The following is a 69,697-nucleotide window of genomic DNA, read 5'->3' on the forward strand; positions in this document are numbered from 1 at the left end:
GAATAGTCAAAATACAATTCTTCGTATCGTTATCGTATGTATAATTGTCGATTGTTATCGGGCATTTTAATCTTTTATATTACGATACAAAATGTATCTTTGTACATTGGTAAGCAAAGAAATTCGAGTTTCAGAGGATTCTGTTGATGGTTAAAAAAAACAACCAATGCTATGATTCCAAATAGCCGCATGCTATGCGGAAAAGTCCAGCGATAAATTTAGTTCAATCTTTATTTTAATATAATTTGTTTATCAAGAATTTAGAAAATGCGTTATATTTTGGTTTTATACTACTTCTAAATCTAAATTAGTCAGTACTTACAGAGAGATCTATAGACCCTTGCCGTTGAGTGGTCTTTGGTTCTTGGAGTTTCACCTAAACTGCCAACTGTCGTTTGCTAATTAGTCTCTCCAATTTTACTGGGTTTATTAGCGGCTTCATCCTTGTAATTTCTTCGGACCAGTTTGAGTCCAGCTTTTTTTCGGTATCCTTCGGACGATGTTGATATGGCAACATCAATTAATATTTGAAAGCACTTTAATTTAGAATAAATTTAATTACGAACCAATGCATTAAATTTCATTATGCATCGAGGAAAAGTTCAGGTGTTTCCTGAACATTAAACCGTTCGTTCTTGTGTGAGGTATAAAAATCATGCGAAAAAAGTCATTATGTTTTTCGCTGAATTACTTGCATCGTAGATGATTGCTGGTAAGTTCTATGAGTTTGAGCAAAATGAGTAAGAGCTGCGTACGAGTTTACGATCCACTGCCATCCTGGCTCTTCAATGACATAATAAGTTGATATGTAGGCTGCAGAGTTAGATGTAAAGATATAACGACTAGGAAATTCAAAAAATAATTATCGAACGATTATGAAAAACTTTCAAATTTTATTTCGCACAACTGTTGTGTGATGTTATCGTTATGTTGCACATATGCTTATGGGTTAATTGATAAAATTGTTAACCATTTAAACAAAAATTTTACAAACTCATTGCGAACGGTGATTTATCTTTGGTTTTCAAGAAAAAGTTTCCTTTAGCTGTCGGAGGGCATGCAAAACCGAGCGGGATTGGGTTACCTATGCAACCACCAGTTTTCAGCGAGAGCAGCGAGTTGCATTTGACGGCCAGAAGACTTTTTTCATTCTCCGGGTAAACTGTTTCCGCGTACAGTTCCCAGGCACGCTTGTGGGAGCCTAGAAAAAATGTTAAAAGCGTTCAGTTAAAAAGCATACTCATTTGACTATCCTGGTGTCTCTCTTACATGCTGGATCCAAACATCCCGGCTGGACTGAAACAACTCTTTAAATTGTAAGAGAAAAAAACATATTAATCACATCATCACACGCACACCAAATTTCTCTAGCATACCCGTTGGGATAAAAATCTGCATCTCCGATAGGATCCCTCTTACCGAGTACCTTCGCGTTGGTGTGTATAATATCAACGAATTCGGCATCTCCACGCTGGATGCCACTGAGCGATTCTCCCTCGTTGAAGCAAGGATTGGCCGGATCCAAACCGGTGATTCGGGGTAGTGTTTTGTTGGTCGAATATTGGAAGAAACGACCAGCCGCGCCAACAATGTGTGCTCCTAAGCTGTGCCCTAGTAGGAAATTCAAATTAGGTGTACCGTCACGGAAGTTTCACACACCATCCGACATACCGATCAAATGAATCCTCTCCAACGGGACATACTTGATGAGCCCTTTAAGTCCATCCGCTAAGCCCTTGCCAAGATCGTTCGTGTTGAACGCAGACCACGTGTACAGTGTGTCCACATACTCCGCCGTATCTATGACGACAAAGTTGTAGCCGCCACGTGCTTTGTATGCGTTGTATATCGTATCAATCGCCCGATTCGGTTCGTTCACGTTTGATGTCCATCCGGTCACCAGAACGACCGTATCACAGGATTTGTTGAATAGCTCGTTCATCCAAAGATCATCTGACTCTAGCAGCGGTATCGTAACATTGTTGTCCTCCGTCATCAGAATGTAGTTCATATCGGTAATATTGACCGAATTTTCCGAAGCAGTCGCATTCGACAGAAGCGCAACCGAACCTTTTTAAGAACAAAAAGTAACTAGTTAGAGAATAACTTCGAACCCTTGTTTGAAATGCGTTGGCTTACATATTTGGTTGATGGTCGCCGCGATCGCTTCCGCCGGAAGTCCGATGATAGATTGCTTGCCAAACTCGAGCAGTTGTTCCGGAGAGAATATTTGTGGTATATTCTCGGCCACTCCCTTCGCAGTCTTGGCCGCAACTTTAGCTACTTCGCCAGATTTTTTAAACAAACCTCCCAAATCAAACGAACGCGCTTCCTGGCAACAACAGCATGCCAACAGCACTAGAACGATCAAGTGCCTCATGCCCATCGCATAAATCAATCTAGGTTGTAGATCGTGAGAACAGAAAATTGAAAAAGAACATAGAACAACGGCGATGGAAAAGACCCAACTTATTGTTCCTCACTTTCCCTGGGCGGTTTGTTGTGAGGCTGATGACTAACCAGGGGGATCTTTTCTAGTGTTCCGTTATAAGATCGACCGAGAGGAGATAACGGGAGCATAAAGCGCTTTCAATTTCACAACACCGCCAGCAAGCAATTGTGTTGGCTTCCAATTTCAATGTGTATGTAATAGAACTAAAGACTGCTCAGTTTTGAACGTAATACGGGGTGTAATTTAAACGATGTGTAATTGCAACAAATATATCCGTTGCTTAAGGCAAAAGTTCATGTATGACGCAGTAAGCGGAAGCCAGTGGAACAAGTATTATTATCGGAGATCATTAAAAAAGGCTTTTTATTGTTCCCATGTGTTCAATTGATCATTTCTTTAGAAACTCAAAACTGCATTATTATGGTAATTGTTGTAAATATCGCATTCATTTGAACGCTTCACTATAGCGACATTATTTTAATATACCTATTTTCATTTGTGGTTAAATGACGTGCCGTTTGCTCTCAATCACATTTTAGGGTCGTCTCAATCGTCTGTTTCGAATCGTCTAAAGTACATGCCGTAACTTGAAATACACCGGCTGTAAAATCACAGAAAAGATTTGGGCGCAAGGCATACCAAAGCGGCACTGCATGCACTTCAAACGAATCCATGCTACGATCGATGCAGATGATTCGTCCTTAAAAGCACGCGAATGAGAGCACGTCATTCAATTAAACTGAAAACATTAAAACTAATCCTGTAAAATCCAGTTAAACAAACCTGCTTCCAAAGAAATGAGAATATTCATAATTTCGTCTTTATTCTCAAAACAAGAATGCGTCAATGGTATTAATTTTATTCAAGAATATATGAATGAAAATTAATTGTATCTGGTAATTAATGGGCCATCTCGGATGGGGCCATAAACAAGCAGTGTGGAAGTTAAACGTTCCATACATTGTTGAAGCAACCTTTCAAAAGTACACACACAATTGAACGGTATTTGAAATGTTAGAACTCTCTTTTTAATCGTCACTTTTGTATAACTTTCTAAAAAAAACTAGCTTATAGAATTTCTCTTACAATTTCGAACCCATTAATTGACCTTACCACGCTTTTCGCAAGTACCACCACAAAGCACCAACACTGTCGACGATGTACTGATTCCGCGATCAGCTATGCACGACGAATGAAATCGAACTAATCTGTGATCGGAGAAAAATTATAAATTTATATCCGTAACGGTCGGGCCCGCGGCTCCACGCTTTGTTACTGTTCGCAACAACAACGATTACCCCTTACTCACCTGGGAGGTGCCGCAGCAGCATGTAACTTTGCTTACAGATGGATGCAGCCTGATTGCTGGTATGCACACTGACGCCATACGACTGGCCGTTTCCTCGATGAACGTCTTACGCGGTGAAACAAGTAATCACGATAAAACACGCGTGCGAGAAGTGTCGCCAATGCATGGAGATAAAAAACGGACAACGACGCACGACATCTTGGTCTCGGTCAATGTCATTGTGCCATCGACTCACAGAGTCGGACTTCCGACCGACGGTTGATGCCCGCCAAGGATAACAGGACGCGTGGATGCTGCGTTGAATCGAAGCAAGGATGTAAATGAATCTAAGGACGAATACATGAATCATCGAGTTCAGTGCACTTAGTGCAAATGGACAAGTACGATTCATGAGATATCAAACCTATATTAATTGTACGAAGAGTCGATAGTCACACTGTTGATAGAGACAAGATCTTGTCGACAGTTAGAAGCGTTTTAACCTAACCGGTATCCTAGGTATAGTAACCCGTAAAAGGTTTGTAAGAAAAGATGGGGCAGCTAAGACCGCACAACATATTTTTTGCATCAATCACTCACACTTTGCAGTGCACACACTTTTTTTGTACTCGCATGACCAAACTTCAACTGGCCACGACAAATTTGTCTGTTGACTTATGAATATTCAAGAGGCGTAGAAAAAGCATGTGCACTACGAAGGAGGAATTGCAAAAAGAAGTATTTTGACCTTGAAATCTTACTGAGTTAAGAGTAAAATTCACTAATACTTTTGGCATAAATTAGGTAGAGTAAAAAACAGCATTTGGTGAAAATAATGAACATGCAATAGCATCTCGTGTATGAAAACTGTACTAACACACGTGGTGTTACTATTCTGTGCTCAGCGATAGAAAATCACCCTTATCAACAGGTGGAGAAGTTTATTTATTTGTAAGAAGGAAGTATTGTTTGATACATTCAAAAGTACACGCACATATCTTTTTTGTTAAACGTTCCTGATTAATTTTTTATAAATTTTTTGTTTCAAACTTCCCGCAGTCAGGTTAGCCGTCACCGTGTAATTTAGCCGCCATAGAATTTGCCGCATTTTGGTAGATCGATTGTTTTGTGTCAAACCAGCAATACGTAATTTGTTTTGGTTTGAAAAGCGGTACCGTGTTGGATACACGCTGTGGTGTTAGCAGCTTTCTTTTTGAAAAAATGTCTACAATCAGACAAGTTTTAACTTCTTTTTGTCTGCGAAACATCAGGCAAATTGCAGCATCCGGCAGTAGGAATGTCCAACACAGAAAACCATTTGTAACCTACAACCTCCATTCTCGTGCATGTGAGTTTCCAAGATTGCATCATCGTGCACATGAAAGTCATTTACCACTCTTTTCTTCCAGCATATTCAACCGTTCCCTCAAATGTTGATGCTGCTGCACCATGTACCAAACCAAACGAAATCGGACGAGTTGAACCAAGAAAAATGACGCTTATGTATACTTGCAAGGTTTGCAACGAGCGAAACACCAAAATGATATCAAAACAGGCGTACGAAAAAGGCGTTGTGATAGTAACGTGCGATGGTTGCAGCAATCACCACCTCATTGCGGACAATCTCAATTGGTTCACAGATTTAAATGGAAAACGAAATATTGAAGAAATTTTAGCCGAAAGAGGAGAGAAAATTACAAAGATATTTGAAAAGTAAATAAAGACCTTATTGTAAATATTGAAAAAATAGTTTGAGGTGTCTCTTCATGATTAAGCATGACAAGTTTGTTAAGTAAATGTCTTCTAAATTCTAAATTCTAAAGAAATAGGAGGTTTTTGAGGTGCAATTAGCCGCCTACGGCGATGCCGGACTACCAACAGCAGCGATAGGAAAGTTTGTAATCTGTCAGCTTGACAACCTGCATGTCAAATCACACACACGCACCGAAAACTGCCGCGTCGAAACGAAACGTGCAGATTGCGGTGTGTATTCCGTAATCTTCAGTCGTGGTGTTTTTGCAGATTGTCTTGTGATTTTCAACCCTCGCAGCCCGTTGAACGGTGCTGAGTAACTATACTTTACTGGCACTCTATTGGACAGAAAGGAGTAAACCTGTTTAGTTTGGTTTCGTAAAGAAACAGCGCTGCAACAACATGCCGCCAGCCGAGAAACAGGAAGAGAAGGAGCATACGATCGATGAGCCTGCCGTCGTCGAGAAGTACAAAGTGGCCGGTGATATCGTAAATAGTAAGTGCATAAGAACGAAGCAGCTGCATTCTTGTGTAGAAGCTATTCCCTAGAAATCGAATCCTTTTGTCAGCTTTGGCAGGTGCGTACGTTGCATCTGCAATTACCAATCTCTTGGGGCAGTGCCGTCCTTCTTCGATACTGCCTTTCACCTTTACTGCTTACTACCACACACGAACACGTGAACAGACAAAAAAGTTACTCCGTCCCCCACCGTGCGGGCCACGTTTTAAAATTGTTCATATTTGCGGAATAGGTATTTTAGTCCATGTGAAGCACACTGAATTGCTATTCATCGTTGTTTGGGACATGCTATATTTCCTTTCCGCGTTTGATATGCTCACCATCTTCGATGGCATGTGAACTGATGTATTGAATGAAGTACAATTTATAACCTCCAAAACATGCATGCTGCAAAAGCTTGTGTCGTCGTTTTTAGGACTTGAGCGGACATTTCCAAACCAATTTTATGTACCGATATCTATCATGTTATGCTCGTTTGGTAAATGCATTTCTTTGTTTACACTATCCTTAGGAGTCCTTCAAACGACTATTAAAGCATGTGTCGCTGGTGCTTCTGCGAAGGAAATCTGCCTGAAGGGCGATGCTATGTTGATGCAGGAGGCGGACAAGGTGAGTACTTAAAATAGACGTTGATGTGAGGAAATTGCATCCTCCATAGAAACTGCAAACTTACCATCACGTAGTAGGAAGTACATTCGAGTGAATACTGTGAATGTAAACGTACGGCGTATTTTTTTTGAAAGGTGTAAAAATCCGATGGTCATCCTTTTCGTCTTAAATCAAATACATGTGACAGAGTTTCTCCGTCCAAAAAAAAACAGTGAAGTTTTGATTTTGTTATACACAAGCTGATCAATCAGTTCAGATTTGTGAAGAATGGGGTCGGAAAGAATACGCTTATTTATGAAAACTTCGCCTAGCCTGATCGTTAACGCGGCTGCGTTTTGATCCTACATGTTGTATGTGAACAGGGGTTCGAATCTTGTCGCGTAAAAGGTGTTCTTTACGAAGTTCTTATCCCTTTGGCCCAATGATTAAAACTCAATTTAGAGCCGACACTCGTTAGATAGTATCTGATTTAAAAATGATAATACTCAATGATATATGAGGGCAAGGGTCAAGACTTTTTTTTACATAAAAATATGACATTTATATGTATTTATGTTATTGTTAATTTTAGAAATACAAGAACGATGAAGACATGAAAAAAGGTGTCGCCTTCCCAACGTGCCTCTCGGTGAATAATTGCATCTGCCACTTCTCGCCATCGCGCAACGATCCCGACTACATACTGAAGGAAAACGATGTAGTCAAAATCGATCTGGGTGCCCACATCGACGGATTCATTGCGGTTGCGGCGCACACCATTGTCGTCGGTGCAACGGCCGAGAAGAAGTGCAAAGGTAAAGCAGCGGACGTGGTGCTGGCGGCTTACCATGCTAGCCAGGCCGCACTGCGGCTACTTAAGGACGGCACCGGCAACTACGCAGTGACGGAAGCGGTGCAGAAAATTGCAGCCGACTTTAAGTGCAAACCGATCGAGGGCATGCTGAGCCATCAGCTGAAACAGTTCAAAATCGACGGTGAAAAGACCATCATCCAGAATCCAACGATTGCGCAGAAGAAAGAGCATGAAAAATGCGATTTCGAGAAGTACGAGGTGTACGCCATGGATGTACTCGTCAGCACCGGCGAGGGACTTGGCAAGGAACAGGATACTCGGGTGGCTATCTACAAGAAGACGGAGGAAAACTATCTACTTAAGCTGAAAGCGTCCCGTGCGTTCTATGCCGAGGTATATCTGGATTACTTTCCACACGTTATCTTCACGCGCTTCGATTTGGTTCGGTCGTTAACGCGGTCATACCCTTTGCGCATCAAAAGTTCAGGGTTCGAATCCAAATCTAAGTTACATCTCCAGAGTGTTATTTGCTGCGCTCCTCTCTTACTTCTATTTGTTGCTTGTGCTTATTTACCCGATGATTAAAACCACGCGCTTGAGGGAGAAAGGTTTTAGCGAATGTGAATCTCTTTGCAAAAAGAGGTAGTCGAAACTCTTGCATTCCTCCCTTGCGAGGCGAAAGTGTCCTTGATGCTTTGGTTTCCAGTCACAAAGGGATGGATGGGGTGTAAAACTACCTTTGTTTGCAATATTGGTGAGCTTGAGCTGTTACCGCCCAATGAGTAGTAAAAGATTATGAGAGCTGAGGGTAAATACAATATTACCAAGCACAACAAAAGAAGGAAGGGAGGGGAAGAGAGAGTGAGATATTATTTTTTACTTTCCCTTTTAATGTTTCTAATCGTTTTTCTTTTGTACCACAACATCTTATGAACTCGATTGCCGACTTGGAGCGTAGGTGAAGAGGAAGTACGGACCGATGCCTTTCAATTTGCGCAACTTCGAGGAGGAAGCCAAGGCCAAGATGGGCGTCAACGAATGTGTGACGCACAAGCTGGTGGAACCTTTTCAAGTATTATACGAGAAGCATAGTAAGTACAATATTTTTTACGTGAAACAATGATCTGCAATGAATAACGTTAGGAGAGTTCCGTGTTACTCTGGAGTTGGGAAACAATCCACATGTTAACTATTTAAAGCAAACCAACTATGTATTTAGTTTCAATTGTAGTAAACATAACAAAACGGCAAGGAGCGTACTAACTCCACAGTGACTTCAAACCTGTTACTTTTCTTCTTCTTGGCGTAACGACCTCTCTGTCTGCCCGTTTAAGGTCTTACGAGACTTGTTTCCCTGTTGTACGTGGATAGTCAGTCCCTCTCGTACAGGGGAGGGTCCGGTCTCGGTTGGGATTCGAACCCACGCCGTCGAGGTGGTGAGCCCCGGCGCTCATGGGCTGATTTTCTAACCGGCGCTACCGCTCGGCTGTCGCGGACTCTGTTACTTTTATTGGAACCGATTAAACTAATCGTATTGTTTGTTTCTTTTTCAGATGAATACGTTGCTCAGTTCAAATACACGGTACTAATCCTTCCCCAAGGGCTGCGAATCGTGACCGGCTATCCGTTTGACCCGACGTGCTACGAAAGCGAACACAGTGTGCAAGATGAGGAGATGAAGAAGCTGCTTGCTACGGATCTGAAGCTTGCTGATTCGAAGAATCCTTCCGCTGCCATCCCCGGTGGGCTGCCGGTCAAGGACAAGAAGAAGAAAAAGAAGAAGAAGAAGAAGTCGGGCACTGGAGCCGCCACGGCTGCTGGTGAGGATGAAGCTGCCGGGGATAGCGGCGACGAGGAGGAAGTCGATGCGAAGGAAGAGAAAGCATAACAATGCAGCATGATGCCGTTTACCGATGGTGCTAAAGTAACAACAAACACCTAGGCTTCGTCTTCGACCACTTCATCGAACGTCCGTACTGATACATGTTTAATTTCTTTCGTTTAATTCGGGCTCTAATCTTTCAAACGAAGAGTTAATTTTGTTCAACCAAGTTTCGACAAGTGACGTTCGTAACGATTATTCATAAAACGGAGAACGGTTAAGAAAATCCCCTCCCCACACCGAAGTTCTACAGTTAGGTCCGAAGGAAGATCTAAAAATAGAATATGTTTGCTAGCGCCACCTATCGGCAAGTCCATTTACTTATGTTTCGATTGTAGATTCTATGCCGCATTTTGCGTCTGGAGATAAAAATTGCAACAACAAAACACTCGTAAACTGTGTTCATACTTCTATAGCTTGTATCAATGGATGCATCCTGATTTGTTGAAAAGAAAAGTGGTTCTTCAGTCGGAAGGGGTTTTGCCTTTACCTTTGTTCGTTACTAACCGGGTCCTTGTTGCAACACGTTGTAGAACATTCTCAAAGCCCTTTTTTACATTTCGTAATAGGTTTGTTTTTTTGTCGCATATTTCATTTAAAACAGATCAGATACAAAAATAAATGTGTCTGAAATATGCTCGTTGTCTTATATGCTGTGTCTGTGTATCCGAAATTATCGTATCGATTTTAGACCATTTAGCTCAGCACCACGCTGCAGCGACGACTACGTTGTTTTTATTTTCCGCTGTTTATTTGATTGTAGCCAATTAACAGTTTTATCAGTTAAATAATTTACTTTTTAGCCGGGGCTGGCGTAGCTTCGACAGGCTGCGCCGCTGGAGCATCCAGTGCCTGTTTTATTGCATCCGAGCCCTTCTTCGCCCATTGTCCGGCGTAACAGGGAAGTCGGTGGATGAAATTGATCGTATTTTTAACCCCCTCGTTGTAGTAGTGTTTCGTGACGAAGCATAGTTCTCCGCTGGATGGAAGTGCCGGTATCTAAAAGAAGTTGAAGGAATATTCTTGAGATTATGCTTCTTGGCCCATTGACAGGGAACCTACATCCAGGGGAATTTGTTGCTTCACAGACTGCACGTGCGGGTGGAGTGCCGCCGCGTACCGCTCATAGACCTTTTCAGTGTCTTCGTTCCAGATACCTTCTTCCTTGCTGTAGTAGACAGCACCGCCAGCAAGACTCGTTTTCAGAACCAACCTAGAGGGAGCGGATGGAAAACAAAAACCATTAGCCAAGCCAAGACAAAATTCTGCTTATATACCAGTTGGACCTGCTTTCATTCACCTGAGCATTTTAAGCACGTAAATCACTTATCCAATGGCTTGAGAACCGATGAAATACCACGCTGGTCCTGTTTGTATTTATTTTTACGTAATTTTAATCGAAACGAAATCTGCGTCAATTTTACTTTTGTGCCGAATGATGATGTTTGGAACATCAGCTGATGGCATCCATTTTTGCCCAAAGTGACGGCTCAAATGTTCCAAATGCAAATTTTCCCAAATGAGATGGAAAAACGTGCATTGTTGGTAGCATAATTTGAAAATTTCCCGCATCATATTACTCTAAAAGTTTCAAAAAAATATTTCCTCTTCTATTTCTCCAATTAATTGCAGAGATAAAATACTATGTAAGAAAACGAATAGCTGTCATAAACGTAGTATTGCTTTAACATCATGTTGTCATCAAAGTCGCGTCATTTATGGGTCCTCCGAGGAAAGGAGGAGGAGCGGCGGCGGCGGAAAACCTCTGCATTAGTGATAGGGAAACTGAATCCCTGCAGGGATTCGAATCATTCGATTCAAATCCATTCTGAAATCCGGATCTTCGAATCCGAATCCCAATCCGTCATATCATACATGCTCAATGCTCATCTAATGCCGATTTTTCATATGATGTGTTTAATTCAATGAATCATTTACATAAGAATATCAGTATAGTTGACATTATTCTTCTAATTGTATTCAAACAACACGAACAATCTAGTCCTTTTTGGGAATATGCAAACTGTTTTACCCGAGTTTATTCCAAGAAGAGTAGCATTTATTATGTTTCAAAAACGATTATGACATCGTTCTCATTCAAATTGAATCCTACCCGGGTAGTCCATAGATTTTGTATGGGAGACTCCGTTTTCCTGTACTTCAGACTTAATAACTTTTTATCTATACGTCGGATCGATTTGAAATTTTCAGGGAAGATACTTGAGGGTGGGGGGGTCCGCGACAGCCGAGCGGTAGCGCCGGTTAGAACATCGGCCCATGAGCGCCGGGGCTCACCACCTCGACGGCGTGGGTTCGAATCCCAACCGAAACCGGACCCTCCCCTGTACGAGAGGGACTGACTATCTACGTACAACAGAGAAACAAGTCTCGTAAGCCCTTAAATGGGGAGGCATGACCAAGAGGTCGTTACGCCAAGAAGAAGAACTTGAGGGTGGGGTACATGGGCGACTAGCGACTCTTTTACCTCGTTCTTTTAACTCGTTCATTCTTTTGGGTTTCGAATCCCATATAGTGATTCCCAAACTGGGATTCGAATCACAACTTGGGATTCGAAACACAACTTGGGATTCGAATCACAACTTGGGATTCGAATCGCAATGGCGACTAGTGACTCTTTTACCCACTCGTTCATTCTTTTGGGATTCGAATCTCATTTAAGATTTCAAATCACCTCGAAGATTAATAAATCATTTTTCACGTTATAAATCACAAAAGAGTGACTTAAAGATTCGAATCATCGTTATGATTATTCACTCTGATTCAAATCTCTAAAAAGAGTTGTTATTCTCATCACTAATTCGAATCTTTAGAATCCGTCTAGGGTTCGAATCTTCCAAATCCCAAATCTACCAACACTACTCTGCATCAAAGTTGATTTGCTCGCAAAACCAGCGCACAGGTTTGAGGTGTGGTTTTGTTTTGTCGAAAATTGGTGTTTTATCAGGCTAAATTGCTTAGCAAACGGTTCGGTTCGAGTGTTTCCGGCAACGAAAAGTCGCTGAACGGCAAATTCTAGTGACGTAGTGTACAGTTTTGCGTGTTGTGCGGTAGTATCGAAAAGAGAACCAAAAATGACCGGACGGCTACCAGCTTGTGTGATCGATGTAGGAACTGGGTATGTGTCATCGTGGACCCCTTCGTAGCTAAAAGGGGGGGCACAGCACAATAAACAATCGGTTCGTTGGTTTGATTTTGCACGGATTCAGTTCAGCTGGATTTCCACTCAACGACCGATTGGTTTAGCAAAGCTCCCTCGAAATTGTTGAGCAATTGCGACCAATAGGCCAAATTGTGCTTTTTTATCTTATCGCTACTAATTCCACTTACTCCCTTCACTCCAATCACTCACACCCATGAAGCTACACAAAACTCGGCTTCGCTGCAAACAAGGAACCGCAGTTTATCATTCCTTCGGCAATTGCCATCAAAGAATCGGCCAAAGTCGGTGACCAGAGTGCTCGCCGGGTTACCAAAGGAGTGGAGGACCTGGACTTTTTCATCGGCGACGAAGCTTTCGATGCCACCGGATACTCCGTGAAGGTACGATGACTCATGGATCATGCCTCTTGTTGACATAACTTACACCAACGTATGATTCCCTTTTTTAGTATCCCGTTCGTCATGGGCTCGTCGAAGACTGGGACCTGATGGAGAGGTTTTTGGAACAGTGCATTTTCAAATATCTCCGAGCGGAACCGGAGGACCACCATTTCCTGTTGACAGAGCCGCCGCTAAACACGCCGGAAAATCGTGAATACACTGCCGAAATCATGTTCGAAACGTTCAATGTTCCCGGGCTGTACATTGCCGTGCAGGCCGTGCTGGCCCTTGCCGCTAGCTGGGCTTCGCGGCCAGTCGAGGAGCGCACCCTAACCGGTATCGTTGTGGACAGCGGCGATGGAGTTACACACGTTATTCCGGTGGCCGAAGGGTACGTCATCGGATCCTGTATCAAACACATTCCGATTGCCGGCCGCAACATTACCTCGTTCATCCAGAGTTTGCTGCGAGAGCGTGAGGTTGGCATACCGCCGGAGCAGAGCCTTGAAACGGCCAAAGCGATCAAGGAGCGGTACAGCTACATCTGCCCGGACATTGCCAAGGAGTTTGCCAAGTACGACGCGGAACCGGCCAAGTGGATGCGCCACTACGAAGGTATCAATGCAATTACGAAGCAACCGTTCGGAGTCGATGTCGGGTACGAGCGTTTCTTGGGGCCGGAAATTTTCTTCCATCCGGAGTTTTCCAATCCTGACTTCACGACACCACTGTCGGAGATTGTGGACACGGTCATTCAGAACTGCCCAATCGATGTCCGGCGTCCGTTGTACAATAATATTGTTCTGAGCGGTGGATCGACAATGTTCCGTGATTTCGGTGAGTCATGGTTAAACAAAAACGCAACCCATACGGTGATTGGCGGTCGAGATACGTGTTACGCTTCCTTTTACTTTTAGGGCGCCGCCTACAGCGTGATATCAAACGAAGTGTTGATGCCCGACTAAGAATTAGTGAAAATCTTAGTGAAGGAAGAATTAAGGTAGAACTGTGATGAACAAGGCTTCCAATTGTTCATGCATTCATTGACCTGGTTTCCTTCGATTCCATTTTAGCCAAAACCAATCGATGTCTCGGTGATCTCGCATCATATGCAACGGTACGCCGTCTGGTTTGGAGGAAGTATGCTGGCCTCGACGGTATGAATTCAAATGGACCAAAGATTAATTGAAAAAAAAATTGAGACACATTTTTATTCTTTTTTCCATAGCCCGAATTTTACCAAGTGTGTCACACGAAGGCCGCCTACGAAGAGTACGGCCCGGGCATATGCCGCCACAATCCCGTATTCGGTACCATGACATAGTCGCGTTCAACGTAAGCACCGAACCTGATAGAGCAAATTGTGTCCATCCTCGATGGCTGGAAACGGAAGCGACCGGATTGGGTTTAAAATGAACAAACTAATCGAAGGACTAGCGGTCTCTATTTTAGCACATTGTTTGTCAAATTCATTTAACTAATCACACTGGTTATGGCTAACGTGCCAGTTGTATTTCGCACGTACGTATATTATTTCTTTTCTACGTATCATTTCTAAGCGTACTGGAGCAACACAAAGATTCTAAAGTTGTTTCCGGCCATCTTTATATGATTCTTATTGCCTTCTTTTTGCCCCAAATATGTTAAAATTATCAAAACCATGATGCAAATTGTCACAAAATTGCAAGTCCGATGAAGTGGATAACTAATCAATTCAATTGAACCTGTGGTGAGATGCTAGCAATGTATTATGCCAGCATCAGCAGTATGTTATGCATTTATCGTTTTCGTTTGTAGACTGATCTTTTCATTCATCTCCAGTAGGAGACGTGCTTCCCGACCAGACACACGACTAGCAAAATTACCGAAACGAAACAAATTATTAGAAATTCAGCATGCAATTCAACCAGTATTCTACATTTCATACGCCTGTACTTCGTCCTTTTCATTCAACCGTTGGTCCTAGCGTTGTGTAGGCTAGCATGAATCGTCGGCCAAAGTCGTGATACAGTTGCAGATGTTTCAGGGCGAAAGCGATTCTTTAATAAGATAAAACGTTAAGAGTCCCCCATGTTTGTGCGCTTGCTTTTTTTTCTTTCCGAAAGAATTAAATTAGTAAGAAATTCTGCAAATAAAAACGGTGACCAAGGTGGGTCCTAAGGGAGGTGAGCTCAAAGGCCTGGTTGTGGCAGCCATTTTGAAATCAATTTTTGACAATCGTTCCTGGTTTTGTTTACCAACAAAAGGATTACGACGCGTTAGCAAGCTGCTGGTTCCAGTTGATACGGTTACCGGAAGACTCTGCCCTCTCTAGTAAATGAGGTTGGACGAGATAGGTAAAGCGGTCGTCCAAAGGCACATATGTTAACACTTTGTTGCTACAATGCTACATGAAACGTGTTTGTTAAAACGACAATATCTTCATTATATCGCATTTTTTCCCATTCCATGAGTTATTTTTGCAAAAAACAGCTGAACTAGATAAATACGACATTCTTACGCTATCGGAAAGAACTTTGAAAACAACAACTGGCAAATTGTAAACATAAACAAAACCCGGAACGATTGTCAAATTTTTCCTTTATTTTTCTAAAAAAATCAAGGCGATTTGTTCGGGATGAACCCACCTGGATAGTAATCACTTTGACGGTGACTGTTTAATTCAAGGCGTGCGACGGCATGCAATTCAGGTTGGCTTACATGCAAGTAAAGCCTGTATTGATGTGTCATACTGTCGATTCCATCTGTATAATGCAACCTGGTAATGTAAATACCAAGTTTCGCCAACCGAATTGCGAAAGAATTGGTGAGATGTACTTCAGTTCGACACGCACACACCGTTATCGATAGTGTACACATTACATCGGTGACGTCAATCGGTTTATAATCCACGGTTACAGTAGTGATGGGAAAATTAAATCTCTGCAGGGATTCAAATCCAATGAGTAAACTGAAATCAATCACATTGTCTCTAGATCGACTTGTTAAGTGCCTAATTCGCCTAATTTCTCACCTCGTATCTAGATCGAGTCAATATGACTAATCACACTCCGCTCGCTGCGCTCGCTGCGGGCACGCCGCCGTTTCATACTCATTTTTACACTCCAACTCATTGGTTTATCCTGTCCATCTTGGCTAGTTTCAACGATTAGTTCAAACCATTACAGCTTGTAGCGGAAACAAAAGGATTCAAATATTCAAAATGAATTGATGTCCCACCTATTGCAGAACTTTCAGGCGCAAACATTGAAAAAACGGTGACGATACGGCGAATAGGGGGCCTCATTTGGGATTTCACCAGAGTAGTTTCTACCCGCGAGACCATGGATTACCAATTACCTATTTCGTTAAGATTTTGGTGGAGATCTTCCACAAGTATGCTGGAATTTTTTTGTAAACACTTTTTCAACCAACTGTCACAACAATGGCGGAGCAAAAACTAGCTTTGACCCGACCTGTCTTTTCATTGATCTTGGGCGGAGTAGAAAGAATGCTTTCGTTGTAGCAAGCTGTGTGACGACAAACGGTGGAAAAAGACGAACTTGTTAGCAGCATCTTGCTTGTGCCGAGGGGCAAACAAATCTGCAAACAGCGCAATAATTGTTGGTGTCTCGTATATTGTGTCGTATCGTGCGAGTTTGTTTTTTAACTAGCGCCAAAATGATGAGCAGTACCGTGATGCTGTTCGCTTGCTCCAAATGCTTCTCACGCCATCCTTTCGAGGAATTGTCTCCGGGCCAGCAGCTTTGCAAGGTAAATATTCGTCTTTGTAGCCAATTCCAATGTCACACGCAAAGATCTTCGTTCTATCGAGGCTCTAAAGTGGTTCATTGCCTGTACAGAAAAATCCAAGTGTGTGAAAGAGGAAAAGACGCTGGAACGCTGCATCGTAGGGTAATGGCAATCTGCGCTTAGTGACAGGAATCTTCACTTCCAACATTCGTTTTATGTGACTCGTACTCTGACGTGAAAAGTGCTTAGCTTTCAAGAAAAAGGCTATCATTATCGAAAATTGTTGACCCAGTTCCCTTCAATGAGCAGAACGCTGCGCGTATGAGCGCGTGTGTGTGTGCGCGCGTCTGAATAAGAATTCAGGATGAAAGCTTATTGTGACCGTGAAAAATGCCGTGCAGTTGCGAAAATCCCATTGGCTACGTGATCACCAGATCAGCATAACGTTGTCAAAATGTCTACCCGAAATGCCGTTGGATTTGACGAAACTAATCATGATTCTTTTCCCTTTTTCTCCCCGCTTCATTGTGGCCGCGTCGCTAGGATTGTCGTGGATCGTTTCCAGTGGTGAAGTGCACCTATTGCCGCTCGGAGTTCCAGCAAACGACCAAGGGTAGCACGTCAGCGATCTGTCGAAAGTGCGAAGCAAACGTCAAACAGTACGGAAAGCCGAGCGCCTGCGAGTTATGCAGCGTCATAGCGGCGTTCATCGGATCCAAATGCCAAAGGTTTGTGTTGAAAGATCGCGTTCGATGCGTTCTTAGTTGCTTTTTTCATTCTTTGTTTCAAACATCTTCCTTCCATCTTCCATACCCATTTCCGTGCATCATTTGCCGTTGTGCCGCATCCTGCAGTTCACGGAGTAGTGTTTACCAAATCTTTCGGGCTAAATCTGTTAAACAACGGTTCATAAGAACATAAAATAATCAGATATCTGATAAGATTATCTTTCAACAACCTGCAATGTTGTTCATCAAAACGTGGACTTAATCCCATTCAAATCATACGGATTAAGCTTACAACGTTTCAGAAATGGTTGCTTAAAATAATTTGAAATTCAAATTAATTAATTAAATTTGTTATTAAATCCAATGAGTACCCGGTATGTACGTTTAACGGGGGACTAATTCTTTCAGTAATAATTGCAAACAAGCAGGTTTCGCCAAATTTAATGTAAAATATTGGCATATTCTAAAAGTCAAGTTGACTCGTTTGTAGAATATTTCTACGCTAATTGGTTTAAAATACTAGATACATTAAAGCCGTGTTGAAAATCATTCGAGAACCCTTTAACGTCTTACATGTTTTTCACTAAACCGAATTGAAGTACCAAAAAAATAATTGTTTAACAACATTCCTTTTATACAAGCCCTATGCTAACAAGAGTTCGCCCTGGTTGTAATTTTGTTTTCAAACCAATTTTACATTTATTCCACTACTACCCACCTGCAGGATGGCACACCTTCCCATTCGTTGCCTATTGTACGAATACCTAAGAACAAAAAAAGCCAACAGAACAATCTTCCATATATTTCCTTTAAAAAAATCGTTTGATTATGACGCAAACATATTTGTACCATCCCCCGATTAGGTGTACAAACTCCGAGTCAAAGTATGGACCAGCAGTCACGTGCGATCAGTGCAAACAGCGGTGTGCCTTTAACAGGCCCGATTATAAGGTTAGCATTGCATCCCGCGGTTCAACGCTCAAGCAGAACGCGCGAGGAAGCCTCTGATCGTTCATGGTGGATGGAGGTCTCGCAGAGATCCTTCGAGGCCGCGTACAGGTCGTGGCCCAGGTGCGACACTAGCACACGTACAACTTCACAGTTCAGTCAAACGAACCGAACCCATTCACGCACGCAAGATGCACGCGTTCTAGCGCGGAAATTCAGTTCAGTGGCACACAACATGCGGATTTTCTTGATCACAACGACACTGTACGGTCTATCGCCTACGTATACGGCTGAATCGACGGAGATAGACTCAATAGGCTATGGCAGATATAGAATAGCATTTCAGCGTACCGATTCTATTTATTTGAGATGTTGTAATCTAATGATTTTGTATATAAGTTACACAAACTAGAAAGAAGAGTTAATATTTATATAAAAAGGTATAAGGTGATGAATATCAGGTTAATACGAAGAAATTTCGAAGGCATATGTATATTAGTTCGCAATGAAAGTTTAAACGGATTTAGCGTGAACAATTTATAAGGAACTTTAACAAAAAAAAAACAAAAACTTAAGAAGTTCATGCGTATATATTGATGTACATAGTAAATTATTTAGAAATGTTTCAATTGATTGACAAAAGATTAATCCAACTTAGTTAGTATGGGTAATATGCGGTACTCTAGAATTGATGTTTGGACCTCCCAACCATAGGATGGACAGTCAAAATTCATTAATTCATATCAGTATTTATTAAAAAAAGGTCACAAAACACAGTTAGCTTTGTAAGATTTAGACGTGACGAATCGTTTTCAGTTCAGAATGAAACATACTTACAGTTTTCTTATTAGCGCCTATAAGGTATCAACATTTGTTTGTCGTTCAATAGGATTGAACTAGGCAGTTAAATTTTCCTATAACCGGATAGGTGTTGCAATTGTATTTGTTGCAATAGAAACATTTTAATTGTATGATTTTTAGTTCGAGCACTAGTTTGTATCGGTCACAAAGATATTGGTCAGGTCAAGAGTATATCATCCATCTAATGTTTGTATTCTACTATTTTTTTATTTATTCTCTGTTTGCGCCATAATCAAACGATATTTTTTAAATGTTGCTTTTTGTTACCGGCTTTCGTGCGATTATTTCGTACAATTTTCCGGGCTATATAATAATTGAAATGTTATCTAGTGTACAAAGCAAACTCGATAACAGCAACATATTTTCCTCCATTGCGTTAAGTAATTGGTAAATTGGAACGAACATTTAAAACATCTCATCTCAGTTTGAACACGACCTTTAAGAACTAGGGAATCCGTTGATTGCATTGGATCGAATTCCAAACACCTAGAGACCCGTCCCCCCCATCCACGTCGTACGAAATGATTTTAATATTTTCATCCACAAAGAGAAAACAATGTGCAGTTTTTGATTTAAGGAATTGCTAACTAGAATTTTTTTTCTCCTTTTTTCATCTCCGTTAGGTCGATGGCAAATTGCTATGTTGGCTATGCACTTTGTCGTACAAGCGGGCTCTCACCAAGGCCCGTCAGGTAGAGAACGAGCGAAGGCGTGCGAAAAAGCGTGCTGCTGAAGGATCTTTTCCTCCTCCGCTCGGAAGCAGCGGCGCCACGGGTGGAGGTGGCGGAGGTGATCGCCGCGAGCGTATGCATGACCGCGAGAAGGGCAGCGGCGGTGGACATGGCAACAGTGGTGGAATGAATCTTCCTGGTCTAGGAATGTCCAGCTTACCGCCGCTTGGCGATTTGAACATGAGCCTTGGTCCGATGGGCGGACCAGGTGGCGGCGGTGGAGGCGGTCCTACAGGAAGTGGCGGTATGGATCGGATTGATAGCGGAGGTCCGGGGTCCGGTGGTGGTGGTAATGGTGGACGGACCGATAATGGGCGTCATTCGTCGTCCAGCAAGAAACATCGCCCCGATACGGGTAAAATGATACCGGATATGCCTGCGGATAAGATGGTGATGAAAAGCGCAAATAGCAGTGGGAGTGGTGGCGGCGGTGGCGGTGGTTACGTCGACCCGCACAGTTCTGACCACGTGATCGCAATGACACAGCTAAAGGAATCGATTGCCACCTTGAACCGAAAGTTGAAACAGAAGGATAGCGTCATACTGGAGAAGGAAAAGGAGATCAGCGCGTGGAAGGGCAAGCACTTTCACCTAGAACAGGAGCTGATGAAGAAGTACAAGGATATGGAGAAGAATTACGAGTTCAAGGTGGACGTGCTCAACAAGAAGCTGAAGGCGCAGCTGCTGGAGATAGCGGCCCTATCGAAAGCCGTAAAGGAGCGTGATGAAAGCAAAAAGAAGAAGGCGGTCGGCGGTTATCTGGCCACAACGAAACTCAGCAAACTCAACAAGGTAAGCAGCGACTCTAAGGATGGTTCCGACAAGGAAAAATCTTCATCTAACAGCCGCGGTGGCCGCAATCGGATGATCGACGATGACGACGATGAGGAGGAGACAGGCAGCATTAAGGAGGAGAAGGAAACCGAGAGCGAGAAGGGTTCGGACAAGGGTGGTTCGGGTCGGAACACGCCGCGTGACAGTGGCAAGGACAGCCCGAGAGATGTCGACTCTGGTAAAGAAAGTCCGCGCGATTCGGACAAGGACGAGGAGGACGACAAAAAGTCCCCGAAGATGCTGTCGGAGCAGCCGCTGAATGAGGATTCTCAGAATGCTGACACACACACACCAATGGAAGAGGGTCAAACTAAAGTCAGCAAGAGCAACGGCTCATCCATGAAGGACGAAGAGGAGTCCGATCGGGAGGAAGAAAAAGAGGATCGTCGCAGTTCGGACCGAGGGTCGGACGGTGGTTCCGAACAGGGTTCGGAGCGTGGTTCGGATCGTGGCTCGGACCGTGGTTCCGATCGTAGCGACAACGAGTCGGACAAGGAGAGTGATCGCGACGATCAGTCCGACAAAGGAGGAAGCGATAAGGACAGCGATCGCGAAGGATCAAACAGTGGATCTGATAGCGATCGCGACTCAGATTAGGTTCAGACACGGGTGCTTTGTTTTGCAGGATCGCAGCGTCCCCAATGTAGTGCCCCCAATCCTAAGTAATCACAGCATTACTCGAGATACTCCATTCAATTAAAACTTATTTAAAACTAGAACGAACAAATCGATTGTATATAGTATGCAAAAGAATTCAAATTTTGAATATCGTCCAATTGTTGCACTCATGCAGAGACGTAGCGCAGAGACAAAGAAGCTCCCGAATTATTCTATTCTAAGTTATTTTATCCCCACTGCGGTGGTCGGTTTGTTTGAACAAAAGTAAGCACCTTTGAATTGCCTCTGCATTGCGAATTGGCATCCATCAGTATGTTGCTTTCCATTTTGGTCAAGCAGTTGCACTTTTAAAATGTATATGATAATTGTAACAGAACAAACACATAATGAATCGCGAAATTTTAAGACGTAAAGTAATAGCTACAGATCGCTTTCCGACGTGTAAGGGTATGTATATGACCGTCAAACTATAAATCTATTGGATATCAATAAAGATTATAAAAAAAATATCAGCATACGCCGTATTGTGTGATGTGTCCTTGTGTTATGTTAGAGCTATATTGGGCAAGGACCATTTCTATCCTGGGATGATAATAATTTTTGATTTTTTTGTAGGCAGCATTACAGTTCACTTCCATCTCAATGTTTAAAAGAACTATACCTCGTGCAATCGAAGGATAACACTCTAATGAAAATGTTTCCAATACTCGTAGAATATCCTTTCTACCAATCGAATAACCCACTAAATTTAAATTTTGAGATTCAACTGATTTTATGAAAAGAATATTAATAGATTTTGAAGTCGATTTGCAATTGTACCTGAGAGAATAAAAGTATGATATGATTGTTCCAATAAGTAACTATATTTATGTGGCTTGCACCCAATTATACATTGCCAACTACCAAGCTCTAATTTTACTTTGCGTCGCATCGGTCAGTATCCAGGTATTGCGATCGTGCTTCTTCATCGACATCTGCTTATGGCGCGGATGTGTTTTACAAATCACATAAAGCCGCTCCTGGCGCATTACGAAGTAGCAATCTTTGCACCGTCTCTTCAGCCGTCCTTTCACTTTAAAGCCGCAGGCGTGGTGAAGTAGCGGGATCGCAATCGGTCGCAGAAAATTCGATGTAGCTATGGCTGGCGTTGTACACTGGTTGGCCAGTGGTGATGGCTGTCTCGGTTGGGACAGGGAATGGAACGACGAACATGCAGTCGGTCGAGTAAGCGCCAGCAGCTCTGCAGGTTTAGAAAGGGCTACAGAGCACACCGAACGTATGCGAGCCACAAGATTCCACATGGCTATGGTAGGAAGACAAAGATGGTGAATTACTTCAAATTAAATTTAACTTCATTATGATTTTCTAACTTATTGAGTACACATTTTACAGTACCTGTAGCAGCACTCGCTTTTTTCGCAACAATTCGTAAACAAATGGTAAACTCAACCGTTATGTCATCGCCGGCTGCTTTGATAATTTTTCTCGGAACGAGACCGGCATGTTTTGATTTGAATACTGGTTCACGGTTCAGTCGCCTGGCTGACAACCGTGATGGGCAGAGAATAAACACGATAGAATAGAATGGGCTGCGTGGTTGTGTTTTTTCTACAAAATACAAATTTTATACGGGACGCTATTTAGATATTTTGAAACAGTATAGAAAATTTCATGACCTGGAAACATAAACTGCTGCCTCAGCCCATTTTTCTTTGTGAGCCGCCATTTGACAAATCAAAGCTTCAAAGACGCCTGTTGTCAGTGCATAAGTTCACTACTGCAAGGCATTCGCGGAATGTAAACCGTTGTTTGATTCAAGCATCAAGTGTTTTTTGGTTAACCAGTGTTTTTGAACGTGCTACCAAGAAAAGTTTACGTGTTTAGGTAGTAATATAGAGCAAAATGTAAGTTGTGCCGTAACATTACTTTGGTTTTAGCTCAGCTATTGAGTTCGTTTTGTTTAATGCCTTTCGTTTTACAGGGAGAACACTTCTGGGTGGTATCTAACAAGACTGTTCCAAAGTGAATTTAAAACTATTATTATTCCTAAAAACGGATGCATAGAGATTGGACGAGATAACCCCAACTCATGCATTAAAATTCCTACGGCCGAATTTAAACATGTATCCAGAAAACACTGCATTCTTGAGTACAGTCACGGCGAACCGACAATCATCGACAGATTTGTATGCGAACCATATTTGTGTGAGGAAAAAGGAAAGTTTTTACGAAGTTCATGTCTCTCTTTTTCTACAGTCTTCTGGAGGTACCTACGTTCGTGATACAAGATTGTCATCGAAGCGACCCGGAAGCATGGTTTTGAGGGAGGGAGATTTGGTCGGTATCGGGACGCATAACAACGATACGGACGATTTCTACAAAATGAGCCCCCAGGTTCTTTTCTACCGAGTCTGTAGGACTCCGGTAGCAGAGAACCTAATCGTCATCAGTGACGACGAGGATAGCCCAGTGGTCATGGAAAACAACACACACAACGCTGCTGATGCAAAAGCGATTCCGGTCAGTTCTACGTCTCAGGAAGAGATTGAGCATCAACCTGTTACACCTGCGGCTGCTCTGCCTTCAGCAATGTCAATGATTGAGGACTGGGAAGAAGCCGGGGGTCTGGTAGCAATACCAGAAGAACGACTGGATAAGTTAGCCGATTGTTCTTGGGAAGAAGAATACGATCGCATGCTCATCGAGGCACGGAACACGGACCATAACGCTAACAACCAGCCAGCGGACGAGGACGATGTGGAGCCAGACTATACGAATTCAATTTGGGGAGATATAAAACCGGAAGTAATTGAAATGAGTGAACAGCTCGAGGAAGAAGAGGAGCGCAACGAGGATTTAATGCACGAAGCGTTGTTGGATCAGACCGATGAAGAACACAGTTATAACCGGTGGAAGCTGAAGTTGGGTAAAGGAGACGTCAAGATAGACGCTGGCAAGGCATCAACTGCGGCTCACAAATTAGCTGCTCCGAATCGAGATGTAAACAGGGATGTAGAGAAGAGATCAACTGCTGCTCCCGAAATAGGCATAGCGATAGACGTGGGGAGGGCATCAACGGCTGCTATCAAAGCAGCTGGACCGGAAAGTCCAGTTTGCCTTGACAAGGGTCCCAGCACATCCGGTTCCCACGCAGCGTCATCAGAGAGTTCTGGTGGTGAGCGTTCTCAAAAGCCGGCGATGCCAAAGCGTAGAGCATCGGTAATTGATTTTAATATTTTTGAAAATCCTGTGCCTGTTTTAAACAAAGAAAAAGATTCTCCGGCGAAGGCTATGCCAAAACGCCGAGCGTCAATTTCTATTTCGGAATATGACACCATCATAAAAAAGAAGCTAAAGCGCCGTTGCAGTGGTAGGTGGTTCAGTTTTGCATGATATTAAAAGATTTTTTTAAAGAAGATTTATTTGATTACTTTCTTCTCCCTCAGTTTCGGATAGATGTCCGGTAAAAGCTGCTGCAAAACCAATAGATGCTTGGAAAAAAGAGGAAAGATCTAATCGGTTAAAGCAAGTCGCTGTGAATGAGAAACAATATTCGGCGCCTACTGTAGAGCTAACGAAAACTGGATCAACAAAACCACGCGTCAAGTACACTGAGAATAATCGTGGTGTCTTCTTGACCGCACCCGTTGTGCCGAAACCAGTGCCACGTTCTCGTCCCACGGATGGGGAAGATATCGTTTGCACTCAGTCAACCATGCTGGAAGGAATGCGAAGTGCGACCATTGATGATGAGATTCCAGATGCCTATGCCATGCGTCCAGCCAAACTTACTTTTAAGAGTGTGGAGCGACTAAGTAATGTAGGGCGCCCAGTGCCGGCAAGTGCTGCTGGGCGTGTTGTCACAATACCACCGAGACGCGGGTCCATCACCGTGATTGAGCCTCCACCTGTTCCATCGAAGGTAGCGAAAAAAAACCAAACGGGGCCACAGCCGAAACCAACGTCGTTGACAACAAACAACCCCGCACGATCAACCACGATGGCCCCGCCACCAGCGAAACCACCATTGAAACCATCATCGACGTCAACAAAGACCAGTGTACAACCAACCACGAAAGGACCGCTATGGAAACCATCATCTTCATTATCGTCATCACTTAAGCCAGTTAAAAACCCTGCAACAAAGGGCATTTTAAAACTTCCAACCGGGCGGCCGAATAAATCATCGAAGACTGTCAAATTTATAGAATCACCTACGACGTATATCGTGCCCCGGTACCTAATGGACTGTTCAGGCGTAGATTTACCGAAAAATCTCCCAGAAATATTGCGCTACAGAGAAATGGTCGTGCTGTCGGACATACTGCGCTGGCGTGTCGAGTGGTTAGAGTCCACCGATGGACCATTTGGTGCAAATAGCATGCTGCCGCAGATTGTGGAGACGTTTCCGGAGCTACAATCATTCCAAGAAACACTGCACCTAATTATGATGCGCGAGCTGTGGCAAGATGTTCGATCGCGATATTCCAGCATCAAGACGACGCTACCGTTGACGGAATTAGTTGATGTATACGCCCAGGAGATCCCTCACCAAATGTGCCAAATCACGTGTAAAGGTAAATTCAACTGTATTCAACATATTTTGGGGATTAGATTGCGCTCTATACTTTACATGACCATTACAAAAACATACTTTCCAAGTATAACCAAGCTTTTGCCAAGCCATCGCCTGGTGTTAATTTTCATAATGGAATAATAAATTAATCTTATTTATCAACAGCTCTTATAAAAATAAAATCCAAGCCTGAACCATGGGGCTCCGAAATAGGAATACTCTTCTATGCATCTCAAAAGAGGCAATGTACTTGTCGTCTGTTTGCGTACGTCAGCAATCGGCACCGTGGAAGTCCTGGATCGTCTTGTAAAAAGCCTGGCGCACCGCCAACGGTAGGCGGTGATTGGCAGTGGTATGATGTCGTCATGTACGCGGCGCTCACTGAGCTGGAAGATTTACGGGCAGGCGGCAGGTTTAGCTTTTGTCCGATTACCCCACTATCGCCGTACTTACGCTACGTGAAGGCACTGAACATGCTCGAGTATTCGCGTTTGTTGCCGAATGTTCTTTCACCCGCGGAACACAACGGTGTACTGGTGGAACCGGGCAAAGCATTCGCTGACCGGCCGGAGGTGCGTGATGCCATAGTCGCCCGTATCAAACCGGGCATGCTGAACAAGGTCCAGCTGGATGTGGTGCTTTCGATGCTGGACGAGTGTTCGCGCTGGGACGAGCCAAGCATCTCACTCATTCAGGGACCGCCTGGAACGGGGAAATCGCGTGTCATCGGTCACCTAGCACTCGAGTTGATTATGCTTGAGCCATGCCGAAACCGGGTGAAGGTTCTCATCTGTGCCCAGTCCAACACTGCAGTGGACGTGATCGCTAAACGTCTCATCGCTCTGAAGCACACCATTGGTATGAAACATCGGGTGCGATTGTTTAGTTGTTTCTTATAACATTGATGTTCCCTTTTTCACCTTTAGACCCAAATGACCAGTACAAGTTGTTACGTATAGGAACCCGAGACAAGGTAGATTCAAAGTGCCTTCCAATTTTTTTCGATAACCTAGTTAAGCAAAGCGTAGATGCAGAATGTTCTTCGATGATTAGAAGTGAAACGAATAACAATATGCGTGATGCGTATCGCAGCGAGGCAAGTACCATCGTTGGTTCAAAACCATCAATTTTAAATTCTAAATTGATGTAATAATGAGTGGATTCCTTCTCAATTGCAGCTAACAATGCTCGACAAAAAAATTCCAATGTTAGAACAGGAATTAGCGACCAATCCAGATGTGAACCGAAGCAAGTTAGATGAGTATTACCAGCGCCGGGCCCGACTGAACGAGCAGCTCAGTCAGACTTCGGGAAAGGTAGTAATGTCTCCGGAGAGGAGGTATCATGAGGAAATAAGACAACGTAAGAGGATAATTGATCAAGCATCCATAGTATGCACCACGCTAGGTAGTTGTACCGCGCTGGCAACGCACTTCGCAGATGATAAGTACGACGTCTGCATAATCGATGAGGCCACGCAGTGCACCGAGTTATGTTCACTTTTGCCACTGATGTATGGCATGCCCAAGCTGGTGCTAGTGGGTGACATTAATCAGCTGCCCGCCACTGTGCTGGACCGCGAATCCGTCAAAGCCGGTTTCCGTCAGTCGCTGTTCTCTCGTCTGCAGGGTGCATGTGGCGAAAAGCGCATCCGGACGCTGAACGTGCAGTATCGGATGCATCCTGAGATTTGTCGGTGGCCAAACGGTTACTTCTACAAACGGCAGCTCAAAACCGCTCAATCGACGCTCGCACGGAAGCCGTTCCCACTGAAACCGTACCTCGTTGTAAGCCTCAGCTACGACCAAGAACTAACTCAGGTCCAGCACGAGATTTATAATCGAAATGAAATAGACTTCGTCGTTGGCCTACTGAAGAACGTAGTGAAAAACTGTCCCAAGGAGACGACCATCGCCTGCATTACGCCGTACCAGCGGCACAAGGCGGAACTTTTAGAGCAGGTGCATCAGCGGAAACTGAGACAGGTTCAGGTGCACTCCATCGATTCGGTACAGGGTAAAGAGTATGATGTAGTTATCGTTTCTCTGGCCCGCTCGAACGGGACCGGCTTTCTCAACTCAGCAGAACGAATCAATGTCGCCCTAACCCGCGCACGATACTGTCTAGTTTTGTGTGGCAATTTCTCCTGCCTTAGGGTAAGTTCCATATTTTCGGGCGTTTAATCATTTGCCCTGACACGTTATGCTTTTTTTTCTTCTTTTTTTTAGCAACAGCCAGTGTGGAGGTCTGTGCTAGAAGATGCAGAAAAGCGTCAGCTTTATATGCATCTCATAAGTGTCGACATGGAGGCGGAAATACTCAGAGTGTCGCAGCGTTTGATGCAAAAAATTGAATCATCAAATAGTTCGAAATCACACTCATCAGGTGTATAACTATTTCTCTCCTACAGGATAAAACCAAGTTTGTGTTTATTCCTGTATGATCGGTAAATATTTTCTTAAAACTTAGCAAAGCAAAGTTGAAGTTGAAATGCTTTGACCACTATTTCGCAATTTTTCTCACTTTTTTTTTAAAGTTACCGCGATTTGAAACACTACAGTGTGTTCGCTTAACCCAACAATGTGTTCGTTTTATTCGAATACTAATACCGAATAAGTTGAAAGAATCGCTTTTTTTTACTATTTTTACTTAGAAACCCCTTAAAGCGAAGAAATGCAAGACTAAAGAAGCACACCAAACACAAAACTACTCCAGAACTGCACTTGTACTCAAAAAAAGAACGTTACTCAGGTGCAGCTAAGGTGTAGTATATTATATTACACTGTTTTCAGGGCCATTTCGTTCGCATCAAGCTGCTCTTTGCCAGTAGTAGGCAGTGAATTGCACACGCAAGGTTTTTGTTTGGCATCGTTAGAAACCAGTTTGGGTTTGTTAAGTTTAACTTTGCCGTTAGCGGTAGCAACATTGGTTCGACAACAACGCGACCTTTTCTCGTCGCGCCAATGTTGCTACCGATAACGGCAAAGTTAAACTTAACAAACCCAAACTGGTTCCTAACGATGCCATACAAAAACCTTGCGTGTGCAATTCACTGCCTACTACTGGCAAAGAGCAGCTTGATGAGGACGAACTGGCCCTGAAAACAGTGTATAGTAGTAGGGTAACTGTACCAATAGTGGTGCACTTAGTACTGTAAATACCAATTAGGTGTAATTTATGAGTGTTAAGAATACAATATTCTATATGTTTGTATCAATTATGATCGAAACATGACTTTTCTTCTGAAAAACATCTATTTTCACCGTAAACCATACAAAATACACGAAAAAAAGCGTATTTTTCTTCCAAGTCGGTTGCTCCTTTATGGTGGTATGGTTTCTATAGTTGTGGTATCGTGTTCCTATAGTGGTGGTAGTACGAAAAACTTGAATATATTTTGAATATAACTTATTTTTGAAGCATATTTCAAACAGAATGGTAAAATACTCCTTGACCAATGCGTTGCCATTGAAAAGACTATATTGTTTTACCGAAATGTGTCCACATTCATAAAAATGCTTTGAATATTACAGCTAAAACTATAGTGTATCCTTCGCCTGCTTTCTTTTTTCTTTCCTCTGCTTCTTCTGCTGAACCTCCTCCTGTTCTCGCCGTCTAGGTCTTGTTTATTTTGTAGAAACAGAATAAAATCACTAAATTTACCTGATCATATTGACTAAAAACGGCGTAAAACTAAAATATACTCGTTCCTTTCTTCTGTGTGTTACTTATGAAACAAATCTATGGCTACTATAGGAACAACTCTGGTTTTTGTGCCTATTGTGGCACTATAGTAAAAACTATGAAAATATAATAAAATTAAGCTGAAATGCACTAATTTCGTATAAATCAATTATATTGGAGTATGTAAGTAGCGAAATCATATGGTTTTAATGATTTTGTAGTGATTTATAGCCTTAAGGAAATTATGATATTCGTTACGGATTCTTAAGGAATGCAGCATGTTAGGACAGCCTGTTAAAAAAATATGAATTTTGGAGCTTATATATAACGGAATATATTCATCATTTAAACACTCCGTAGAAGATCAAAGAACATTTCATAGAAGAACAAATAACTCCATTGTATATATATCGGCGTAGAGCGCGGATTTTATTCCACTACAACCACTATTGGTACTAGCTCCACTATGGGTGCACTTACCCTAAGCAACCTTATTATTGAAGCAATTGAAAAGAAAATGCTTTATACTTCATTGAAGTTAGAAGTTGAGATTAAAATGTAAACTCGGCTAAGTGTCGATGACAAATTTATCCCTTAAGTGCCTTAACGAAGGAGCATTTAAACGAAACGAATACTGCGTATTGTTTGTTTGTTTGATTCAAACACGGCAATTAATTTGTTTGCTGTTTGAAACCCAAAATTTTCAAACTAATCGCAATATTAGTTATCGAGCAAAGTTTTTTAGAAGGTGCCATTTGGTTAGGGCTTCGGCTAGCTTTAACCTTTGATTGTTACCGTTTATTCTACAGAGTTTAGTGAAGAAAATTTGCTCTACAATACATCTTTAATATATCGCAAAACTGACTGAAGTATTCTCGTTAAGAATTCTCGTTTACTCCTCAGCCATATATAGAATCTGTTTTCTAAGAAAACATCAGGTACTTCCAAATTATTATACTAGCAACTGGTTTATAATAATAATAAAATGATAAGATAATAAAGATTGCAGTACTTAACTTCTTATCCGAATACCTTGTAGAAGAGATCGATCTCCCAACCCTCGGGGTGAGAAAAACGGAAAGAAATGAAAAATCACTTCACCCGCTGGTGAGTTGGAGCGGACGAGGTTTTTCTCATCCGCGCCTCGTAGTTACGTTTTTCTTTCTCGGAACGGCTCTCTGGGAGTGAAAAGAGAGTCTCGTACGACATCAAGAGCACCGCATTCAGGAGCGCACATCCGCACGTTGCTGGGGCATTGGCGTTCGATTATTTCGCCGTTTGGCATAGTCGAGAATTGTCGTCCGTGACGAAAGGAACAGTGAGTCAGAGCGGTACGCTGGCTTGCTTGACAGGCATTTTTTCCCCCTTTTCAGTTGTTTTAATCAAACTTGATCCCAGTACAAATCCCACATCACGAGCAAAGTAGGCTACGCAGGAAGACAAAGCAAAACAACCGAATGAAGGGATAATCCCGTGCTCCGGTGGTTCGCGGAATGTTGAAACAAAGCGATAAAAAACGCTCACTAAACCGGTGATAGTCGCAGAAGGGGGAAAAAAGAAACATAATCTTCCGTGTTGTCTCCCGTCTAAGAAATACACGAAAGACACCATTAAGCCTTTAATCGCGGGAATTTTCGACGGTCTAGTGTGCTTGTGCATGTGCGTGTGTGTATAGAAGGGTGCGTGTGGCCAAGTACATCTCATTTGGCCAGAGTTGTACCGTGAAGTGACGTGAAAATCTAATCCACCCGCACTCGAGAGTTGACCGTGTGAGGTCGAGCTACATTTGTTTTGTGCCCGAGAAACCGTAAAATGGAATCCTAAAGTGTTTGGGAAAAACAGAGCCTCCGACGAGTGTGGCTGCGTGCAACTCCACCGTTTTCGCGAATGGCTGATTCCTAGAAAGTGTTGCACCACGCAAAAGTTTCTAGTGTTCTTCGGTTAACAACAAAGGTGTGAAAAACGTGCATAAACGGAAAGAAAAAAAAAAAATTGTGCCCGATGGCCTCGGGGCGGTCGCGGTGGTGGACGCATGAAAAAGTATGGCTGGGGTATCCTACATTTGATTTTTGTTTGCTGATGTAGTAACAAGCTGCGTACCAGTGTGTAAGTGTGCCTGGGAGTTGGGATGAAGGATGTAGTATTTGCTGTTAAATGTTGTATTAAAGGCAACCGTATGGAAGAATGGGCGGCCACAATCAATCCTTTGATCCTGAGAAACAAATATGTATGGCTTCGCTATTGTGTCCTATTTGTTTCTCATTAACAAAAATCCAAATAAAACTGGATGAACATATGACAGTTCAATTAGTTATTCTCAGCCAGTTAATACTTAATTTCATTCAAAAGTATTGAAACCGAAGTATTCTCGCATGTTCGACTGAGAAATTACACACTGTCTCTAAATCGTGACTTCGTTCTGCATAGACTGTGTTGGGTTTAAACGTTTAAGGGGTAGATATTTTTTTAATTTTCTTATCTGATTATCAACTATGTTTCTAATAACTGAAACTGAACTAACTAGTCCTTAAAAGACAGACATATGCACAGCAAACACATTTGCACCTGCCTTGTGTTGTGAAAGTTTAAATGTAAATTTTGCCTATTCGGCAAAGTTACTTTGCGTGCTTCCATCAAATTTTCATCTCATTGTTGTGCTCCGATCGTGCAGGATAACACGAAAGCAATGGAGAGTGAGAGAACGCCTTGCGGGTTGAGAGACCAAGAGAGAGGGCAACGAAAAGATGAAAAATTGGGACGGACAAGGATTGCACCAGAAATAATCCTTCCTCTGTTAGGAGGCGCCTACCGGGGTGGAACGGTTTCCATGATTAACTTGACTAAAGTAAAAAGTAAAAATAAAAAAGACACATAAAACAAATTCCTAGGAAGGGATATCTCTCTGACGTACGAACGTTATCATCATTCCGATAAATCGTGTGGGAAAAGTAAAATTTCATTTGATCCATCACTAGATTGACATTTTCTCTAATGTACATTTTGTTTAACATGTTTAATGACTTTCGTACTCACCAACCACCAGCCGGAAGTCGCTCGTTAATTACAACGTCCAAATATGCATTGAGACGGGCTTTTCTTGCTCTAGCAAATTCACCGGAACGCGATCCTTATGTGCCAATTTAAGCTTAGAGAGTGTTTTGGGGTAGAATAATCGGCTGGGCTTCCACAAACACGTAGCACGGCTGCTGCTGGTGGTGCAAAAATTTATCTACACTCATCAATCTTTATGGTGGTGATTAATATCCTTCCCTCTGCCAACTCACCAGGAGTTCGAGATCAGCCACGTCTCGCCAAGGGGGTTGCATTGTGTTACGTGGGGTGCAAATGTGCTGCAACTTGAAGCCATCGTCTAATGGCTGGGTGCTGGGTGGACGGCAGCTCTGCTGAGCAATACACACCACCAGCCCGGGTGTCGGGACAAGATGTGCTAAATTTTCGACATTATCTCGAGCCCGTCGGTTTGGAGCTTTACCATCGAGGTAGATGTTGAGCTGCCATAAATTGCGATCCCGTGTGGCCGGTGAGTTTCGAGCGAAAGAAAGGACAAAGTTATCCAGCTAAAGGCCAAATTTGAAGTTGTTCTACTAGCGATTCACCAAAGTATGGTTTCCAGCGTAATGCTTACTACGATCGAGAGAATTTGACATTTCGAAAGAGAATAACGATGGATGCTGAAGTATACATAGCTTAAAATGGTTTATTATTTAGAAATGATCGTTATGGAATACACTCAAACTAAAACAGTGTCGTATTAATGTAAATAAGTGGTTCAAATTTATTCATTTTCATTAGCGTCCTTGTTATTTTCATACTTGTGAATTTTAGGCTCAGTTTAAAAGAAGAAATTTAAAGCTTCAATAGTATGTATGGCACCCTAAACAACCCCTTAAATTTCCAATTCTCGTGGTTTTAAAAACTTGGCATCATAAACAACAATTATGGAACATCAGTGATGTTTTAAAAATAAGCTTCAAAGAGTATCCAAAATAAGCTAAACATGTTTTCAATGAATTTAACATTGGATTTAGTGTTGTTTTCGGTAAAGAAAAATTCATTATTTAAGGAAAATCCCACGCTCGTCAAGAGGAGATCGCAATATACTATTATTGATTGGTATGATGTATTCATTCGACAATTTATCGCATAACGTAGAAAATGATTCTGTCCGAAAATTACTAGTATTTGAAGGTGTTAATTTATTTAAAGTTCAAACTGAACGAAGATTTTCACCAAACTTCTCTAGAAGAACGAGAAAGAAAACGAATTTAAAAATCAATGTACGCAATGGATTTTAAATTACCCAGATTACAATGTTTAACTATGAAATACATTCCACATTTCGCGCACTATGCATTGAAAGGGAAATTGAAAACGAGGTAGTTTTCCGAAAGCAATTGTTACGCCTTGAGCATTCACCAAGAAAACTTTACACTCAAAAGTTTCAGTAATACACGCGAGTACAATGTATTTTCCATTTTTTCTGTTTTACCCCGCTATTGATTTCGTTCTAGAGTGTTCTAGGTTACTCGGCTGTTCACCAGGAAAAAACCAAGACCGCGTTTTTGTTTCTCCGAACCGTCAAATTGAATTGTTTACTGTTGATCGAAACGTCTGATCCCTTTTTTACGCCCGCTTTGATGGCGTTTTTGTTAGGGCCGTGTCTGACGGATTCGCGAATGATTTCCAGCGATGGCCTTTGCCGTTTAGCGATGGCGGACCCTGGAACAGCCCGAGTACTCCGAAGCCACGGGTGCATAAAATGGGGCCATTTGCGTAAACTGCCACTTGCCGTCAATGACGTCAAGCGCCACGGGTGGGAGAGCATGCCTGAAGAGAGGTTAACCAAATACATCGGAACACCGGTTACGGATGACCAGACGCGGTCGGGAAAATCCCCCCCTCCCGCACCACCGCAAACCCCTTCCCAGGGAGAAAATAAATTGGACCGAACGTTTTTTTTTATTTGCCTTTCTTGCCTTCCGTGTCCTTAATTCCGCCCTCGTCGTCACGGGGTTTCCCAGTCGAGACGGGAAGGCACGGCTCGGTCTCACCGCATTGTTGTCGTCAATGTAAAGAATGTCAGCATGACGTCCGACAGGGCCAGCCTTGCTGAACATCGCCGCAGACTACTGCAATGGAGCACACAGCATCCTCCATCCGACGGGGGCCATCTCCCGAGGTTTGGCAGGCCGTGGCTCACTTCCGTTCGAGGCAAAATGGCAAACAAAAACATTCCTCCGAAAGCACATTGTACAAATATCGACCTACTAAAAAACCCCGTGCTCCGCTCCGAACGGGATAGTTCTTTTTTTCGTCGTCACTCAATCTTTCCATCGGCGTTTCCCCTTGCACCCGGCACTCGGTTGTGCCAAAAGAGAAATTAAAACAATCAACTACCGGAGGCCAACCCGAATTCCGAACGGGTTGCAATAACGAGGTATGTGTGACCTACTCGGCGGTCCCGGGGTTTTCTGGTTGTCCGCAAATACAAAATAGGTTAAAGAGTTCGCTAGCGAAAATGATAAAAAAAAACTCATATATAGCCTTGGTATGTTATATTTATTTTTCTTGAGTCAATAGCGCCCATTTTTGGGCTGCTTTGCATATTGGGTGCAGTTTGCGTACCGAAAAATAGGAAAAAATAACAATTGAACTTCAGCCCTGTGGTGCGTTTCGAAAGGAAACTCATAATTTACATATCGTCTCACTTTTCTCAGCCGGTGCCAAAATGAACTTCGAGCGTTTGGAAATGGCCCCAGTGTTGGCCCGACAGTCGGCGCGATGGAATTGAAAGTGCTCCAAACGTGCGTCTCCACGGGGAAGGCTTTACGATCTCAAGGGGCAAAGAGAAGCTGCTTGAAGGCTGGTCCGAGTGCGGAACGGGGGCCCAATAGCTTTTGATATGAAATGGGTTCGGTGGCAATGGTCGGCAGGTTTGATTTTGGCAAACGAACGCCCAAGATCGGAAACTGTGTAACAATTTGGGTTAGTGTTTGTTGGAATCAAAAAGGGGTGGAAAAGATTTACCAGCACCATGGTATGAGGTTCCCATTTTGTTTGTGATCCGAATGGATTTAAGGGAAGCGGGGAGTTTTATGTTTGGGGTTAGGAATTGGAAAACATGTTTTAATCTTCGTGCTGCCGTGTTATTCTTTACTACTTCAATGTGTTTCAAAGGAAGAAATAGTTTTATTTCTATTGCTTACCATAAAGTAGATACGAAATAATAAATTACTGTTTGATTTTTTCCCCCAACTTGCGCAAAGCCACTACAGTTAATTTTATTTTAGTTTGCAAAATGGGTTTTTGGGCCAACAACTATTATAAAAATGAGATATTAAACAATTCGGGAACGCTTTATCATTTTTTTATTTTGGGAGCACCACAGAAACATGAGTAAATGAATGAGTTTAGAAACGAAAAAGTTTTTCCAAGCAAGAAAATTGGACTCGGAGCTCACGATTATATTATTTCATTTCTTCTTTGGCCTCCTTTTATTTTTACTTTGCTCTAACTGTATCTTTTTTGCTCTCTGGGAAACTCTCCCGATGTCTGGTATGGTTATGATTAAATTTCGGCTCTTCAATATAACCGTGTCAATATTCTCAGCTGTAAAACAGAACCGTAACGGAAAAAAACTGTCATAAAAAAGAGCTGGTGATACTCTCCGGAGGTGTACAACTGAGGCAAGGATAATAATTTGAAGTGAGAGTATCAAATTCCTGACGGGCACGTTTTGGTAAAAGTGTCCAACGTGGATCGGAAAGGTTCGTCGATATCTGGTCGATTTTCGTGCCAGATGTCCCACGTTCCCCAAGCTACACAAAAAAAAAGTGAGAAAGGGAAAAGAAAACAAAATGACATGAGGGAATGGGAGCTTGGTATCGAAAGGACGAGTTCAATCATCGGGAAGTTGTATCACTTTCGAATGCGATGGAAATTTATTTGATGGTACCTTCCACGCCTCATCCCATCCTCGCCCTTTCGACAAGTTTATGTTCGTGCAAGGAAAAACGAAACATTATACTGAAACGTGCCCGACGGAATAAAAGGCACACGCACGATCCCTAGATCGGTGGAAATTATTCATTACCGTGCGACGAACCCTAGGTTACGTCAGCGCTTGTCGTTAAAACCGTGTGCCGGCGCATCGGTATTCGATTTTACACCATTAACGATTAAGAAAAGGAAAAACCGAACCACACCGCGTTGGACGTAAGGAATCGCAGAAAGGCTCGATTGGTTTCGTTCTCCCACTCGCGGAGTTCGAATTTGCGATGCAATCAGCATCGTGCCGAAATGTCATTTCTCGCCAAGCACACGTTTTCCAATAATTTCGTCGAAATGAGTTCCCGCGTTGGTGGATGTGGCAAATGTACCTCTCCCCCGCGAATAGGGCGATCGTAATAGATCACTTTGTATGCAGGAAGGAGGAGAAATATTCAACAAAAACACGACAAATGAGGCGTTCCGTTGCTGGCAGCTTGGAGAAGGAAGAAAAACCAAAAACGGTGAAAAAAGTCTGGCAAATTAGAAAAAAGTCTTGTGCGTGGTGGGCCTGCTTTTTTTAAATATATTTTTCTACCCGTGACACGGTAACGGCTTTGTGCCTGAACGCACGTGAGTCGTAAACGTGGAAATTTTCCCATTTTCCACCAATCAATCGCACTGAACGACGGATGGATGGCTAGGACTTCGTTAGGCCGAGTTTCCCAGGGTTCGCCGTTGCTCTCCTGTTGCAGACGGATGGAAAAAGCGTGGCTTTTTTCCCACTCAGCGAATCGTTGGAGGATCGATGAGAAAGAAAATGGAAGGAAAAATAACATATCAAAAGGAACAACGAACGAAAGGACGAACCAAGAATCCGAACGCCATGTGAGGTTGTGAAAAAAAACATATGATCGTCAGGGAAAAGGAGTATCTAGATTCCATTTTGGTGATTAAACGTATTACAAAGGCACGAGCGCACATACACACATACACATACAACGATGTGTAGACACGAACACGGCGGCCAGATTACGATAGCGGTTAGCGAACGGGGCGAACGCAAATGGCAGCGCCATCGATGCCGGGACCGGTTAGGAAATGGAAAAGTTCACTGACCGGAAAATCGATTAGGTCGCTGTTGCTGGTTGCGCTTCGGTGGCGATCGTGCTGCTAAAGGGGTTTTTTTTCTGGAGGAGAAAGTCCCCTGAGTGGGGAAAGCAGCCCTAGCAGCACTCTATTGCAGGTCCTTGCAGTAGTGCGTTCGGGTTTCATACGCACGCCACAGTACGCCGTCCATCCGACAGAAGGTCATAAGCTTAGGTTAGATTGAAACCATCGTTTCCTGTTTTTCGGTTCGGCCTGCATCGACAACAAGCGACGGAATGGGAAACGGCCTTTCCTTAACAAACGATCGTGCAATGGTTTTGTTTTATCCCCACTAGGCTGAAAAGATTACTTTTTTTACATGCAAATACTTTTAAAATCTATAATTTATTAGTAAGCCCAAAGTTTACAGGAATCGATTTTAGGATGAAGAAAGGAAGGGAAATAAAAGAGAAAAGTCTTACAATAAACCAGTGAACCTTAAAGAATGAATACAAGAGACTCCCGCTTATTAAAAAAATAACAAGCCAATGCACATCCAAACTTTACAAAAAAAACTGTCTTTCCCAATGAATTATTTATTAATTTCAGTTTTTTTAATAACTAGTATTTGTTTACTAATCTGAAAATCATCTTTACCCAATCCTAAAATTCAAATTTTTAATTTTTCTTTGTTTTGTGTGAAACTGCTTTCTTTTATGAATTCATGTTAAAGCCATATCCTTTACGACTCGAACGTCAAATAAATATCGACTCCTTATGCCCGAGTTACGGTCAAATTATTTGTATGTACTATTTTACCAATCGGGTTTTCGTTTCCCAACCAAAACCGCCGGGTGTCGCTTATCGATAGGCGAACTTTTAACTAGATTGTGGCAAATGAATTTCCAACCCTTTTGGCATATTCGGCTCGCCAAGACCGCGTCCACAGTGCCATCGGACAATGTTGGCAATCTTTTTTCCCGATCGATCGATCGCCCCATACCAGACCACAGCTTTTTTTTTTTGTTCTATTGCACCCACTACTCCGCCTATTCTTCCTTCCAGCTCGCGACCGATACACATCCTGCTATGGCAACAGACTTGCCGGGTTTTCCGGTGCGCGCTGTGGTGGAAATAAATTGTTTTCCTTCGTTGGTCACACGCAGCAAAGGACGCGCCTATTCATCGGGCGGGTCCCGGAATCCGCCGCATTTCCATTTACCCATTCCCTCCCCGGCGCGCCGGTCCTCCAGGGGTCTGTGGGTGGTGGGGAGTTTATGGCGCCCGATGAATGGGCCTCGGAATTTCCTCCCCCCTTCCTACCCCAGTTGCCTTAGGCACCAGCGAGGCCATTTTGATCGCTTTGCTAGAGTATTCTCGAGTTTCCCGATTGTTGTTTGTGTAATTTAACAAGTTTTTCCCGTTTCACCATTTCACGTGCGGGGGACAATGGGCCGCCGTCGCTGGATAGATAGCAAAACTGTGATTGCTTTGTTGTGCCGGAAGGATTCGAACCCATCGAGCACACTTACAAACACAAACAAACACACGTGTGTCTCTTCATGCATCTAATAACGCGTGAAAGGGTACGCACGTTCCAGGAACGCCGGGCAAACTTCTGATCGAGCGCGAACGTGTCAAACGATCGTCACCAAAAGTCGGACCGACCACCGGACGGCCTACGCGGGGCGGATAATCTGCTTTGCAAATGTAAACCGATACGATACCGTCCGACCAGCACTAATTACATGGCCAAACCGTGGGATCGAGAGAGCCCCGGTGAACACACACGAAAATGGCACGCTGACACGAACCGTGTCGGGCACGGTTTTTGGCGTCCCCGTGTCCGGAAGCAGTCGCTGGAGCGAGTCGCGTTCAGCCACCCATCCGCTCCTTCCCCCGGACTCGCGCATTCCACCGTCCAGTGCGAGTGTTGTGTTTTATTTTACGGGTGCGGAAGGAATGGACGGAATGGGGAAGGGACTTGAGGGTTGGGAAAATTGTAATTTCACGCTCGGACAATTAGCATTCTATCTTGCCGCGTATGGCCTCCCCCCAGGGGGAGGCGGTGGGGTCCGGGTGGCGGAGTGGTGTACGAAACGTCAAACAGTTCCGAATCGATACGCCTTCTGTCGGTTAGTCCTGCGTACACGGGTGCGTCTTGGCGTTGCGGTAAATTGGGTCGAGGTTGTGATGGGAGGGACAGCATTTAGGGAGGTTTTGGAGGTGGTTCTCTGTGTATGTGGCATTTCCTCTGCCATCTATTATGGATGGTTGTTGCTTTGCCGAGAGAAACGACAAATGGTATTTAGTTGTTACTGTTGTCTTGAGACGTGGAAAACATTCGTTCATCGGTTGTGACCATACGATAAAATATGACATACGTTTTTTTAAGAATATTTCGGAGTTTTTATCAAGTTCTTTTTTGAAGCTTAGGAATGATTGAAATGATGAGCTGGATTTTTTTATTCTTAAATGTAAGGTCGCTACTTCTTGAAGACTAATCTTTTTGCAGAGCAGACCCTTTCCTTTCTTCGTCCTTCTACTGTAGATGGAATATTATAGTAGACTTCCTCTATCTATTAACGCTCGTTTTATTCTTCTGTTCGTGTAACGTTGAAGATGCTGATGCTCAGTCTAATAAATTTTTATGCTTTCTGTTATACTTTAAAAGATTTTTATATGATGAACAGTTTTATCCTAACAAATATTTAAAGACGTTGAAAATAAATAGAATTCTTTACAATGCAACTAATGCAACTTAAAAAAGATTATGATACAAGAAACCTTACAATAAAACAAAAAGGACTGAAATTTACCGTCCAATCTAAATTAAATCCTTTTAATATACTATTTAATAGAATATTATCCAAATTAAATCTTTGCCATAAACCATTTCATGAAGATACTTAAGAAGTCGACAAAAATTTCCCTTCAATTGTCGATAGTTCGCAAAATTACATCACTATCGTATAAACGAACACCCGATCCGACGACGATACCGTGGAGTTACAGCATATTATTCCTCGCTACTTTCCCTCCGCTCATTAGCCGTTTCATTACAACCAGTCCATTTTCCACGACTCGCGCGAACGGCGAAGCCAAACCGTTACCGAGCACGCGGAATTTGCATTTCCAATTACTCATTCGGCACAATCGTGTCATCGTGACGGTGCCCCATCCGTGCCCTCCACCCCCCGCAACCCACCGCGATGATTCGATTCGTAAAGGGGATTTTCATTAATATTCAGTTGTAGTTTCCGGACAATATGCGCTCCTAGCCTACATCATTTGATGTGCGGGATACGTTTGATGTGGGGGCTCACAGACAATTCATCAATAGGCATATAGGGAAGAGGGCAGAGATTAGCACCCGGTCCCGGGGGTACTTTCATCAAGCCACTATCACCACTGCATCGGATCGCGGTTGACGATTTAGTGGTACTTTGGTGGCAATTTACCATGAACACTAACTTATGCCTGTGTTTTTATGCTCTTTTTCAGGACACTGTTGGCGTTTTCTGAATGTGATGGAACCGGTGGAACCTGCCGCCCTTCGCGGACCGTATTGTCAACCGAGTGTTGACGGGAGTGGAACGAACGAGGGGGGTTGCTAATAATAGGACCCCACGAAGGACCTGAAGCCACCGCACCGAAATGCGCGCACGTTTGTTCCATCGAAATGTAATTCACGTTCGACAGTTTGAAATGCCGTGAAACGCACGGGGATAAAATTCTCACCATTGCGGGACGCACGTCACCACGAGGCCAATATCAACGCGCCACGATGCTTAACGCAGCGGAAACCGGAAACAGTCGGTGGCCTAAAGTAGATTAAATTGAACAAGCAACAGTGACAGCATCATTAACAGATTGACAGACAGGGCCTACCTTGATGGGGTTTTTGGTGCTCGATTTTGTTTGATTGAAATGTGTGGCAGAGAGTGTGTGCGTGGTGTGCGTTCCGTGGATGACAACCGATAGCGAAATTAAACCATCATCGAGCCTACCGGAAGGTGGACCGTATTGTCCTGTGTTCAGTGATGCACCGTCATGGTGGTGGTGTTGCTGTTGGTTTGGGAGTGGCCACGGCCGATGCGTGCTCACGTTATCGGGTGGTCAGTAAACAACAAAGTCTACGACTGTGTGGCTTCCTTCCTAGCGGTGTGCTACCACTTTTTGTGTTGTCGAAAGGATTATTTTGAGTTTGGTCAAAGAAGGTTCACAGTGGTTGCTGGTAGACTACAGCGTAGGACAAAAGGGCTGTTTCTCGTCCAAGGAAAGGTCCTTACAGAAGGGAAACAAGTGAATATTGTTTCTGTGTAGCTAATTCGTGAGAGATTCCTTCCGCTTGTGGTGTGGTGTTTATGAGTGTTTTAAAATTATCCTTCTTGTAGAGCGTTTTGAAATAATCGTTATTTCTCCTTGGCGGGACTCCTTTTTCATTCTCTTTCCCCCCTTTTTTCCTCGTGTCCTTATTTCCTTCAGTGTAAAGGAGCTCTTGCCACGACGACGACAACGACGGGGTGTGTTCGATTGCAGGATTTGCACTCCCACACACCATCACCACCGAATCGCGTGGCCCGGCGAGCGACCTGCGCCAGTGTGTGAGCGACGTTCCGGTTCCGATGGGAGATTGATTAAATGGTGCATTAGCATAGAGTGTACCGTGGTTGTGTCGGTTGCAGTTTATACACGTGCTTGTGTGTGTGTCTATTCGGTTGTGCAGAAAGCGAGTGAGTTGTACGTGCACTACGGAGGGGTGTAGTAGTGTGTGCAGGAAACGGGAAAGCATTTCAGCCCGCCCTCCCGGGAGGGGGCGTGCGTGATCCGTTTCTGTCGGGGTGATCATCGATGGTAAGAAAGCTCAACGTGCAGGAAGCAAGGAAACGAAACGACAAACGGTGAAGGGTGCCATAAATAACTTCACCTGGTCGGGTTTATCTTCGACGTGCAAAGTGTCAACGGAAGAACGAGCATATTCGAGCAACTCAAGACCGGAGACCGTCAAGGAATAATGTACGTATAGATCGGTGACATTCATTCGTTATACAACGTTTTATAAGAAACAAAAAAATGTTGTTGCTTTTGTGAACTCCTTTTGTGTTGGTTATGCAAAATTCCATTTTATTCTATGAAACACCATGCGCCTCCATCAACATAAAAATCGTTAAATTATCACACAAGGTTTCGCGAAGGAAACATATTACGTAGCAGAAAGAGGACGGGTTTGAAACGCAACAGTTTCAAATTAAAATTGCAACAGATCGGACGCGATTGCACAATTAAACGACATCCAATTAGCCGTTAAACGAGATGACCTTATTGCATTACCTAACCATTAATCGTCGATGGTGACAGGGGGTGATTGTCGCAACGGTTAATGCTCATCCAATAATCACGACCGCTCCGAAGTACCGATCCACTGTTTGTCCGATAAATGTTCTCCCTTGTCTCCATCGAACTGCAGCTTTCCATTCGTGCCTCCCCGGGTTGATGATTAAATCTTCTCCACAAACGAGAAAACGGTTTAACAATGCATCATATAATGAACAACCCCGCGTTATTGAAGCATTCGTTTTATGTAAATCTTTCGTTCCTCGTAAACAGTAAAAGTGGGTCATTGGGAAACCGGTGCTACACTTTCGAATAGAAAGTGATTATTTATAACGATTCACTTTCAGGGTTGCGCAATGTGCCGGTTCTTGTCGTGGAAAATATGTTTCGCCCCGTGGGACAAAAATCCCACCGACGCAAACCTCTTTCGCCGTGGTGTGGGCTTTTGCATTGAGCCCGGTGAAACAATTCTATTCTGCTTCGAACCTACACAACCCGGCGACATGCGGGGTTCGCTCGTTACATAAACCAATATGAAACACACAACACCGGCTTGCGGACACATTCGACCGGTGCAGGTGGTGCTCACGTTTTCTGCTTTGCATTTCATAAAAATGCAAAACCACACCTCAGTGCACGGAGAGAACGGCTTGGTGTACCAGCACCTTTTCTGCCGGGGGGATCCTGAAGGTTTTGCATGCACGTTACCTTATGGCTCCCGGTGGGTTTTATGTACGCACACTAACGGGAAACGGGTGGTAGTTCAGGTGACACTAAATTTTAAGTCAATGTAAATTCAAACTATATGAACTATATGAATGTTTGCGTTATCACTTAAGTGTATTTAAAGTCACTGCAGTCTTGGAAAGTTTTAAAGTATTTGAGATTTTGTTCAAGCATTAAACAAGTACAATGATAGAAACACTTTTCATTCCTAACGTCAGCTGTTAATTTGGCTCAAGAAAGATAGCTTAGTTCGATAGTTTACATATTTCCCAAAAAGGGAACTTTGCAGATCAGCTGACGGCGCACCGGGATCGTAGGGTCGATGACCCCTGAGGTCAGCAGTCAAGTTTATAAATAGTGCACCTTTGGGTAAAATCGGGCAGTCGCAAAATTGAAGTACAATAAAGGCTAAATTTTTGGTTCGCTCGAGTTATCGTGCTCACTAATTGCTTTTATGTTTTTGAATTTGCGCTCGTTATGATGAATCCTAACATTCAAACATTTAATCGGAATCGATAAAACATCTATGTATAAGATTGAAATGTAGATCTGTGTTCAAGCCACAACCGTGATTACAATTTTTTCTTTTTTTCTCTTAAAAAATTTAGTCTTGCATAATTAGCCTTATTTTAGCTTATTATTGTTTATACATTACACTACAATCATTCAATCGCAATTAAAAATAAAATTATGCTCAAATATTTTATTTTGAGATAGTTTTGTGTGGAATGATAATAAACTAATGTTAATTTTTCTCTTAAAATGAATTATTCACCAAATCTTTAAAAAACATCGTCGCCTGCAAAACTCAAAATGTAGCAAAGTTGGATTTGTACCTACAGAAGGCAGTCTTTTTTACATGTTCTGCGGTGTAATATTTTCTTATGTTGTGTCAAACACTGTGTGTGGGACAATAGTTTAGTTTCGTTTTCTGGTACTAGCTTCAGTTGCGAGGTCATAAAGCTTGCCATATTGTAGTTTTTCTCACGAAACCAAGCACACACACACAGTGAGAAGAATAAGCTAAACATCCAAATCCAATGCCAAACCCAACGGAGTGATGACAGAACCACTGGGTCACCACAAAATGGGTCCTTCGGGAGTAAGGTGATGATACATGCATGGGTATGTATGTGTGTGTGCATGTGACTGTGTTTGTGTGTACATACATTTATGCCAAGGGGAGTAAAGGGCTAGCTTTTCGTCCATTCCATGGGGTCGTAACTTTTATAGCGACATATGCAATGGTCGCCCTACTCGAGTGCGGGCTCGAGTGGCGAACGGAAAGTTCACTAAAAACCCTCCTCGCCCCCCCCCCCCCCCCCCCCCCCCAGCAAACCCCTCCCTCCGGGATGCACCGGAATGCCCAAAAATAGTCGTACGGCACCTTGGAGTTTTCGGGCCCGGTACCGAAACACCAACTGGAAGGCGCTGTAATTCAAGTCGAAAAAGTTGCCAAGACATTCTAGCGTCCTAGACGGTCCATAGCGTCTGCGGCAGGGCCGGGAAAGATCTACGACATCCGCATTTATTTTGGGAGGACGAGAAAAGAAAACAAAACCTGCCTCAGTAGCCCTATCCCCCCCCCCCCCCCCCTCCGCCTTTCCCTCCATCCTCCTGTGCCATGAAGGTTGCAATCTTTAATTTTCCGGGCATGGAGGAATTGTGGGCAAGCATTTGTGTAACTGAGCGGGGCTTTCTCCTTGCGCTCGCGGGCATGCCTGTGGTTTTCCCGGCGCAAACGTGTTCATCTTGGGTGCGTTTTTATTCCGCATAATATTCAGTACTCAGGACAAACTTACGTCCTCTAGAATGCAGATATTGTTTCTGGAAGCTGCTGAGACATCGTCGGAGAAAAAAAAAACCGCTACCCAGTGGGGATTGAAAGTCAGGAAGGTAAGCTTACAAACGACGGATAGTAAGGCAGGCGGCGTTGCTGGAGTGAATTCTGGACGAGTTTTTGGCACCTTTCAGGGTTGGCATTCCTGCAGTGAAACTCTTCTATTTTGCCGAGAAGAGTCGCTACCTTTGGCCGAGAAAGGATGGAAGTAACGCAGCGCCGTAAAGACTTTTGGCAATGGAAGTCGTTTCGGATGTGACCGAATTTGTCTTCTCCTTACCGTATCCCCTAGCCGGTTACTGCCAGCTGGCCAGCAGCACAAGACGCCAAATTCTTATCCCATCAGCCATTTATCATATTTCGACATCTTTTTGCGTCGAAAGTTGCGGCGTATGGTGTTTTTGTTCGCTACGGCAGTTAACTTATTTCATTTAATTTTAAAACCGTTATCCGCATCACCGAGGTACGACGAGAATAATTTTTAATTTATTATATTTATTTTGGAGCCTCTGGTTTTCGCGTCACCCTCAAAGGATTTCGCTTTTCTCTGAAAACCCCTATTCCACTGTAACGTTAAAAATAATCCTAGAAAATCTTTTCATATTTTCTTGTCAAAAATAGGGTGGTGGAACGAACGGGGAGGGAAAAGAGACAACTACCACACAATTCAATGCCGAAAATAATGCCGCTTTCCCGGCCTCGAGCACCATTTATCTCTTTCATTTATCACGCGTTTCCATTTTTGGGACCGACCGTCAAAGGTGGCAGCTTAGCGGTGAAATAATGCTAGAAATGTGTTCCCCGCTCCGGCCATTACCGTCACCCGGTGAGGAGAGGAACGGGAACGGGAACGGAACGGGCTCTCCGAACGGTCACGGGGGGGGAAAAAATGGCGCGTTTCTCACATTCTTAATGCCAGCGCCGGAACGAAACGCGAAACCCTTAATCCGACCAAAGCGAGCATGATGCAATGGGTGTTGCGCGAATTCACTTCCCACCCCCGGCAGACACACCCTTCCCCTCCCTCCCGTGTGCATGTTGTGGCTCGGCGTTGGGTATTATCTACGACTCGCTAGCCCCTCGGTTATTGTAGCGGAAGCGGAAACGGAACTAGTGCGGAATCGTTTCGCTTTCGTGGGTAGTTTTATGTAGCTTCATCATTAGCCTCGGCGAAGAACGGTAAAATAATCTTACCCTTGACTTGGCTGGAAGCGCCCTGGGGGCTAAGGGATGGAAAATCCTTCCCGGCAGGGATTTTCTACTCCTGCAGACTATTCTTTCTTTGCCTCCCCAAACGGTTTTCCCCGTTTTCGTCCACCGTACGGTGTCTGTGTTTGGTTGCGATGGCTTTAAGATGCCAACGAAAAGGTGGCAAAGGTATGGGTGCGGTGGGTGGTGCGGATGTATGGGTGTGTGTAAATGGTTGCGATCTTCCGGGAGAAAAACGCCAAGGAAGCAAAATACGGATAATTATCTCCCGTTTTGGTCTCCCGGCGCGCGTTACGCTGTGCCTTCCATTTTAGGTTCCTTTGGAGTTTGGTGTTGGCAGTTTCACTTTCATACCGCCTCCAGGGGCACACACACACACACACGCACACGCTCACTCGACGTTGGGAGACATAATCCCTCGCTGGTTGCAAGGTGTCGGGTGTACAGAGAAACCCACAATCACAAGTCCTGCGAGTGTATGATTCCCGTTGTCCAACGTTTGATGGAATACCTCTTTCTAGTGCGAACATTGCGCGCTCTACTGTAGTTCCTGTTTTGTAAATTTCCACGTCACCGTCCCCCATTTACCGAGCACATTCCCAACCAACGTAAGGATGCCGGTTTTTAACGGGGAAAAAACGAAACCTTCATGCCGAAAATCCTTCTCTCAATTCGGCGCGCACGGCTCGTTGGCTTGCAGCCTTTTTTTTTCATTATGGCTCGGAAGAAAATGAGTTTATCATCACGCCCGGCAAAACCCGGTTCCCTCGGCATCACTCGGGGGAACGAAAAGTTGCTCATTCCGCATCGAGCGGCTCGAGTTGGAGTGTTTCGCCTTTTTTTTGCCATTTTTGGTGATATTTTTCCATCCGGAATTCCACGGTGGAAGTTTTTCGAGGGTGTTCCCGTGTCCCGTGGTGGGGGTTTTATTTTACTTTTTGTTTTTTGTTCTGCTCCACAATCCTTGCCGAAATAAGAAGTTTTTGATTCACTGTTGCTCGGGTGAAGAACATTGCAGCCTCCGGCAGGATTGCTTTTTGTCATCATTATTATTACTACTACTACTACTTCTACTAGTAAAAACTAGGGCGGAAGAGATGATGGAAAGCTCACCAGGGGGGAACGCTCGGTTTTATGACGCTTCATCCATATCCTTCCCAACCCGGTTTTGGTGTTTTCCCTCCCTCCTCAGAGGGGAGGATTTCGAGACAATTAGGCGAACGTCCGGCGCGGCGGAATGTTTTATGCGCTTTTCTAAGCCCTTGCTTTATCGTCGGTGCAATTAAAGTTATGGCTGAGTGGACTTTGGGTGATTTATGAAATTTGTACCGAAAACCCGTCCCTCTACAACGCCGGGTTGGCGGCGGATGGCGGGAGGGCACGGGCACAAACGCGTAAAATGATGATGTCGAGATGAAGCCCCGCTTTTCTTTCGGTAACTTCTCGGGAAGATTATCATCGGGTCGGCGCAATTTGGTCGTAAGTTACTCCGTGCTCAAGGCGAAGCGATAGAATTTCGAAACAACTGACCCTTTGAGGGGTTACAACGCATATCGGGGGTCTTCCGGTTTGAGGGTATTTCTTTGTCGATCGTCCTTTGCTGTTGGTTTTGGTTTTCTTCCATTCGATCCACAGTTTACCATCCCCGAACCGGGTTGGGAACGGATCGATCGAAAACGGGAGTGGTAATAAATTGCCGAGATTGCAATCGCTGGATCGTCGCACCCATTTTCCCCTTCCCTTTCCCTGTCCTCTAGTTTTCCCACTCGTGCAGTGTATTAAGCGTTTTTATTAATAGCACATACACACAAACACCGCCGGGAAGGGGTGTTTCCGTTTCGCGTCCCATTCCTTGGAGCCATCCATGATGCACACCGCGCGGCTGGAAAGGGAGCGGGTGAAGCACGAAGTGGGCCGCTAAAAATAGCCCGGAACTCATTCAGACCGGTGCGACTATTATTCTGCACCGCACACCGGTGGAGATGGGGCCATCGGGGCCAGCGTCGTAGTGAATGCAACTATTTATCTGCCAAGAGAGGGAGGGGTGGACATTAGCAAATATTTACCCATTTCCTCCAAGGGCGACCAATAGGTGGTTGTTTTTGTTTTCTCGGAGCTAATGTTACATTCAGTATAGCGAATGAATGATAGAAAATTACGCCATCTTTTATCAGTAGGGCGTTTGAACGAATGGTTTCTGCTTCTAGTGTATTGTTTATTATGTAGTAATTTTGTAATTGAGCTATTGTTATTCATTTTTATCGTAAAAAAGCTCCGCAACGACAGGTGCTGTCATAAAATAATGTTTACGTTTTGCTTATTTGTTATTGTGTAAACACTTTAAAAATTCGTGCGGTTTTAAGATGACCAACTTCTTAGCATACAGGGTTTTTCAGATGATATCATAATAGTAGCAGTATTCATTCTAACTGCAGCACATGATATTCCAACAGTACCAGTTGATTTTATAACGCGATCATGTGTATTGTAACTTTGTCAGTTGAAATTAGAATCGTAGCAGTTGATATTATAAAGTTGGTACGGCAGGACGAGCGATGTAAGTAACTAGCATGTATAAACGTATATTGCACTAATGAGACTCCAAGGTAGTTCAACATATCAGGTGGGTTCATCTTGCATGAATCGCTTTGATTTCATTAGAAAACGAAAGGAATTTTTATATTTTATATACTGTTATAGGCTCAGTTAAAACTCTGAAAGACCTTTATGTCACATTTTCTTAAACAGCACTTAGGATACTATTATCTGGAAACTTGGGTATCATTTGTTTTTTAATTTTCTATTTTTTCATTTTTTTCAAGAAAAACGTTCCATTTTCAATAAAACCATACGGTTTTCAGTTCACACGCGCACTTTAGTACTCTTTTGTTGCATTTACATGCATGATGTAGCCATCCTCTTCGGTTGGGAAGCGAAAAGACCCCAACGGCTTTCTCGGCATGCCTTGACCGAAGAGCGGTCCTCGCCGAAGGCAAGGCTGTCCTATTGGCAACCTTCAGTTGGCGCTGAAGGTCGCCGAACCGTAAATCAAAGAGACCCTCAAAATAGCCAGCGGGAGATAGCAGATCCTCTAACCTCGGCCGAGGACTTGGTTGCCACCAAGTTGTCTTCCAAGGCGCGGAATCGACGGACATCCGTGTGAAAGGTCGGACTTGGTTGGTGAATTATGTTGCCCGGCTGTTGGTGGAGTGGCCGGTGTTATGCTCCCGCGGCCGGTTTCGGTTCACCGTTTTCCCACGGACTGCGAGGAAAACGTGTTGAAGCAGGGACTGGCCGTTCTGCGTTTGCACGGAAAATGTGAAGGTGAACCGAATCTATCCGTGGCTGGATTGATGTTGTTGATGGGTGTGTTGGTCAGAAGGGGGGCGGTGGGAGGAGACAACTGCAGAAACCATAACCTATAATGTATGTGAAACCGTGTCCGAGTGGTGTTCCTGGGAGCGCTGGGGGCCCGCGATGTTCCCTGGTTCGCACACAATTTTCGGCTCGGTTCCGCCGCCCGTTGGACCATCTGATTGTGGCGGATATTTTAAGACATTCAGCTGACGGTCTCTTTCGCACGCTCTTTCCAAAAATACACACTCAATCAAATGGATCGGCGGCGTCCTCGGGTCGGCTCGGGGCTTTCGGCCGGCGGTTTACGGTTTCTCTTCGCCCGTGTGGCGTGTGTTTGTTGTGTCGGGATCAAAAGACGAAGCGCGCAATGTTTTATGCCTCGTCCCGAATCGCACCGTATCGCACCGCGCTCTCGGCCACCTTCCTACCTTCCCTTCGGACGCTGGGCGGGCATTAGAGTGGGAGGAGGGAGGGATGTACGCCTAGAATCAGATACGATTATTCCGCGGCGTACGATACGCAGAAAGCAACCACCACTAGGCTTTCGATCGAAGAAGAACCTTGCTTATTTTTGTTTATGCAAATAATTTATGTAGTGTTTTTTTCAAGCCTGCCGTTTAGTTCTAAAATATAACATCCCGCCGGTCCGCGCCAGGTGATCAAACTATGTTAAAAACGCAATTAAATTGTCTGTGTAAAAGTCACAGTAATAATCACGACGGTAAGTGATGAACGAAAACATTCGCTAAAGAAAGTAACAGAACGAAATTTCTCTTACTGGTTTCGCCTCCTAATGGATGCTGCTCTCCCACGTGGTGCGAGCTGATAATGGACTCTCGAGTGGAACTTTCGACAGATCATATGTTGGCACTCGTCGGTACTGCGTTTCGCTTTCCGGCACGTTAAAGCAACATGGTTCGGGCCTCGCCTTGAACTGGCTTTATCATGCTTTCTCTCTTGCGGATCATATTTAGTACCTCTCTAAATCATGGGATTTTTCGCCTTTTCACCGAAAGCGAAATGCGCGTCACTTCACGCACTACGCACCGGCATCGCATCGGAAACGTGCGCGAGGAGCTCGAACGGCCAGGGGGGTTTTGTTGTAAACAGGCCGCGGGCGCGTGCTGCCCCGATATTTATTGTGATCGTGCGTTTGTTTATTTTTCCCGTTGTGTAACCGGAGCGGGTACGCAATTATTATTTACGTGTAGCGCAGTCCTAACCTTCTCGTTAAACTGCTCCGCCGCGAAGCGAGACGAGTATCGAGTGTCTTAAGGAGGCTAAAAGAAAGGAAGGTTACATGATTTAGACACTCCGTAAGTCGAGAGAGCGCGGCGCTGGGAAAAGGGGCATGTTTGAAAGTTTCCATTTTATTCCTCATTCCACACGTTGTAAGTTAGCAAACCGTTTCGTTTGATGTGCGAAACCGGCGAAGGGTAGTTTTCAGCCGTTTTTACATGGCACATTGCTCATAACTTAACGTCACGTGGAGGAATTTATCGCACGAGGTTGCCGGTTTGCATCGAACGAACAGTTTGTAAATAACGTTAGTCTTTGATTGGTAGAACCGTGCGAAAAATGTTAACAAGCAATCGAAATTCAATTTCACACGTTCTAGCATCTCGCAATGAATTTTTTCCAACTCGTGCGAGGTACACATTATTCATATTTTTGTGTCCAAAACCCTTTCCCGTACCGCGCCCTCGTTCTGCAGTTATGCTTTTGTCGATTCGAGAAGCGAGAATAAAAAGAAATAAACCCCGAACAAGCTGTTTTTGAGTGCCTCTGTTATATTTTCGAACTCAAAAAAGCTCTGCTCTGTTGGCCATGTGTGGCGGTGAAACGGTGAAAACAGAAAGAACAATACAGACCCAATATAAAAGCATATTTTCTGCGTTGTGTTAATTTAGCCGCCATTTGAATGTCGAACGTTGCGGAACGTGTGAAATTGTTTTCTTTTGCGTTTATTGTGGGAGGTAGAGTGTGGTTTTTTTCCCCCCTCCCCCACGTATATTTTATGCATTTTTCCGTGAACACCACCCGACCGGGAGGAATTGCTATGGCCGAAACGTGGCTGGCTGGTGTGTTCACCATCCGCAGGCCCAAGGTTGGCCAGCGAATCCAAAAGCCTAACTGCTCTCGTTCGCTCGCTAGCCATAAATGTTGATATTTATGCATCGAGGCAGAAAAATTATGGCCCATTTTTAATATTGTTCTTCACCCACGGTCCCCACGGTCGACTGCAGTGTGTGGCCCGTGGTTGCACTTTTCGGCCGCCCGAGTCGAGTGTGAAGCCCTTCTTTCTGCCGGAAATCGTATGCATGGCGGAATGGAATCGTTTTTACACGGTTGCCCGAAAAATGTGCATACATCGGTTTTTATTGTTATGAGGTTTTTGTTCTGGTCGTAAGCTGCTGGAAGGACTAACGATGGTGGTTTTTTTGTAGCATAGTATTGCATAAAATACTCTTAAAGCTATAAACAAGTTGGTACTGTAGAGACAAACCGTCCAATCAAGTTTCTGGTGCTAGGCTATAAGAAAATGGATAGATTAAAAGAAAACTATTGGGTAAATACAACAGAGAAATTTTGAATGGAATCGAAAATTGAAACTAGAATTCAATTATAAGCAGAAGCATGGTTGTGAAAATATACTAAAGGTCAGTTCCTATGTTGAGGTGAAAACGCAACAGTAGTAATAAGAGAAATTCTTAATGCATGATTGTCATTTGCCCTAGAATGAGACCAGCACTAACTACTGCTGTAATGGCAGTAATATTCAATGAACTGGTAAAAATTGAGATTGGCCCCATTGCCCTCGGGCGACGATGCACGTTACCTCCCCGTCGGCTCGCCCTTTTAGTAGTGTAGAAGGCAACATAATCGTAACACTAAGTGCAACTGTGTGACGCCTCGTAGGGCCACCATTCGACGTTGCCATTCCGTTGTCGTATAGCAAATGTGATTTGACGCTTTCATTCGGAAACGGCGGGAACTTTAAAAACAAGCAGCGCTCAACGGTGCACGAAAGCGAGGGCATAAAAAAGTATGTACATGAAAACTGCATTGAAACATCCTGCTAAGTACAGTGGTTCGTGCAACGTCGAAAACGTCAATAGAAACATCAGGCGAGTGAGAGAGAGGAAGAGAGAGCAGAGCAAGCCGGACGAAGTTGCTTTAACAAGGACAATAATCAGGACGGAACTTAAACCGGGTGAAACCGCAGCCGGAAATGAAAAGAAGAAAAAATGGTTGACATTTCATTTGCTGTGAGGGAAAATGATAGAGAGAGAGAGAGGGAGACCGAAGTAAAAGAATTGAATGGAAACCATACAAAGTTCGAAGGCCCATCTTTGTGCGGCACTAAAAGCGCACACGATGCCACAGTGTGACGGGGAAAAGGACCTTTTCATTCGTGAAAAAGTCATCGCACGAAGCGAATGCATGAGTGTTTTCATTTTGTTTTTCGTGGCTACGAAAGCGGAGCGGGTCCAACCAATCGACCAACTAACACCATAAAAGGAATGAAAAAAGGGCTTTTTGCAAGGCGGATCGAGCAGACGGGACCCGTTACAATTGCAGTATGTTTTTATTTGATCGTTTGAACTCATAAAGGGTCACTGTGTGTGACCCGCACTCACACACATACCCATAATCCTGAATATATTAATTCAAGGCAAGGAAGAAGCAGCAGAAACGAACCTCCGGCTCGAGACCGAACTCACATTGATTTGCCATGAAAAGTTTGTGCACTTGGGTGAGTTTTTCTCCCACCGCGTGCTTCTGTCTCGAATATTATGGTTGCGAATATTATGGTTTTCATTATTGCCACATGGACGGACCAGGGGCAAATGAAGCGTCGCTTCCGATCTCCGTCGCCGCGCACGTGTGCATGACCTCAGCTGCGCGGATGGAGGCGCCTGGTGAAATGTAGAAAACGGTGAAACAAATTAAAAGCTGTAATTTATTTCAACACCGCCACAATATCCATTCGCACGAAATGAAGTGCAAGTGCAAATAATGCCCATTAAGCGTGGGGTAACTATTTTTGAAACATGACGCGCCACACCATCACGGCCAACCAGGGGACAGAAAACAATCGAATCACGTTTTGAGTGTGCGATATACAATTTAGAAATTCTTGTTTTACTGTGCGAATCCTTCGAGACCCAGTTTTCTTCGTTTAGAAAACTGTTTCATATTTCTAGGCGAAAATGAAGTCATAGGTTTATTAATTTAAAACAAAAACAAATGGTAGGGAAGTGATTTGTTTTCACTCACATCAAACAAAATAATTCGCACACCGCTACTTCGGCCTTTCGAATAAACACATTCATTACTGCATAAAAATCCCATACCCACGGCCATAAATGTCGAAGCACTTCAAATGGAAACAAATCTAACCAGCGCGCTCCCGTTTCGCCATCGCCGGGAATATGGTATGACATTTTTCAAGATTAGACCAACAGAGAAGGAGAGGCTGGATCGAAATTTACCGACCTCATAAAACGTCCGTTTCCTTTCCGTCGCGTTCGCCCGCGGGGCTCGCCGTCGGTTCGAGAACCTTCTGGGATGGATGGTTCGGGGTTTGTTCGGGAATAAAACTTCCCCTCGCCCGGGGGGAAAGGGGCCAAATTTATTCCCGTATTTCCAATCGATTTACTCGAAAAATGTGCAATTAATTTCGGCGTCTTTCCAAAGACCCCGCGGTGCCCCTCGATGAGACCTGGCATCATTTATATAATATGTTCCCATGTTTTAGGTGCTTTGAGTTTGGTTGTTTGGGTTGGGCTAGAGGAGGTGGGTGGGTCCTTTATGGGCGCGGGACAATTTCATGAACGTATAAAAGTAGTAATTATTTCATTATTTATACATCACATTTGTGACGCTCCGTGTGTGAAATTTTCGAGAAAATTTATTGTGTTTTGATAAAGTTATTAAATCCAGTTTCCCAAACAATGGCCGGAAAGATTTCCATTCGTGTTGGGAAATGAGATCCGGATATGGTGCAAGGACTCGAATCCTGGTTGGTTTGATCCGAATTTAAAAACAAATCATCAGAATAACGATCCAGGATTGGGACCAAGAATCACATTCCGGATTCAGATCTCTTTGGAAATGTCATCACGGCAAGAACCGAAATTCGGATTGGATTCAGAAGATCGATCCGACGAACAAATCAAATGGGCCAGCTCGAATTCCAGCTGGGACCGAATTTTCTCATCACTACTTTCCATGGGTTGAAGATTAGCTTGTGAAACTATTTCGAGCAACTCTTTCCAAGCATTAAAGACTGCACAAACAACTCTTCGGGAACTCTGCACAGGCGATCGATACCAGCGAGCACCATTCAGTTCAAACTAGTTTACACACCCACCCTTCTACCCACAGCTCTCCCTTACCTCGTTGGAAAACATAAAACCGGCCAATATACTGACAGGAATTTCGCATCGCCTCTTTTTGTCGCATCGTTTCGCGTCCTCGCCAAACGCTGTCACAACGCGATGACGACGATGAGATTTTTTCCTTGGAATGGAGGTTCATTTTATTTGGTTCCCCCCTCCCCCTCTTCCATGCTCCGGGTCAGCCGCCCCACGTTCCACAGTTCGTCCTGATAAAGCTTGGCACAAAAATGGCACAAACAAGCAAATCAATTTCGTGTTCTGCATGTATGTGGAGGCGTCGTGGCCGTGTGTTGTCGGCCTGGTGTGGGTTTGGCCGCTTTTCTGCTTTCCAAGCCGAGGCGCTGTTTTGAGGCTGATATGCTGTAGGTTCCTTTTTCTTCTTGTTTGCCCCTTTCGCCTTTCATCTGTCTCGGAACTATACTTTTGCGGAGAACCCTTGCCCGTGGTTCGATGGCTGTAGGAGGTGCAGATGCCTGGAACAGGTCGATGGGTTATTTAAAGTGCCGTGCGTTATCGTCAAACCACCACGGATGGCGGTGTATGTCTGTGTGTCAATGGACGAAATTTAACGAACAACGGCCACAATCGGCGCAGAAGAAATCCCTCCGGCTCCCCTCGCATACTGGGAAGGGCCCGCGGTTCCGATCCGGCACGTGAAAGCGTCGTGGCACAGAAGAAGCTCTTCATTTTGCTTGTTTTCAGGCAGCCGTACATCATCATCATCATCATCATCGTCGTCGTCGTCGCCGTCGTCGTTGTCGCAGCGTCGGTGGTTGCGACAGGGAGATCGAGTTGTGGGTTGTCGCTTCACCGTGCCACACCCTTAAAAGGCTGCGCAACGAGAAAACACTCCACGTCATTCGACAACTGGTGCAAAGGGGAGCCCGCAGAATGGAGACAATTGTTTTCCAGAAACGGTGGTACAATTATTGACACTTAATGAACCTTTCCTTTCTGCCGTTTAAAGACAGATGTTAAACGGATGAGAACAAGTACACGCACTTCTCGATTATCGTTGGAATAATATTCGTGTCGTAAATTTGCTGATGTAATTGTTCGCATCTGTGAAAAAGATTAGATTAAATAATTATATGCAGTGAATTATTATCCTCTTCGGAAGAAGTGAAATAAATTGTCATGCGAAATGGTTCAGTTAGTCTCACATTATATCAACGGTTGTTTTTCAAAAAGTGGAGCGATTTTTAAATAATTTGTAAATAACCTGTTAAAAACAATAGTTTTCTTAAAATTTTGTTTGATTCTGAACTGATTATTTATTTTATAGTTTATTGCAAGGTTTGCTTTTCATGATTTGCTGTGTATGAAAAACAATTTAGAATATATTTTTCTCACTTATTTTCTATGTCGATTTGCGATAAATATGTGTATGATATTCTATGCTTTAGTTGAACGAAACTGAAACGATTACACTGCTTAACTGCGTACATTTACCATTTCTTGGTAATTTTTTCAGTTCAGTTTCACAAAAATTCCTGTTTTCTGCTTTAGTTTCTAATACTGTTTTTGAGAAAAACAAGAAAAAAAATACCACAAGCAGACATTTCAAGGCGGTATCATTGTATTTGTTTTCCTTTTTATATGTGGCACATTCTATCAGTCTTCTTTTGTGCTTGCTGGAACAAAACAGTCCACAAAATCAAAACCTCAATAAATCCACACATACGTAAAACCATTGAAAGAAACTCAAGCTACAGATAGGGCTCAGTAAATCAGAGGTGAACTACTATGGAACCAACAATAGGGGTAAAGACTAAAGGAAATAAAAGAAAAATGTGGCTAAAGAAATGGTGAATCTCTGCTCTATTGTTTTCCCCCACTTGAGCGATGGTCGAGATACAGAAAAGGGAACCTTTCGGAGACATGAAAGAACTAAGGGAAATACGAGCAACAACAAAACCAAAGCTGTCAATGGAAATCAGAAGGCATGGCAGACAAAAGCAACAAACAACCGGATTCTGATTCAAAGGCTGCACACAACGGTGAGGTGACAATTTCCTCGGCTAGGCTTTGTCTGTGCCACGTTGGATGCGCACTGGGCAAGTGCAGGGAAATGTGGATTGCCGTTGTTGTCCAATAACCCAGTACCCGTAGACACCGGGGCTGTAGATTGCTTAAGGGACACAAACGACGGATGCTTCATTTCCTTTTGGAAATCTGCCGCTGGTTCTTCGTGTGTTTCCTGGTGCTCGCCGTGCAGGCATTGAAAAATTGTAGCACTCTACAAAACAATCAGCTCGCAGAACGGGCGCTCGAGTCGGTGCGCTTGGAAACGATTCTTATGCTTCGGTTGTGCTTCTTCCTGGGGTGTTTGCGTTCCTTGCGCCGGAGTGTGGTTTGATGAGGATGAGTAGTTTCCGGACCAGTGCAGTGTGAAGAATACGGGAAAGAAAAATGATTCCTCACCACCTCCCGAATGGAAATGAGGCAAGAACGAGAACCAAGAAAAGAAACAAACTGGCGACTACCAGAGATAAAAACAACCAACCAATCAACGAACCAACTGGCTGTCATTAATCTTAAGCACTCTGTGCGCCCCTTCTCACGCCGCGGAATGGCGGGCAGGGGGAGGAGATGTCTTGCTAATTCTTGGGTGGCTGGAGTACATCGCGCACTGCTTGTTATTTCGCTCATTCTCCCTCCCATTGCCTCATCGGGCCATTGCCATTGAACAAGCACGAAAGGCCTCCACCACCAGTTTTGAGGGTCGCCTTTATGAGTTTCGATCATCAAAAGTTCGGCCGGGAGGCGGGAGGGCAGCAAAGTAGATGGCAACGGTCGGAAACTACATCCGAGGGGGGGGGGGGGGGGGGGGGGGGAGAATTCAGGGCGGCTAATATTGATGGAGCCGCCTGGTGCCTGACGCCTCGCCGGCCACCTCGCTCCGCCCGTTCGTTCGTGCTGGTTTCGTTTCCATTTTCCTTTGATGTTTTTATTGCTGGTGCTTTTTTGCATAAATCTCCTTTCCACGCTCTCTTTTTCTCTCTCTTTCATGCACCCCAATAGCTGCTAACTCCGCCGCCCCTTACGACCCGCCACCCATTGCCGCCTGCCTCGGCGGTCTATTGATCAAGGAGTTTGCCAGACCGTTAACCGATTCTCACCATCCCCTTCCATTCCTTCGGCCTCTAGCCTCACCGAAAAAAGGGGGACCGCGCTGAAGGTTGGGTAGTTTTTATTAATATTTATGGTAATCAACCCACTTTCGATCGTCGTATTTTCCCGAAGACAGCGAAAATCTTGTTCCAACACCAACGACCGCCGTGGTGCCACGCCTGGACCATGCCAGCCGGTGGTTGTTGGTCATAAGTTAGCCTCTTCGTCCATCTTACCCCCTCCCGCACACCCCTTTGCCGGCGGGGAGGGGGGAATTTACGTACACAAACACACACACACACGCAAGACATTTTAACACGCACACTTTCACTTTGCAACGATTAGTGCGGGGTTTCGATGAAAGGGGATCGAGCGTTTGTGTGGGTTAAGTTCGCGATGTTTTTGTCAACGTGTGACCCTCGTGGGAAGCCGCCGTCGTCGTCGTCGTCGCCGTCATTTCTGTCCGCCATCGAAACCGACGAAAAGGTCGAGTTCAAGGATCGTCTAGTGCTGGAGGGCCCGCTAAAGGTTGCCTTCGCTGAAGACCCGTTTTATGTCACGAGGTCAAAAGACGGGGGAAAAATGTGTGACCGACCAAAGCATTCGCTGTCCCGAAGTGGTATGGAGGAAGAAAGGAAAACCGGCAACCGGGTCGATTTATTGAACCGGGAAAACGATGTGAAGGAACAGTTTTGGCTCCAACGAACAAACGCAACGTGAATCGTATTTCCAAACATCAATAAAAGTGAATGGAATTTAGCTAGAGAGAAAAAAGGGTTTCCTTCCATCGATGTGTGAGTTATGCCTCGCCTTTATGATTTTAAATTAAGCACACTTCAAAATTGTAGTTTAAAAGTTGGGCAACACAACTCTCTCTCTCTCTCTCTTTTTCTTTTGGCGAGGGGGCTTTTATTTTTCAAATGTCGCAAGGGACCATTTGCAGTCGGCAATAAAGCAATCAGTTACCGATGTCGATCTCGGGCGCCGCACTACAAGCAGAAGCGAAAGCGAATAAATATCGCTCGAAGGATAATGATACCCGAATTTAAAGCAAAATTCCACCCGAGCCGCTCAATGAATGGCAATGGTGTTTGTTTTCCGTTTCGGTCCGTTTCGATCCCAACGGGATGTAATGATAGAAGCAGGAAAAACAACACCAAACCGATGGGACGTTACGACGACAACGGCGACGCTGGCTACACCGCTGGTTCGTAAGTAATCGTGCTCGTTAGAGTTTTGCCCTTCGGTGCCGGAAATGCGGTATCCGGTATTCCTATTGAACTTCGATTGGCCCTTTGCTGTCCACCGGGAGCGGAGGTTGTTTGCTTTCTTCTACTCTTTTTGTTTTATTGTCCTGGGAGGGTTTGGGTCGCTTTTCCAAGATGTTCCTACTATTTGTCATGTTGTCGGGACACGGGAAGATATCTGACAATATGTGATCCGCCGAGGGACTTACCGATGGGTTGGTCTAATAAAAGCTTGGAAACACTGTGAAGCATGGTAGCGATATTGAATGCTTCACGGTTGAAAAACGCTCACGCTCATGAGTGATGGAAAAGCTTAAAGCAAATACTGATTGGTGTCCGAAACAATATCATTTAAGGCATTAAATAATAGCTGCAATTTAATGTGCCACCATTCTTCTCATGTTGCTGTTATCATTCACAGTCGAAATACATTTTTAAACCTTCCACCTACATTCCAACTACATTCCAACTATTCCAAACCTACATTCCAACTATTAACGATCTTCCTTTGTTCCACTCGTGATTGAAATTCCCGTAGGCTATCAGCATTAATTCAATTTTTAAAGCTGTCACCAATCGAATTCCATCCAATCTTCCGTTTAATTTCAAACGACGCAAAAACATCATCATTGAATTATGCAACATTATTAATTATGCTGCACGCCATGGCAACAATGGTCAACAATTGCCAGTGCATCGATCGGAATACACCCTGTTGATCGGGCACTCCAGGTATTCGGAGAGGTACCGGTGCCAGAGGCTCTTCGCATAATAACCCTCCAGTGGATAGTAGTTAGTAAGAGCGTGAATTGAAATACATTAATCAAAAATGTGCACCTAATGAATGTTTGCTGGAAATGTTTTCTCATTTTTCCCACCGATTTCCGTTATGTACACCTGTCTTGCGTCGCCGCTAGGAGTATATTGTAGTTTAATTATGTTTACTCAATTGTTCGGTTGGGTCAAATGATGATAGATTGGTGTGAGAGGAATTCCTATCAGGGGAGGTTCGAGGAACGTACAGCAAGCCACGGACCATTGTTTGTTGATGGATTGGAAAAAAAGTTGGTGAATTACAATTTCAATTTGAAAATATACAATATTTCATATAATGATTACAACCTGGTTGAGAATGTAAATAATTTAGAGGGTTTTAAAAGCTTACATCATGTTAATCAATAATGGATGATTTTACGTTTTTTTTTCAAAAGAAAATGTGGTCAAAAGTAGAACGATAGAAATTTTATGGAAATCATAAATGCATTTCAAATGATCAGCAATTATATTTCGTATCAATGACGTAACCGCCTCCCGCAAAATGGAAAGTAGAAAAAATGAAGTAGAATAATTATTCCGCTAATAAATTCTTGATTAGTGTTGATTGTTATTGCGACCACCATTATCCCAATTACGTGCACTACATTTATGGTCGATGCGAATTTTATGGTAATATCCCAACCGCACGGTTCCCGATGAAGGATGCACACGGAAGGATACCCCCGGAGCCTGCCGGGGGAAGGTGGCGGCCGGTGGGTCCTCGGTTTCGAGTCACAAGTCCAGCGAAAGGTACCGCCGCTACCGGAACCGTTTCCGCCGGCGCGATGCGATAAGACCATTACGCGGTTCCGCTTTTGCCGTTTCGAAACGCGGCGCGAGCCGGTTTTGTTGCTTCTGCTACCTTTTTCTTGCACATCTACTAAATTGAGGAAGTCATAAACGGAGACGACCGTGTCATTTTGGGTTCGGGCGGATCTGGTTCTTGTGCTTTCCCCTTCGTTCGTCTGAAGATGGAGCCTTGTGTGTTGGAGCGGAGGGAAAATCGTTGGAATGTACATTCTAGTGCTTAGGAGTTTTTAGAATGGTGATTGTACGGTTCATGAAGTCAAGAGGAAAATTTGATCTGTTCTTCTGATTTATCTCTGTTGTTGCTTAACTTTTACACCAAACATCCGCTGTTAATTGGTTGGGAATGTTTAGGATAAGAATTTGGGTCAAATTTGCAACCGTCTTTGATGCCTAGCTTACTATTTATTTCAACCTATACAGTGACAACGAAGGAATGATAAAGCTTAGAATAGAAATTGAGTGCAACAATTCATGTTTCGTTGGGAAAAATAAATTAATTACAGCTCACCCCAAATACCACCAGTGTCTCTGCCAGCCAGCCAAACCGAGCATAGATGACAACATATTTTGCACACGTTCACGCGTACACACATACACACACACATACACACGATTTTCTTCCGCCACGCTCGATGTAGCATAACTCAAATAATTCTCCGTCAAGCTGTCGTTTGCACTCGGTCGAGTGGCGCGTCTCGCGCGAGTCCTGCCTTGCCATCAGTAAGCACACACACACACAGATAAATACACAATCCACAAGGGATGTTCCGTTGCGAAACACTGCAATTTGTTTGTTCCACCCCCATATCAAACCCCCTTCGGGCCCATTGCATCCCTATCGCAGTCGCACTCTGCGAACGGAACGGAATGTTGGTCTGTATATGTGTCTATTTCGAGTGTATAATTATGCTCTACAACTTTTTTTTTTGTTGTATGTCCCGAGACTGGCACGGGTGAGCTGAGGACGATAACATTCAATTAGATTTCGGGTGCTAGGAAAGTTCAACCATGTTGACGCTGCTGTCATTGCTGGAGCTTTCGAACGGAACGCTAGGACGAGTAGAAACGATTCATTAAAACTCGCAAAACAGAAATGTGGTGTGGTACGGAAAAAGGGTGATGGGGCCAGGGAGAGGAGGTTTCAATTTTTCATGAAAATATACAAACAGTCCAAGAACATATTCAAAACACACAGGAATGAAAATGGCTGGAGTTATGATCACAGCATTTAAAGAAGGTCACATTGTCTGTAGTTTTAGAAAACTTTGGCAATCAGACTTTTGCCATTATTATTTAAATTTATTATGTTCTTTCGGTTTGATGGTTTTTATAATACGCAAATATCATGCTGGCGTTGCTCACACAAAGATGATCAGAACAAAAATGATGACTGATTGGGGGCAATGGCGGAATGTTTTCCCGGTAGAAAACATTCATCTCTCGTCCACCCTCCTCCCCTCCCCCTCCCAGCGGGCGAAAAGGCAATTTTCTTCCCGTGCGCTTCTCGGGAGCCTAATGTATGTGGCTGTGTCTGTGTGTGTATGAATATATTAATAATTCAAACACAGCTTGTGTGCGCAGGAACAGAGAAAGTCCCCACCCGAGCGAGGGGGAAGTTCGATTGTTCGATTTCCATCAGTTATTCAGAGCTGTAGATTATCGATGAGTGGAGCCGTAGCTTTGGAAAGAATGGGAAGAAGAAGAAAAATGTAAAAAAGAAACAGAAATCGACGAAAGCTGATCGATAAAATGTCACCACCGGAGGGCAATGCTTTCTGCAATTTTTCACCGAAACGTGTGGCTGTTCAATTCGTTCACATTGCATCATTTAAACGCAGACGATAGCTGACGAACATAAATCAGTCGTACGATGTTTGAATTCCGTCCTTGAAGTTCTAACAAATCTTTGCTACGCTTTATTTGCAGGTAAGTTCTGCCGGGAGCCCCAAACACGCATCCTCGCACAGCCAGAAATAGCCCAGGACTTGAACTCAGCGTGACCGATACCATGTTGCGACGGTAAGCACACACCTTGTGAAGCTTGTCCAACACACTCCTAAGCTCTCCGACCATTTCGGGGCAGTCACTTGAAGTTGAAGTGTGCCTGCTGAACGGCGCTGATTGAGCAGGAAGAAATTATTCATAGAAAATCCAGTCAGTACACTCCGCCCAGCACCTGCATCGGTCCGGAACTCCGGCACCGGCTCTCGATGTGTCCAACCTCTGAAGGGTTATTATAGGGGAACCCACACACCGGGGCTCCAGTTCGCAACTTTTCCAGGCGCCCGAAAACTCGGCCGTGGCACGAAAATAGCACCATCCTGAACTTATTTGCATACTTTTGTGTGAGTGTGTGGGAGGGTTTCTCGGTTTGCGCAAAAGCTCGCCGAACCCAAAAACCTGTCGAAGAAAAGCCGAGGGAGTTATTAGAACCTCGGAGCCACCGCCAGAAAGAGTGTTGTAGATAAATTTAGACCATACTGGGATGGGGCGGGCATGCGATTGGTGTGTTGTTCATGAAATTGCTTTCAAAAAGTGGCGAATTTATTGTGCGCCCTAACGTGTGCGTTGCCTGATGGAAATCGTTGATGAAGGTTCGCCAGTTGATCCTGCTGAAGTTGCAACTGTCAATGGCCGAAGCGTTTCAAGTTCCCTCACCAGCCACCCCGCCTTTTTTATATCGACGACTTTGCCCGAAAAGTCGTCCATTTCGCTCGCGCATCGAGCACTTCTTTCGATTTCAGTTTTTATATTTCACACGCGCTCGGCTTTACTGTCGTTACGTGACGCTAGCAAAACTTCGCTCTTTTATCTCCGCTACATGACGAGCTTCCCATTTCCAGAGGATTAAAACGCACGCAGGGTGAGGATTCCCGTGACGTAACTGGTTCACTGGTTGGTTTCCCTTTTCCAGTAAATCCTTCACGGACGGGTTTCGGCGTCGTTCCGTTGCGTGCACTGTTGCGGCGCTGTTGATTGGGGCAACAGGCAGCAGGGCCTTGGATGGCATGGTGGGTCGTAAAATTGGTCAGCAAACGGTCCGCAGAAGACACCGGGTACCCGCGAACCCGTTCCGGCGAACTCTTACCTAACCGACTCACCGGCTTGTTGTTGCGCGCTGGCGTCATCGTCATCATCGCCGTCCTGGCTTGACCATTAAAAGCACCGGTAAACACTTACCCCGGCGGTGCTTATGCACGTCCTGCGAATAATCATCTAGCTCGTGACTTCCTCCCCCCTTTGCCTCCATCGAAACCGACCGAAACCGACGACTGTTGATTATTATAAGTCTCCGGTTGCGCCGGTTTCCAAGCGTGACCACCTCACACATTTTCGGACGTAGCATTGCATTCTCGCTCTCACTCCTTTCGTCCTTGTGGTCAGCATGTGTGTGTGTATGTGTGTTTGCTCTTGGGTGTACTGGATTTTCTCCATTTTGATTTTATTACCGGTTACATCGTCCGTTTACTACCATCGGGGCCCCCAATTACTGCCACGCCAAACATTATGAGGCGCAAATGGGAGGGAACGGTGCGCACATTCCCGTGCATCATCCCGTACGGCACGCGTGTTGATTGTGCATCCAACTCATGTTGCTAAGTTTTGTGTTTTTTTTTGCGAATTAGCGCTGCTGAAACTGGTGGCGCACGAATCCCGACGTCCTGCACCATTTGTGTTTAATGTAGTTCGAATGTGATGTGGCGCTTTACAGCCAATGCACTATGGCACTGTGGGTTTACGACCGTGGCCAGTAAGTGCTGCAGAGTGTATTTTACAAGGGCAGCTCTTCGGGGTGGATTTTGAATAGTTTTCAAACCGTACAAGCACTAGGAAGATGACTCAGTAGGCGTTGAAAGCTTCCACTATCATAGGAGGCTTGGATTAAAAATGTTAACCACGTCGTTTTACGCAAGAGTAGAAATAACAGAAGAGTAAAGTAGATCCTAGAAGAACTGTCGTACTGATTCGAATAAGCAATGCTTGAGGCAGAAGATTTGTTGCAGCGTCAAGCAGTCGTACTGAAACTGTCCTCAAAATGTTGCAATGGTTTTCAAGAAATAATTGGAATTTAAAAGCTGTAAGTAGTTATAAAACAGTCAACCTGCTCTTCAATATGAACAAAACTAAAAAAGTTCTAATAAGCGCGTGAGCATGTAGGCGGAACCTTTTCCTAACCTTCCATCCAGGACAAACCATGACCGCAGTCGTTCAAATCATTTAAGTGGGTTCGCCGCAAAGCTAAACTCCAGAAACCGCAAGCTTGCGGCGCTTTTGGCATCACCTCCGAGGTATGCTGTGTTTTGGAGTGACATGCGTCAGAAAACATTTTTCTGCTACCCTTTTTCCACAGAAACACATGCCCATAACTTTACCTACGATAAACGGTACCGTAAGGACGCTTCAGATGCAAAGCAGGCGTGTGTTACCGACGACCGTTTACTTTACTTCATCCCGTACTTGAAGCGCTACGGTGCCCACTTCTGGCTTCGGGACTTGAAGTACCCCCGGCACGTGCGGTGAGGAAGTTTTCACATCGAGTGGTCCATCGTTGGTCGGAGGTAAGCGCGCTGGCTTTCGTACGTAAGTCGTCCACACACACAATACGCACCTGTTGTCCGGGTCCGGGGGCATACGGTACGGTTCGTCTTGTTCCTCCTTTCCGGCCGGGCACAAGCTTGCAGCATCCGAGATTTTAATCAACAATTTAAATTTTCCTTCTTTGTAACCTGTCATAACTGGCGCCCGAGTGGGAAAGATTTTTGAACCGCAGAAGAAAAGGGCCGTCGTCTCGAACTTCGTCGGCTGCCGAACGGCGGAGTGGCTATGCAAATGAGGTTGAAGGTGTGATGACCTGCGAGGCATCGGAGGAAAGTTCCGGTACGAGAGGATCACTACACACCGGGCCGGCTGCAAACGGTCGCTGTTCACCTGAAGGCGAAGGCTGTGGCAACTGCTAATTGAGGCACCTTTCGAGCATGCAGGGCATTTATTATGATCTGATGAAGTGGAAGATAGTAGGGCCCACTTTTCCGTCGGTCTACGGTCGGTCTTGGTCGGTGTTGGTCTTGGAAAAGTATTTCTTCACCCCCCACCGCCCGGCGCGCCGGAGACGATGATGATGCCGATGCTGATGGGCATCGTCACGTAATTGAAAATTAATTTTCCCAAGCACTAGTGCCCTCTTACAGCGGATCGGGGCTCCTTAGATGTCTTATCAGGATTATGGGATGGTCCACTCGCTCGACCGAGGGCTCTTGAGGGCAACTACTCTTTTTTAGCCCCAACGCCGTCCTTTTCCAAAGTCTCGAAAGCCACAATGTCACAGCGCACTGATGATAGGATTTGAGTGGAACGGTTTTATTGTTAATTGGCGCATGGAGTTAATGAGAAAATGTGGGTGGAAGTTTTACACCAGTAGCGCTATCTTTTCGGAGGCAGAAATAATCCGTTTTTTGCCATCGGTTAATCTCCTTACTATTTCACAAAAGCAATTTCATGTTCTTTGGACCATTGTTTGCTGTACCAGTTTAAAGGATCGAAAGGTTAATGGTTATGTTGCCTGAATCGTTTCAGACTAAACGCAGTTCGATTTAAATCTTTAATATTGCTTGCACAAAATTACGCTGACCAGTTAGGTTTAAACTTGTTCGACAGATCTTCATGTCGTCACTTTTGACTTTTGAAAAATGAGTCGATGCCAAAATATTTTATAATAAATTATTTTAAAATGTACAACGTAAATGTTCCTATTCAATTTAAATATGGTATCTCATAATCGCAATTCTTTGTCATGTTAATCGTTTTATTCTTCTCACTGTTGGGCTTTTGAAACAGAGCAATTTAATGAAAGGGTAGTAACAGATTAACACCAGGAAAGTAAGGAAAAATAGCTTTCCTTCCCTGCCCGGCCACCCCATTCGCTTTGCCGTAAAATATGTGTGTCATCGTGGGGGGAAGTTACACGTCCATTGCACAATGCGTCCGTTTGCTTTTTCGCCACTTCGTTCGTTTAGTGTCTGTTTCATTCTCTGTGCTGTCATGTTAGCAACAAACGCGGCGAACGACAGCATCGAAGCAACCGTCGGCTTCATAACCACTTTTGTTGCGTGAAGTTTTGTTCCTTTTGCCTTAACGAATGTCATAAAACGTTCCGCTTGTTTTTTTTTGCGCTCCTGTCCGTTGCTGTTCACCTACTCACGGTTGAACGATGCTTTTCGACGTGATACTGTTTGTTGGATCCTCACTTTTCGCTGTCAGTTGCAACCGAAACGTCATCCAACGTGTCACCGGGCGAGCACCACATCTTCCTTCCGTTACTAATTCGTGGTGCAGTGGCTTCTCAGGTGCTTTTTCGTAGAAATTTTCCCCGAGAAAAAAACCCCCGTGGTCATGTCTAGCGTGAGAGTGGAGGTGGTACGATTAATTGTGTCGTTGCGAGGCAGCTCCGATTTACCATTCTACACTTTGGTCCCATGTTCTCTCGTGCAATTTCCCACATGAGCAGTTCATTATTCTTTTTAGCGATGCTACCATACTAAATCGTTCTCTTGCACCCTCTCTTTTGTTACTATGCAAATCTGTCTTGACTCTTTGCAAACCATCAGTATAAAAAAAACTCAACATTCGCTTTTAATCTTCATCCAATATGGTTCAGTGCATGCGTGTGTTCAAAAGAGATATGTGAGTAAAAATGATTCATTAGTGATGGACCATGGTTTTCACCAATATACAAAAAAATACAACCCATACATCTCTTGGGGCACATCTCCTTATGCATGATCTCATTAGTCAAGTGTTTGACCTCATTCACACTGGTGGTCGGATTTCTGTGATTTTATAATATTTTGATTGACTTCGTGCAATTACTAGCACTTGCCGTAAGGAGGTCACCTTTTGTTCTGCCTCCCTGTCGAGCTCCATTAGCCTTGTAGTGTCGTTAATTGGGCCAGAAGACAATTCGGTTACATTACACGCAAAATGGATGGTATGAGCTTCAATTAAAATATTTTGCTACCGAATGATATAAGCAGCAATGCTGAACTTTTGACAGAAACATGGTTTCAACCATCGAACACGCATTGTTTTAAATGCCTTTTAATTAGTGTTAAGTGCAAGTCCTTGTATTGGCACTCATATCCGATGTTTTCATACTAAGCGCTGTAAAATAGGTTGTGTTCAGGAACGCAGAACAATAAACCAGGTTTACACACAAAACACCTTCAGTACAGTTGGCCGGTGAGTAAGGAGAAGATTAAAAATATACGTTCACCCAGCGTCAATGCATCTTTTTCAAACAAGATCATTTGGCGCAATTCCTGACACTACATTTCCACCATTTTAATCAGATTTCGTACATGTACTACCCCAAGGTAAACTTGTGCTTTGTGTAAATTATCACTCCAACACCTTGTTGCTAGTTTACTGCGTTGAGGTATAATATTTCCTTTCCACGCGCTTCTATGACTTCCTCACCGAGAACTTCATAGACCTCCTCTTCTATTTCTAATCTCGGATTGAAGCATGAACTTGGATGGAACTACACCCCTCTTTGTTATGCTTGACTTTTTTTCCTTCTCCGTCCACAAAGAATACTTACCCGTAGTTCCGTTTCGAAGGAAGTACAGTCATTTATTCTGTGAAGAACATTGTCAGGCAAAACTTAGATTTCCATCATGAAAGTTATGATGATGGTGGAAAGAATTTTTCCCAGCCTTCACCCTTCGCACGCCCGGTTCCACCGGTGTGACGCAGTAGTTATGCAGATTCTACCCTCCCTCTTCTATCACTTCTGCCTTTGTGAAATACACTGTATTACACTTGTTTGTTTTTTTGTGTGCTCACAAAATTCCTTCCTCTGTTGGAAGAATGTGGGATTATGTAAATGAGATGCGAGTGTGTTAGCTGCCAACGGAAGCGATTTTCGCTAGTGGAGCGCAGCGGAGCCAATGATTCGACCGTCTTCTGGTGGCGGAATCATTCCTCCGCCTGAGTTTCGAAGTCGGCAAATATACCCTGATTTCCGAGAAATAATCCCCCCGGATCTCGCCGACACCGACCTCGGGGGGGCGAAGCAAGCGGGACACGCTTAAAAAAGGTCGACCTGATCATAAACCGTCTCTGTGAATCGAAACGATGGCGGCCGCCTCCTAATGCATACTTAAAATAATTC

The 69,697-nt window shown here is 44.0% G+C and overlaps 7 protein-coding genes across 7 annotated transcripts; 4 read left to right on the plus strand and 3 right to left on the minus strand.

Annotated features, from left to right (window-relative positions):
- Positions 1–935: 935 nt before the first annotated feature.
- LOC131267459 (vitellogenin-1-like) lies at positions 936–3,654 on the minus strand. The gene is made up of 6 exons (XM_058270344.1): positions 3,566–3,654; positions 2,140–2,399; positions 1,672–2,070; positions 1,377–1,611; positions 1,270–1,307; positions 936–1,201 (listed from the first exon to the last, which is right to left on the minus strand). Exons 2-6 carry the CDS (start codon positions 2,384–2,386, stop codon positions 987–989), a joined length of 1,134 nt encoding a protein of 377 aa, XP_058126327.1. The 5' UTR covers positions 2,387–2,399; positions 3,566–3,654; the 3' UTR covers positions 936–986.
- Positions 3,655–5,691: 2,037 nt separating this feature from the next.
- Positions 5,692–9,933, plus strand: LOC131267458 (proliferation-associated protein 2G4). Its single transcript, XM_058270342.1, has 5 exons — positions 5,692–5,988; positions 6,524–6,621; positions 7,193–7,807; positions 8,373–8,505; positions 8,968–9,933. Exons 1-5 carry the CDS (start codon positions 5,895–5,897, stop codon positions 9,300–9,302), a joined length of 1,275 nt encoding a protein of 424 aa, XP_058126325.1. The 5' UTR covers positions 5,692–5,894; the 3' UTR covers positions 9,303–9,933.
- Positions 9,683–10,731, minus strand: LOC131267460 (MICOS complex subunit MIC13 homolog QIL1). The gene is made up of 3 exons (XM_058270345.1): positions 10,597–10,731; positions 10,359–10,509; positions 9,683–10,295 (listed from the first exon to the last, which is right to left on the minus strand). The coding sequence occupies exons 1-3, from the start codon at positions 10,602–10,604 to the stop codon at positions 10,089–10,091; spliced, it is 366 nt and encodes a 121-aa protein (XP_058126328.1). The 5' UTR covers positions 10,605–10,731; the 3' UTR covers positions 9,683–10,088.
- Positions 10,732–12,212: 1,481 nt separating this feature from the next.
- LOC131267345 (actin-related protein 3) lies at positions 12,213–14,922 on the plus strand. Its single transcript, XM_058270200.1, has 6 exons — positions 12,213–12,432; positions 12,677–12,857; positions 12,926–13,694; positions 13,775–13,857; positions 13,931–14,014; positions 14,086–14,922. Exons 1-6 carry the CDS (start codon positions 12,389–12,391, stop codon positions 14,179–14,181), a joined length of 1,257 nt encoding a protein of 418 aa, XP_058126183.1. The 5' UTR covers positions 12,213–12,388; the 3' UTR covers positions 14,182–14,922.
- A 1,444-nt stretch (positions 14,923–16,366) lies between these two features.
- LOC131267364 (protein FAM76B) lies at positions 16,367–21,821 on the plus strand. The gene is made up of 4 exons (XM_058270229.1): positions 16,367–16,610; positions 17,133–17,317; positions 18,181–18,268; positions 19,750–21,821. The coding sequence occupies exons 1-4, from the start codon at positions 16,518–16,520 to the stop codon at positions 21,286–21,288; spliced, it is 1,905 nt and encodes a 634-aa protein (XP_058126212.1). The 5' UTR covers positions 16,367–16,517; the 3' UTR covers positions 21,289–21,821.
- A 335-nt stretch (positions 21,822–22,156) lies between these two features.
- Positions 22,157–22,766, minus strand: LOC131265395 (large ribosomal subunit protein bL36m). The gene is made up of 2 exons (XM_058267654.1): positions 22,705–22,766; positions 22,157–22,612 (listed from the first exon to the last, which is right to left on the minus strand). The coding sequence occupies exon 2, from the start codon at positions 22,608–22,610 to the stop codon at positions 22,209–22,211; it is 402 nt and encodes a 133-aa protein (XP_058123637.1). The 5' UTR covers positions 22,611–22,612; positions 22,705–22,766; the 3' UTR covers positions 22,157–22,208.
- Positions 22,767–23,091: 325 nt separating this feature from the next.
- Positions 23,092–29,108, plus strand: LOC131262809 (uncharacterized). Its single transcript, XM_058264887.1, has 8 exons — positions 23,092–23,213; positions 23,291–23,495; positions 23,566–24,679; positions 24,756–25,886; positions 26,051–26,757; positions 26,826–26,909; positions 27,157–28,041; positions 28,114–29,108. Coding segments are annotated over exons 1-8 (4,293 nt in total). The 5' UTR covers positions 23,092–23,211; the 3' UTR covers positions 28,279–29,108.
- Positions 29,109–69,697: the final 40,589 nt, after the last annotated feature.

The sequence above is a fragment of the Anopheles coustani genome, chromosome 2 (assembly GCF_943734705.1).
Source record: "Anopheles coustani chromosome 2, idAnoCousDA_361_x.2, whole genome shotgun sequence".
NCBI classification, from domain to species: domain Eukaryota; kingdom Metazoa; phylum Arthropoda; class Insecta; order Diptera; family Culicidae; genus Anopheles; species Anopheles coustani.

What these genes read in the sequence shown, in the direction of transcription:
- LOC131267459 (XM_058270344.1), bottom strand. Translation starts at nt 2,386, where the DNA reads ATGGGCATGAGGCACTTGATCGTTCTAGTGCTGTTGGCATGCTGTTGT. An exon ending in GGAGAGGATTCATTTGATCG is followed by an intron (nt 1,612 to 1,671) that starts GTATGTCGGATG and finishes ATTTCCTACTAG; the next exon opens with GGCACAGCTTAGGAGCACAC. An exon ending in GCAGATTTTTATCCCAACGG is followed by an intron (nt 1,308 to 1,376) that starts GTATGCTAGAGA and finishes TACAATTTAAAG; the next exon opens with AGTTGTTTCAGTCCAGCCGG.
- LOC131267458 (XM_058270342.1), top strand. Translation starts at nt 5,895, where the DNA reads ATGCCGCCAGCCGAGAAACAGGAAGAGAAGGAGCATACGATCGATGAG. An exon ending in GGCCGGTGATATCGTAAATA is followed by an intron (nt 5,989 to 6,523) that starts GTAAGTGCATAA and finishes CACTATCCTTAG; the next exon opens with GAGTCCTTCAAACGACTATT. An exon ending in AGTATTATACGAGAAGCATA is followed by an intron (nt 8,506 to 8,967) that starts GTAAGTACAATA and finishes TTTCTTTTTCAG; the next exon opens with ATGAATACGTTGCTCAGTTC.
- LOC131267460 (XM_058270345.1), bottom strand. An exon ending in AGCAACAAATTCCCCTGGAT is followed by an intron (nt 10,296 to 10,358) that starts GTAGGTTCCCTG and finishes AACTTCTTTTAG; the next exon opens with ATACCGGCACTTCCATCCAG.
- LOC131267345 (XM_058270200.1), top strand. Translation starts at nt 12,389, where the DNA reads ATGACCGGACGGCTACCAGCTTGTGTGATCGATGTAGGAACTGG. An exon ending in GACAATGTTCCGTGATTTCG is followed by an intron (nt 13,695 to 13,774) that starts GTGAGTCATGGT and finishes TTTTACTTTTAG; the next exon opens with GGCGCCGCCTACAGCGTGAT. An exon ending in TTAGTGAAGGAAGAATTAAG is followed by an intron (nt 13,858 to 13,930) that starts GTAGAACTGTGA and finishes ATTCCATTTTAG; the next exon opens with CCAAAACCAATCGATGTCTC.
- LOC131267364 (XM_058270229.1), top strand. Translation starts at nt 16,518, where the DNA reads ATGATGAGCAGTACCGTGATGCTGTTCGCTTGCTCCAAATGCTTCTCA. An exon ending in ATCGGATCCAAATGCCAAAG is followed by an intron (nt 17,318 to 18,180) that starts GTTTGTGTTGAA and finishes TCCCCCGATTAG; the next exon opens with GTGTACAAACTCCGAGTCAA. An exon ending in TTAACAGGCCCGATTATAAG is followed by an intron (nt 18,269 to 19,749) that starts GTTAGCATTGCA and finishes CATCTCCGTTAG; the next exon opens with GTCGATGGCAAATTGCTATG.
- LOC131265395 (XM_058267654.1), bottom strand. Translation starts at nt 22,610, where the DNA reads ATGTGGAATCTTGTGGCTCGCATACGTTCGGTGTGCTCTGTAGCCCTT.
- LOC131262809 (XM_058264887.1), top strand. An exon ending in ATAACCTAGTTAAGCAAAGC is followed by an intron (nt 26,910 to 27,156) that starts GTAGATGCAGAA and finishes GAGTATTACCAG; the next exon opens with CGCCGGGCCCGACTGAACGA. An exon ending in GCAATTTCTCCTGCCTTAGG is followed by an intron (nt 28,042 to 28,113) that starts GTAAGTTCCATA and finishes TCTTTTTTTTAG; the next exon opens with CAACAGCCAGTGTGGAGGTC.